The sequence below is a fragment of the Triticum urartu genome, chromosome 4 (genome assembly GCF_003073215.2).
Source record: "Triticum urartu cultivar G1812 chromosome 4, Tu2.1, whole genome shotgun sequence".
NCBI lineage: Eukaryota > Viridiplantae > Streptophyta > Magnoliopsida > Poales > Poaceae > Triticum > Triticum urartu.
In genome coordinates this window covers 480,288,906-480,360,994 of record NC_053025.1, presented here as the reverse complement: position 1 = coordinate 480,360,994, position 72,089 = coordinate 480,288,906, and the positions used below count along the sequence as shown (strand labels likewise).

Sequence of the window (72,089 nt, the reverse complement as noted above, 5' to 3'; positions counted from 1 at the left end):
TTGAAACGTGAAATCACAAACAAGTTGGTTGAAGTAGTAATACCATTTTATGATGAGAATTCTAAGTCGTATGTGTACGGTTATTTTGCTTTTCTAGTATACGCAGGGTTATTTTGTACTGCCTGGTATAAGTATATACCTTGGGATCCATATATAAAACCTGCTGATTTAGCTCCACCATCACTGGATGTATTTAACACCTATCATGCCGATGTCGTGGGTTATAAGAAGGTCACATACCTGATTACTAAGGACATTGTCCAAACAAACTATGGTAGACACCTTTAAACAGCCATCATTTAACGAAGTAGTAAATTTGAATGACTACAACCTTGATCAATCTGATCACAAAGTGTGTTTTTCATGCTTATGCACTGGTATCATGGTTTCTATGTTGTTAGTAACAAAAATACTTCTTCCACATTAAACAGTACTGCATAGATACAAGTTTAGCACAATGAATTTCTGAGTTATTTCACACAAGGAATTTACAAGCTAATGAAAATCAATAGATTTATAGGATATCTATCTAAATACGGCTCCTATCGTTTAAGGTTAGTAAATACATACTAGGAAATGCTCTTCAGGGATACCAGAACTGGAAGATCCTATCAGGGGGAAACAGGACCTTAATAAGTGCCATCCCGAGACTTGGACTCGAGGGATGGTAAGATCAATTGGAGAAGGAGATATGATACAATTACTATGATCAGGATACCTTATATGAGCCATACTTATCCAGTGAATCAATCACGTGAGGGTGTTGTTGATAGAGGGAGCTCTGGCCAGGAGAGGCTAGAGCGAGTGATAGCAACGGAAAGGGAAGATCAAGAAGGAAACAAGGCTTAAGAGGACCCTAATGCACCAATACTTTAGGCATTCCAACTTCCAATACATACTTATCATGGAATGAAATCCAAGAGGAGCAAGCATATCACTGAGAATAGCTAGCTGAAATCAAGGATGCTATCACAATATTCAATGGAATCGTTACATCGGAATAAGATAGACCCGCTTCGATGCTGTATTCGGTATGTCAGCTAGGAGCCAGAACTCACTATGCCATAGTCATACAATCAACCTGTGTATTAACAGCAATATCTAGACAGGCAGGATGGATTAATTATATTGATGGCCAAGATAAGGTGCTCAAAGGGGAAGCACTCTTCATCAAGTAATGACCCCTCGGGCGGGTACTGCGAAAAGAAAGCAACGCATAAGCTCTTGTTCCTGATACGGTTCGAAAGTAGTGCAAAGAAAAGCGGTACTTCGGTCGGAAAGAAAGCTGCAGGAGGGTTAGTGCTAAAATCTTCTTGTTCGGATGGTTGAGAGAAGGAGGTGTGTCCTGTGGTGGATACACCGATTGATCGAGACGCCTCAAGGCCACCAAAGGGAGAAAGAGTGATAGCAACGCTTACAAGGAATGCTGGGATAAGTTGGGAAGAAGGCAAAGATACTGGCGACTAGATCCTTGTGGCAGATTGGAAGATACCGATATCTCTATTTCAATTTGTTGATTGATGGTTTAAGGAAATGGCAGTGGTCCAAATCTTGCACATTTACTGTTACTTCTATGTATAAGTTCCTTGCTCAGGTGTGGCCTAGCTTTCATATCTTATTGGGATAGCTACATTTCCCAGGCCGGGTATTGCGAAGGAAGGAAACACCTTGTCCGAGTGAGGTGATGCTAAAGGATGGATTAAAAAACTCATGGATGCCATCTCTGTTATTGCTGCTTAATGCCCTATTTATACCGATCTAGCTTATAGCTGGGATTTCTAGAAAGATAAGCTGATGCAGCCCTCAGGGATGGAGTGCCTAAACTAACCTTCCTGAACAGAAGTAGCAGAGGTAGAAGATATGTAAATCGTACCATCAAGGGGAAATGCACTATTGTTATGCTTGGGCCAGGTTAGCTGATCAAGGGAATATTCCTATCGGAAGAACAATCAGAAAATAAGGAGATAGTCAGTTGGCACTTTTCACACAAGAACAGCTTTTCGTATTAAGCACGGGAGTCGTAAGGAAAGACCTCTGCGTAGCTATCAGAACGAATTAATGAACGAAATAAACGAATTCCGATGAAACCAAGGCGAATTTCTGAGCCAGCAGTGGGAAAAAGATGCCAAGTATTGAGATGCAACATTATGAATGGTGCGATCCGAAGTCTTACTATTTACTCCAAATTGACTCAAATGGTTGACTAAACTTCACAGAGGACTAAAGCCGGGAACTTAAACTAATGGTTTTTCCTTTCCACTTCCCAATTGACTCTCATAAAAGGCTAGGCTACCTCTTCACATCGCACCTGATCCCGAATCATGTGCTCCGTTCAGGGGATCAATAGTGGCTATTAAGCTTTTCCCTTTCTATATATTCTTGAGAATAAGTAAATACCATCCTTTTTCCTATCAGCATCTCTCTATCTACAATTCACTGGCCGTCGTTTTACAACGTCGTGACTGGGAAAACCCTGGCGTTACCCAACTTAATCGCCTTGCAGGCCTCAAGTTTTTTTTAGCGCAAAAGAAAAGCCGATTCCAAATTTTCTATTTCTCGGCAAGTCTATGAGAGTCCTATTACAGATCCTCTGATCTTTAGCTTGAATGGTCGTGTTTTTATATAATTAGTTCTTTCTTCTGAGCTCTTCTATTATGGTACGGAAAATCAAACCTATCACTCTCAAAGAATGGGTAAAAAGAATTCAAGCTAGGGGAGCCTACACTCTCTAACTACCTATACTATGCCCCCATTGATTGGAAACCCTCGGGGAAAATGATCCCATAAACAAAGGAATTATACAGTACGAAATAGCAAAAAAACAGACTAATTCGATTCTAAAAATCGATAATAGATATTTTATTCTGCTTAAATTGTCCCGACAAGGAGAGATATTCAATATTTGAATCAGATTGGATTTCGTAGTATACCAATGTGAGCCAAACTATTACTATTTCATCTAACTTGAATAACCAAGGGCTGAATTTGACTATGGATTCTGATAACTCGAGAAGTTTTTATTTGGTTATGATCCAAAAAGAAAAAAGAAAGGTTTAACAAGCCATGAGAAAATAGAGTAAAGTAACCATACGTTCTGTTTGCATAACGTGTATACGCCACGCCATACAATCGAAATAGAAACATGGGACGATTCTAGAATTTTGAATAGATCCGTGGGGATGAGAGAAGTTGTTGTTGAGAAATATGAAATTGGAAAGGAAGTCAAACTCCCTATGGAACCTGTGATCGGTTGTACCTGTACTTTAGTGATACGAAAACTCGCTATTCACTCAGTTTCTGGTCAATAATAAGATTATGTAGGAGAGATGGCCGAGTGGTTCAAGGCGTAGCATTGGAACTGCTATGTAGGCTTTTGTTTACCGAGGGTTCGAGTCCCTCTCTTTCCGTTTCTGTTAATTCACTAACGTTACCGACCACAATGAAATTTCTAGTAAGAGGAAAATCCGTCGACTTTCTAAATCGTGAGGGTTCAAGTCAAGTCCCTCTATCCCCAATAAAAAGCCCATTTTACTTCCTAACTATTGTACCAACCTCTATTTTTCATTAATGGTTCAAACAAGATTCACTATCTTTCTTATTCTACTCTTTCACAAACGGATCTGAACTGACTTCTTTGGATCTTATCCCATTCATACAAATGAACATATTATAGTATAGGCAAGTAATCCCTATTATTAAGTAAGTCATTCACAATCCATATCATTATCCTGATATTTACTAAGTCCAATTTGAGAATAATTTTTTATTTTTTAGTCCCTTTAATTGACATAGATACAAGTACTCTACTAGGATGATGCACAATAAATAGTCAGGATAGCTCAGTTGGTAGAGCAGAGGATTGAAAATCCTCGTGTCACCAGTTCAAATCTGGTTCCTGGCACAGAACGAACAATGAATGCCTTTTCGGGAAAGAAAAGGGCCACATATTTTTTATAGGGAAAAGCTTTTTTTAAGGGGAAGAATCATCAACAAAAAATCCAGGAAAGAACAGCGAAGGAAAAACATGAAAAAACAAGTGTTTTCCCGGAACGGAATAGCGGAAATTCCATACGTTGATCACCAATGTTGCATGTCCTTCCTTAAGCTGGAGTACTTTGAGTTAGAATGCCTACTTTATTCGTCCTTTTAAAGCCTACTTATTCGTCTAGCTATTTCCAATTCTAATAAATAACCCGATCATATCATGTCTTGGAAAACCCTAAGACTACCCAAGGCTGTACCCTACAGTGTTACCTATAGTCTATACTTGTGTATACGTTGCCTTCTGGGGTGGCAAGCTAGAACCAAGTAGTCTAGGTATCAATTCCAATTTAAGTCAATGATCCTCATTTTCTCCAACATTAAGAAGATTATTGGTAAGGTGACCAACCATCACGCAGGATTCCAGGTCGGAGTAGCACCTCTTGCCTGATATATACAGGTCGTTACTGGCGATTCGTTTGTGCCCTATGGTGTTCAATTGCCCGTTTGTTCCCTCCCCCTCGGGACGGGTCAACCTACTTTGCCGGCTCAGGCGCTCCAAAATGCTCTGACTAGACCGCCGACACCCATGATTTGTCCATCATTCAAAATGGCATTTCGTAAGGGCTCATAAGGTAGGAGGAATCACAGATCCTCCGTGCACTTTCGCCTAGAGTTAGTTTGATTTTTCACTACTGTCTGAGTGGTGGCTAAACCCTGAAACTTTTCCTTGAAATGAAATAAAGATCTAACTTTATTCCAGTAGTGGTTTCTGCAAATGTAGATAATCTTGTTGATTAACACCCACTTTCCATACCCTGCAATTCAGAGGCCATCACCTCTGGTCTTTTAGTAACATATCAGTAAACAAGGCTCTCCTCGTGTAGCTTTTTGTTCTCGAGGAAGAAAATCTCATTGATTACTTATAATGACGGATGAAGCAAGTTACAGCATTGGTTCTTTCGTGATTCACGTATATTGGAAATCTCTTTCTTTAGGAAATGGGATGGCATTCAATTCTCACTTCGGGATTCTCTTCTTCCTGAACATTCATGAAAAGAAGGACTCTGGCTTTAATGCTAAAGTTTAGTACTGGGCCGAGCGTACTTACCTACTTAGACAAGAGGGATACTTATAGATCTCTATGAGCGTAAGGCAAAGTGGGCAAGACTACTTCCACAACTACATTTTCGCTTAAGCAGGACCTGTGAGACCTCGAAGCAACCGTCTACTACTAGTTATAGATGCTATTTCTAATTGAATAGAATGGATGCTTCACAGCGGTTCTGTGACAGGCAGGGCAGCCGGGTGAACATAGGCAGTTGTTCCTATAGAACACAAGTCTTTCTCTAAAGCACGACCTTCCGATTGGACTACGTCTGGTCTCTATCCTTTTTATTCCAAAAATGGGTCCTCGATCAAAATGATCTGGTGTCTATGTCCATGCCTGAGGTTGGTAAACCCTATATCTATTGCGGGGTGGTTTGAGGAAGGGACAGCTTGTAACCCATGACTTACTACTACGAAGATTCTGGCGGAGAGCTTTTCACATATAGATAGGCCGGGATGAGGAAGCTCCGTAGTCAACTAATAGATAGAAAATCCACCTTGTGAACCGTGTTTGTCTTAAAGTACTGTCTGAGAAGGAATATACCTGTTCCAATCCCTCTAGTGGCTATACTGATTGACATAGGTAGCTTTTGTAGTCAAAGCTCACAGGACCAAATGCTCTATTGGAGTGGGCACGAACACACACAATCAAGGTTCGAAGAACTTCTACTTCACGCCTTGAGGATTCTATGACGCTCACTCAATGGTGTTGTGGCGATTGCAAGCAATCAATAAATGAGGAAGCCAAATTATGGATCCAGGAAGGCTGCATCAGAAAGAAGAGTAGGTGTTGCTATGCCGTTGGCTGGGACTGAGACAGAGAGAGGGGAGCATAGCCCCTATGATCCCGGTAAAGAGTTCCAACTAAGCTCTTCTCAGGTTCTTTCTTTCTCTTCCATTCTTATGTTTATATATTAAAGTGTAGTTTTCTTACTATAATATAATAATATTAATCTAATATGCCCATTGGTGTTCCAAAAGTACCTTACCGGATTCCCGGAGATGAAGAAGCGACTTGGGTTGACTTATACAATGTTATGTATCGAGAAAGGACACTTTTTTTTAGTTCACTGCCCTATACATAGAAAGAAGTGCTTTTCCACCGGTATCAACATTCTATCTAGAATCAGTAGCGATAATTGTTGTATTGTGAGCCAGCCCCACCCATGGGTGAAATTGTACAGCTCCCTATCTCGTTGAAAGCCCCTTTGCTTACGGAAGAGAAGACTTGGATGCCGTGGTGGGAAAGCTCCCGTTTCAACTTTGCTTCTTGTAAGCTTCGGTATAAATAGCTCACTTGCGGGATCTAATCTCATTCTATGGGAACAGCTTTCATTTCTATCTTTTGGCTTAAAGTGGTGAACAAATCCTTTCTCTTCACTTTTTGTGCTCCGCATGGCTCCGGTCAAGATGTGACTCATCATGTATATACATAATTAGGAGACCTCTCACGAACTTGTTAAAGAAAGGAGTACCATTTGTGTGGACAAGCCAAAGCAATCCTTTGATGTTCTCAAGCAAGCTTTAATTGAGGCCCCTGTGTTGGTTCTCCCTGATTTCAGTAAAAGATTTGTGCTAGAGACAGATGCCTGTGGGCATTGGAGCTGTGATAAGGGGTAGAAGTATTCGTGTGGGGTGGGTTTCGAAGGGAAGGTTGCATAATAGATCAGAGATCCTTTGAGGAAGACTGAAATGACTATACTTATAGAATGGTCCATATCGAACAGATACGATACTGGTTTACACAGAGAATATCGCCTAGCTCTAAAACGGCAGCACCTGAGTGCAACTTCGAGTAAGAAAGAACGACCTTCTGCTACCTTTTTACCGGGGCATTGTTTTAACAACTTTAGCTGATTGATCTACGAATGGAGGGATTCAAGCTTATTTTTGTTAACCGAGATGCAAACGACTAACAAACTAGATTCGAAGCCACCTGTCGTAATAGTACCTACGAGTTCTTTTTGTGGAGCCTTCAAATGCAATAGCTAGCTGCCCAACGGCCAATGCCACAGGCAAATCTCCATTTTCCAACTTATACAACTCTTTGGGGTCCAAAGATACTCGCCATTGCAACTTAATAAATAGGACCGGTGGGATCACCTTCAACAGATATATCAGTTTCACTGCTTTCGTACCCTTTGTTTTGGTCATGTGGATAACCCGCAGACCGTAGATAAGATGGATACCCACGTACTGCCTTCAATGAAGAGAGTTTTACCAAGGACCCTTAGACAGATAGGGGGGACAGACAAGAGGTATGCAACCTGCTGAATATTGTCATTGAATCGCTCACTGACAAATACTTGGGGCTCCCCTCCCTGGTAGGAGTGGATAGGAGCGATTGCTTCCAACACTTAATTGAGAGAGTTTGCACTTGGATTAATGGCTGCAAAGAGGAAGGGCTAATTGGCTCCGCCATGGAGACCAAAATACGAGCTTCTTTCATCACATCATTTTGCAACGGAGAAAAAAGAAGAACATAATAAAGTTTCTGAATGACTCAAACGGCAACAGGATCGAAGGTAATGACCAGTTAGCATCTCTGATACAGGGTTACTTTGAGGGACTGTTCACCTCAGAAGTCCTAGCTCCCGACCCTGGGCTACTGGGGAAAGTAAACAGGCGAGTAACTGAAGAAATGAACGCAAGCCTCTTGGCTCCATTCACGGCAGATGAAGTAAAGGCAGCACTCTGAATTCAATCGAGATTTAGGTACAGTAATCTTCAGATATGACAATACCTCCCCCAAAGCATTGTCAAGTGTTGGAATTAGGGCACCAACCACGAATAGGAGCTGTATAGAACTCCGGAAAGAGACCTTTGATGAAGTCGGCATCCTCCCAAGTGGCATTTTCTTGATCCAAACTAGCCCACTTCCTTGGTTGCTGAAAAACCATGCAACGCAAGTAATTTTCCACATGCTGATTCACACGTTCCGTCTGGCCATCTGATTGTGGGTGATAGGCAGAGCTAAACCTCAATTTCACTTGCAGTGCTTTGAAGAAGGCCTGCCACATGTTACTTGTGAATATCCAGTTTCTATCAGAGACTATTGACTTTGGCAATCCATTCCACTTAAAAACATTATCCATGAAAGCATGAGAGACTGATTGTACTATATAAGGGTGAGCAAGGGGAATGAAATAAGAATATTTAGTGAACCTGTCCACCACCAACAATATGACTTCTTTGCCCAATGATTTGGGAAGACCCTCAAAGAAATCCAGGGAGATGTCAGTCCAAGCAGAAGTAGGTAATGGCAGTGACCAGACAATTCTTCAATGTTGTGAAGGCCTCAATTTGAGCATCTGACCACTGGAATGAATCTTTTTTTAGACAGTCATGAAGTGGCCTAGAATTGATCCCATAATTCTTGACAAATCTTCCTTTTCTGCAGCCATACCAAGAAAACTCCTCAACTGAGTGATAGTCTTAGGTGCTGGCCATTCTTTGATGGCAACTATTTTGTGGGGGTCTGTAGATAGACCCTATCCTTAGATAACATGCCCTAAATACTCCACTTGAGGGACAGGAAAACTGCATTTGTAAAAAATATGTAAAAATATTACCGCATAGACAATAGCCCCTGATGCTCTGTTTGGCGTTCGGAAAGAAAAGCCGAATAAAGGATCTATTAAATTTCGCAGGAGTCTAACAATAAAGAGTCAATATGCATATGCAGGCTTCACTGCTATCCACCGCCGCACTGACTGCGGAGGTGGGTGTCCTAAAGCAGGACCTCGAGCGGACCGAGCAAGAGCTCAGCCTTGCCAAGCGGCAACTCGAGGAGAAAGAAGGTAAGAAATACCTTACAAAAAAAGGTGCCTATAGAGAGGCGTGATTGCAAAAAATAACAAGATTGTACTGCTTATTGTAGGGGCCACGACTGAGGTGGCGACCCTCAAGCAGGCGCTGTCCGAGGCCGAAAATAAAACGGCTGCGGAGCGCACCGAGCGAGAGAAACTTGGGGCTCAGGTCGGCGAGGTGCAGCAAGAGCTTCAAGCTCTCATGAAAAAACATGAGAGTTTGGACCTTGAGTCAAAGACCCAAGCGTCCGAGCTCGCGATGGCCCTTGAGACTGCCAAGTCTGCCAAGGCCGAAGCCCAAAAGGCCCTCCAAGAGTTGGAGGAGGTGAAAAAGATAGCAGCGGGTAAGGCATTCTTCATGCAAAGTAGAAATATAACAGTAAACTACTTGTTACTTACCTGAATCCGGAGTTCTCCAGGGGCATTAGCAGATCTTCCCCGCAGCGTATCCGATGCCGCCGCATTCTATCGAGCTGAAGAGGGCAGCTCGACAGAGAAGGTGTTCTGGTCTCAGTATGCTGAGGCCGGACACCCTGTGCCCTTGAGCGACCGGCTGAAATAGCTGGTCGAGCTCCACAAGGCGGCCGAACAGGCCATGAAAGGCTTCATAGTTCGGCTGTGGCCCAGAGAGGCCCTTCCTGGGAGCTACTTCGGGCTGGTGCGGCGGCTGGTGGAGGCCTGTCCAAGGCTCGAGGTCATCAAGCGCTCCGTCTGCATCGAGGGTGCCCGTAGGGCCCTTGCCCGTGCGAAGGTGCACTGGGGTAAGCTAGATGGTGAAAAGCTTGTGAGGGACGGGCCGCCGCCGGGGAAGGAGCATCACAAGCCCGAGAACTATTACAAGGATGTTCTTGCAGGTGCCCGCCTTGTGGGGGATGAATGTACCAAGGATGTAATTTTTGAATGAACTCGCTCGATTTTATCCTGTGCGCTGAAAACATGTCCATATGCGCTAAGCAATGCTTATTGAATTTAAAATATTATTTTCTGTGCGGCCGTTTATCAAAAATTGAGAGATGGCCAGTCGTCGGCTTCTGCCCCCATGCCACTAGTGCTGGGTTGTTCGGTGATAAACCTATGCGCTCTTTTTCCCATGTTTGGGTCCTTCGAGGGAGGCGCTCAGCACGACGAACCAGGCAATCGGACTATAATGCTTGAACACTCTCACTTAGCCATAGAACTTTATAATTTCAAATTTCAGCGAAGCCCCTAGTTCGGAAGACCGAGTTCGGGGCGCTATCCACGCCTTGGCTGGGATTATCCAGCTCCTCGCTCGAAGCGGCATAAGTCTTTAGGGACTCGAAAAACCTCTCGAACAGCGACCGGTCTCTCGCCTCATCATGACAGTCAGTTTTAGCTTTCTCCACTGAGGTTCTTAACCCAGCTCAACCGGGGCACAATCGCAGTGGTTCTCCTAGTGCTACCTTAGCCGATATAGCGGAACGTAAGGCACCAAAACATAGGAGCCGGGCAAACCCAACTATTGACCCAAATCATGATTCGGAGCCGATGCATATAGTGCTATAAGTTCGGGGTGCCGCACTTGTGAAAGTGTACAGACTTCTCACACCATGTTAAAGGGTACTGAAGCCCCTGGCGTACTTGTCGTACCACAGTGTACGGGTGCAACATGTCATAAATGAACATATATAAAAGAGAGTGATGCAAAAAAGCTATGCATTGTTTATAGAGAGGCTATTTATCAAAGCCGAACGATACAAATAGTGAGGTAAGAAAAAGATATTGGACTATTCAGTATGTCCTAACCAGGGGCAGGCCACGGAATTGTATTTAAAACAGGTATACCGCTCGTAACAGAGACCACCTGGGAGTTCCATAATGCGGCATGGCTTGTCTGCCTCCCTGGATCTTGCATCGTTTGTGCGGCAGTCGAATTGCCGAACAGGTCGTCCGAAGTATGGAGTCCTGAAAGTAAGGAAAAAAAGAATCTGGCAGCCCCTAGTACGTTTTAAGCCGTATTTTGGGCGTGCCGTTATTGTGCTCGTTCCCCTGTGCCCATGGTATTTCTAGGGCGTAGTTATGTACGCGAGGTACTGGTTTCGCTATGTTGCGAAAGCTGGGGTTGGGGCCGCATTGCTACGCTTGCTCAGAGCGTGCCAGGCGGTCCTGCTGTGGATTACTCCAGGCGCGCTTGGCAGTGTCTGGCTTTTTAATGCCCGGACTGGAGAATTGCCTGAGAAGGCTACTTTGTACCTCTGCTGCGAGAGCCGCTGTATGCTCCTCCGTACGGAGGGAGCGTTCGGTGTTTCCGTTGACCGTAATTACTCCTCGAGGGCCTGGCATCTTGACCTTGAGATATGCGTAGTGCGGCACCGCATTGAACTTTGCGAATGCGGTTCGTCCGAGCAGGGCGTGATAGCCACTGCGAAACGGGACTATATCGAAGATTAACTCTTCGCTTCGGAAATTGTCCGGGGATCCGAAGACCACGTCAAGTGTTACTGAGCCTGTACAGTTGGCTTCTACACCTGGTATAACGCCTTTAATGGTCGTTCTTGTGGGTTTAATCCTTGAGGGATCTATGCCCATTTTCTGCACTGTATCCTGATAAAGCAGGTTCAGGCTACTTCCGCCGTCCATGAGGACTCTTGTGAGATGAAATCCGTCGACGATTGGGTCGAGAACCAATGCGGTGAAGCCGCCATGACGGATGCTAGTGGGATGGTCCCTTCGATCAAAAGTGATCGGGTAGGAGGACCATGGGTTGAACTTTGGGGCGACTGGCTCCATCGCGTATATGTCCCGTAGCGCACGCTTCCGCTCCCGCATGGGAATGTTGGTTGCATATATCATGTTCACCGTCCGCACTTGTGGGGGAAAGCCCTTCTGTCCATTGTTGTTCGGCGGCTTGGGCTCCTCGTCGTCGTTGTGCAGCCCCTTGTCTCTGTTTTCGGCCCTTAACTTGCCTTCCTGCTTGAACACCCAACAATCCCTGTTAGTGTGATTGGCTGGCCTTTCGGGGGTGCCATGTATCTGGCACAAGCGATCGAGTATTCGGTCCAAACTGGACGGGCCCTGAGTATTCTTTTTGAATGGCTTTTTCCGCTGACCGGATTTATAGCCTTTGAATCCGGCATTGACTGCCGTGTCTTCATTGCTGTCGCTGTTAACGCGATGCTTTTTCTTATTCCGACGTGTCCTGCCACTTTTGTCCTTGGTATCCGAATTACTAGGCTTTTTCGATAAGTTGTTACTGCGAGCTAGCCAGCTGTCTTCTCCCGCGCAAAAGCGGGTCATGAGTGTCGTGAGGGCTGCCATAGATTTCGGCTTTTCCTGCCCCAGGTGCCAGGCAAGCCACTCGTCGTGGATGTTATGTTTGAAGGCTGCTAGGGCCTCTGCGTCCGGACAATCGACTATTTAGTTTTTCTTTGTTAGGAACCGTGTCCAGAATTTTCTGGCCGATTCTTCTGGCTGCTGAATTATGCGGCTTAAGTCGTCGGCATCCGGTGGTCGCACGTAAGTGCCCTGGAAGTTGTCGAGGAATGCGGCTTCCAGGTCCTCCCAAGAACCGATTGAGTCTGCTGGCAGGCTATTGAGCCAATGCCGGGCTGGTCCTTTAAGTTTGAGCGGGAGGTATTTGATGGCATGTAGATCATCGCCGCGTGCCATGTGGATGTGAAGGAGATAATCCTCTATCCGTACCGCCGGGTCTGTTGTGCCATCGTATGATTCGATGTTTACGGGTTTGAAACCCTCTGGGATTTTATGATCCATTACTTCATTCGTGAAGCATAGCGGGTGTGCGGCGCCTCTGTACTGGGCTATATCACGACGCAGCTCGGAAGAGCTATGTCTGTTGTGTTCGGCCCGGCCGGATTTGTTGTATCCGGAGTGAAGATCATTGTCACATGCCGTAGGGCGCCTGCACGATCCGTAGATCGATCTTGTTTGTCTTGCCTTATCCTCCAGTATGTCTCGCAGGTCGGGCGCATTTTCCCGTGCCTTAGTTGAGCGGCGTCGGGGCATGGCTTGGGTGGAGGGCCGACAGGCCTCTCTGTCGCGGCCGCGAGGTGGCCGGTCTGCCATGTCATGCGCTGGTGATGTAGGTGCTTCCTCCTCTGATCGGGGTAGCGGCCTGTGCTTCGGGTAACTCTTGGAGGGGCGTTCGAGTTCGTACTCTTCGGCCGCAAGGTCTTCAGTCCATCTGTCAGCTAGCAATTCTTGGGCAGCTCTAAGTTGTTGCTGCTTTTTCTTGAGGCTGCTTGCCGTAGCTAAAAGCCTGCGTTTAAAACGCTCTTGTTCGGCGGGGTCTGATGGTATGACGAATTCGTCGTCATCGAGGCTAGCCTCGTCTTCGGAGGGAGGCGTATAGTTATCATCCTCGACCTCTCGGTCTGCCACTCTTTCATGAGGGCTGGTTTCTCCATCTTCTTGTGCCGAATTTTGCTGAGGTGGGTGTTCTTTGGCGCTATCCGGGGTAGTATTATCTCCCATGCCGGAATCACCATTTTTGCTTTGGCGGGATTTAGAGCGGCGCCGCTGACGTCGGCGCTTTTGCTGTTTCTTGGGGGCGTCATCCCCCACTGTTCCATCGCCATCTCCATCTTTTGGAGTATCCACCATATATATGTCATATGACGAGGTGGCCTTCCAGCGCCCTACAGGTGCTGGTTCTTGTTCGTCTCCTGCATCGTCGTCCATGCCGTCAATGTCTTCGGAATCGAAGTCCAGCGTGTCGGTTAAGTCGTCGACAGTGGCTACGAAGTGGGTGGTGGGTGGGCTTTGAATTTTTTCGTCGTCCGTATCCCAACCTTGCTGACCATAGTCCGGCCAGGGCTCTCCTGATAAAGAGAGAGACTTTAGAGAATTCAGGATGTCACCTAAGGGCGAGTGCTGAAAGATGTCCGCGGCAGTGAACTCCATGATTGGCACCCAATCGGATTCGATCGGCAGGGGCGCGGGGGGCTCGGAGATCGGAGAGGAATCCGAATCCTCGGAGTCACGGGCCATGCGGAGTGCGGGGCTGGAGTTCGGCTCAATCGCCTCTGAGATCGCAGCCCTTGAGGCAGCGTCTAACCGCTGATCCTCGATCGGTGCAGTAGGCTCCGAATCAATGGTCGGAACCGATGCGTGTGCGGCCTCCAAGGCGCTGTTCGGTGGCAGAGTTATATCATGCCCATCGAGACAGTGCGGCGTGCTTGGCTGTGGCTCGAATCCGTCGAAGATCAAGTCCCCGCGGATGTCAGCCGTGTAGTTTAGGCTTCCAAACCTGACCTGATGGCCAGGGGCGTAGCTTTCGATCTGCTCAAGGTGGCCAAGCTGATTGGCCCGTAGTGCGAAGCCGCCGAAGACGAAGATCTGTCCGGGAAGAAAAGTCTCACCCTGGACTGCATCGTTGTTGATGATCGAAGGAGCCATCGGGCCTAAAAGCGACGACACAGAGGAACTCTCAATGAAAACACCAATGTCGGTGTCAAAACCGGCAGATCTCGGGTAGGGGGTCCCGAACTGTACGTCTAGGCCGGATGGTAACAGGAGACAGGGGACACTTTGTTTTACCCAGGTTCGGGCCCTCTCGATGGAGGTAATACCCTACTCCTGCTTGATTAATATTGATGATATGGGTAGTACAAGAGTAGATCTACCACGAGATCAAGGAGGCTAAACCCTAGAAGCTAGCCTATGGTATGATTGTTGTGTATGGAGTTGATTGCCTATGGACTACAACCCTCCAGTTTATATAGACACCGGATAGGGTTAGGGTTACACAGAGTCGGTTACAATGGTAGGAGATCTTGAATATCCGCATCGCCAAGCTTGCCTTCCACGCCAAGGAAAGTCCCATCCAGACACGGGACGAAGTCTTCAATCTTGTATCTTCATAGTCCAGGAGTCCGGCTGAAGGTATAGTCCGGCTACCCGAACAGCCCCTAATCCAGGACTTCCTCACCATTGTATTGAGAATCAAGAGAGAGAGAGAGCCATCTAGATACTAACTACGACACGTAGGTCTACAATGAACTACTGACGCATCATTGGAGAGGCACCAATGATGATGATGACCCCCCCCCCCATGATGGTGTCTAGATTGGATCTAGTGGTTCTGGAACTTGCGGCGGATGGAATTGATTTTTGTCGACTCCCCTAGGGTTTCTGGAGTATTGGGGGTATTTATAGAGCAAAGAGGCGGTGCAGGAGGCCACCGAGGTGGGCACAACCCACCTGGGCACGCCTGGGGGCCCAAGCGTGCCCTGGTGGGTTGTGCCCCCCTCGGGGCACCCCCAGGTGCTTCTCTAGTCCATTGGGTGTCTTCTGGTCCATAAAAAAATCCACAAAAAGTTTCGCTGCATTTGGACTCCGTTTGGCATTGATTTCCTACGATGTAAAAAACAAGCAAAAAACAACAACTGGCACTAGGCACTATGTTAATAGGTTAGTCCCAAAAATGATATAAAATTGCTATAAAATGATTGTAAAACATCCAAGAATGATAATATAACAGCATGGAACAATCAAAAATTATAGATACGTTGGAGACATATCAACCATGTGCCCAACTAAAGTCTCGGGGGCTACTGCATTGTTGATTCAATGCAGTAAATTTCAAAGTGCAAAATAGTTTTTGAGGAGAGTACTATCCTCGGGTTGGTCGGCCGCACCCAACTAGAGTCTCGGGGACTACATACACCATGTTATTCTTCCTGAAGTATGTTGCCGAGCAAGAAATTGATCCTCAGGCCGTTTTCGCGAATCCACAAGAGTCACATGGGCTATTGGGATCAGTGGTTTTATTTTTTTCCTTTAGGTGGCTCTCAGGTTGTAGACCGACACACGCCTTGATGGCTACTGGCTATACATCTCATCAGAAAATAACTTGCATCAATCAGAAAATTCCGCAAAAATCAGCCCACGGTCGAGGTGGTGCACCACCTCGGAAGCAGTCCAGCGTAAAGCTTGGATGCAAGTGGCTAGATTCATATAGGACGTTTTTGGCGTTATGCTTGGTTGAGATCCTTCAACTTTTTCAAGACCGAGGTAATCTATGACACCTCGGATGCAGACCGACATGGGAGCTCGGCTGCACAAAGATACATCTGATGCAATCCGGCGTTCGAGCTCGGATGCAAGATGACACCGCCGCACGGGAAAAACTTGAAACCCAAGGTGTGGCGTAAAAATAACAACGCATTTATAGAGACCAAGAACATAGAAGGGCTCCTCGGATACCCAATGTATAAACTCTTCGGATTCACCTCAGCGATCCTCAAGATCAAAGATGGGAAGATTTGTTGAACCACTTTTCAAGACCAACGACCAAAGACAAAGAATTGTTCGGGAGATTCGAGGAGCGTCCCGAACTTGAAGACCGGTTCAGGGGCTACTGATAATGTCATAGACTAGGGGTACTCACCACGTCGTATCCCGACTAGGTGGATCGGGCTGAGGACCCCTGTGGCGGTTCACTAATGGGCTTCTTCGAGCAGCCCATGACATATATGAGGAAGATTCTACAAGACTTGGTGATCAAGATAAGGACTCCTCTCCACCGACGGAGCCGACTAGGAATCCTGTTATGCTAGGCCTCCAGTACATTATATATGCGGAGGCTAGGCTAGTTGATAGACAATCATCGATATACACATTAACGCAATATCATTCACCTAGCCCTAGAGTTAGACCACATATTATGATCTCGAGGTAGATCAACTCTGTACTCGATACATCTTCAACAATATAAACAAGAGCAGGACATAGGGTTTTACCTCCATAGAGAGGACACGAACCTGGGTAAACATCGTCTCCTTCATTCATGTTACTCTCGATCCGAACTCCATAGCTCGAGACCCCTACCCCAAGGACAGCCAGTTTTCACACCAACACACCTCGTCTGCCTCCTGTAGTCCTTGCCTTGCCGGATCATACAACGGGATCACTATTGGAGATATGCCCTAGATGCAATCATGTATGATGATATTTCCTATGTGTTTATGAATAAAGATAGTCCTTGGACATTATCAATGATATGTATCAGCAAGTACGTGACTTGTTTGTGGGACTATGCATTGTATGATGACTGTCCTAAAAGGTCCCTAGTCGAAAGGGCTGTGTGGACGGGCAGCCGACTAGACTAGCATATGACATAGTCGATGGCTTGGTTTCACTAGCCATGGAGCATTGGATGCTAACTGGATAATATGGACTCGGAAGGATCTGGTCGGATTCGACGTAGTTGGATCCGAGTTGAGATAAGGTCCGAGTCAGACAGACCCAACTATGAGACGCAACGATATGTCATCTGTGAGTATCTAGTACAACATACGTTCTATGTCCTAAGACCTGAGCTGGCGCATGTACTCGGGATGGTGACAGACTTGCTTTGGGACAACCAAACGCTACTCCGTGACTGGGTAGTTACAAAGGTAGGTTTCGGGCTTGTCCAGACCCATGTTGCGAGACATGGTCGAGCAAGATGGGATTTGCCCCTCCGATCAGGAGAGATATACTGTGGGCCCCTCGTGTGATCCGACAAGGATAAGCATGGCCATGCGACAAGGATTATGAGATAATCTGGTTTATGGTTGTAACATCCCAAATTTTCAATTTGGAATGTTATACACTAGATCATCATTGCATATCATATTTATTGCATTTTGGTTGATCCTAGAAATTTTTCGCAACTCAAGGACCCTCGGAGAGAGTTGGGGATTTCGTTATTTTCATATTTGAGTTGTCTCAAATTTTGAAAATAGGATCATTTGATTTTATTTATTTTATCTTCAATAATTTCTATTACAACAATATGAGAGAGGGAATAAAATGACTTTCCCAAAATAAAGAAATATTGAGGATTTTAAAAAAAATCAAATAACATTCTATTTGGTTTTATTTGCTATTTTATTTGAATTTAGGAAAAATGCGTGTTTTCCGAAATTGCATTTAGGCCCCAAATAAATGTTAATCATGTGCTGCTTGATTTTAGAAGCCGGGAAAATTTTATTTCGGGATTTTTGGAGTCCGTTTAGTATTTCTTTTATTTGTTTTTCTGCGTGTTATTATTTAGAAAAAAACACGAACCGACTCCGGGCCGTACCCGAGCGAGACTCCGCCCAGGGCAGCCCTTATAAGCCGCCGCCCGGGGCCCGAGCCAGCCCACCCGGGCCGAAACCCTAGCGCCCGATCCGCCGCCGCCGCCGCCCGCGCCGCCGCCTCGCCGCCGCCGCCAGCGCCGCTGCCCCGCCGCCCGCGCCGCCGCCTCGCCGCCGCCGCCGCCCCGCCCGCTCGCCGGACACGCCGCCCGACGTAGCCACTGTCGCCGGTGGTTTTCGGTTTTTTTTAAAAGTCGCGGTTTATTTTAGATCTGTTTTTTTATTAGAATGGTTTTTTCGGTTTTTTTTCTATTTAGCGAGCATTCGCTCGTTCGTTCGTTTTAACGAATGTGTTCGTCGTTTAGATCCAGTTAACGAACGTTCGTTCGTTAAACTGTTCGTCGTTTTTCTTTTTCTCGGATTAAATCCGCGATTTTTCTGATCGCGATTTCTGATCCGATTTTCGTTTTAGTATAACTTTTCGCTCGTTTATCTAGTACCTGGATTATCATGTGAATCTCAACATGTTACTATAAAATTTAATTTGACGGGTTTGTTTAATGATGTTACTTAATTGGGATTGAGGATGCTGTCAACCATTCTCAATGTTTAACAACCACCATAATAGTTAAATAAATTTATTCCTTTGCAGTAGGGAAAAATTGGCTTTACGTAAAAATGTAACCATAGAGCTTTCCACCAGCCAAATATGCATATAGTATAGCTGTTTCATTCCATTACTCTCTATGTGTTACATTGCCAGCATATTCCATGTGCTGACCCGTTTTCGGGCTGCAACGTTAATGTTGCAGACTTTTCAGACGACGATTAAGGAGTTGTAGGTTGTGGTTCTATACTCAGTGATGCCGTTGGAGTTGATGGACTCACTTATCTTCCAAGACTTCCGATGTTATCGTTATTATATGGCCTTAAGCCATATTTATTGTAATAAGATTTCTATTGAGACACTCGATGTAACAAGTGTGTGATTGCTACTCTATTATAAATCCTTCAAGTACTGTGTGGTGTCAGCATCACTGATCCAGGGATGACACCTGAGCATAGAGATTGGACCGTTTGAGGTCTGGTCGCTACAAGATGGTATTAGAGCACACGCTTACTGTAGGACACGGCCACTAAGCTAAAGACCTAGACCACTACTCACTCTCTTCTCTTTCTGACCTCTCATCTTTTCTACTCTTTAGGATGGCGGATGCAAGGAACAAGTTCACGCAACCGGATGAAGATACACCCTTTGGACGTCACTTGAAGGAAGTCACTAGATACATGTACATAGGAGTACCAAGCTTCACCAGAACCTACAACGCCACTTTACCTGAAGAAGAGCGCTGGATGATTCAAGTTCAAGTTCCAGGAAGGACGTTTATGCCAGTCACTGAGCCCATAGAGTTTTCTTTTGATGCACCAACTTGGAGTCTAGGAAAGAGCATGGCAGCTCACATCGCCATGGGACGCATTGGATAAGCCTACCGCAATGATCTCAAGGATACTATCTACCAGATTTGTGGGCGCCGAGATGAGCACTGGGAGATGATCAGCACCAGAAAGGATAGCTCAATTGCAGCTTTTATCCAGGAGTTAAACCAGCACATTCAACGTTAGGAGAACCAGATGTGCGCCGACATGATAGACCTGAAGAAGGCAAAGACAAGAATCAAGGAACTGGAGGAAGAACTCAAGGCTACACGTGAAGATTATGAAGAAGAAATTGAAGTATTAGTGGATAAGAATGCCGACCTAACAATGAAGATTGGAATATTTATGGGAGGCCCTACACCAGTAGAAGAAGACGAAGAACCCAAGGAGATTCGCCCGGAAGACTACATCATCATCGATGACACCGACTCGGATCCAGATGATAGCGATGATGACTATGTTGATGAAGCTGGAGCAGATATCATGGAGTCTGCAACCGAAGAATATTTCTACTAGACCACCTCATCAATAGTAGTAGTCCACCATGTAAATATAGTAGTTCGAGCACTTTTGCGATAGTTAGATCGATTGTATGCCCTTGTTTGATTGAATGAAGTGAATTGTTTGCTTTTGCCTCATGTGCATATGGGTAGTGTTTTCTCTTTAGACCCCCTCTATTCTTAAATCTCATTTTTTCTAAACCCTCAGATGCCTCCGAGACGTGACCCCGGATTTACCTTTCCACCGGAGCTCACCCAGTTGATCCAGCAGCAGAACACATTGATGCAGTTGCTAGTCCAGAATCAGAATCAGGGGAACAACAACAACAACCCACCACCACCTGTTGATCACTTAGCCCGTTTTCTTAGGCTGAATCCGCCGGTGTTTTCCAGTAGCACCGAGCCGATAGTGGCAGATGATTGGCTCCGCAAGACAGCTAGAGAGTTGACCACAGCAGGATGCACGGATGCAGAGAAGGTGAAGTTTGCCGCACATCAGCTTGAAGGACCCGCAGCATCATGGTGGGAGAATTTCACAGCCACTTTCCCTGACGATACTGTCACACGGGACTAGTTTCAGCAGGCTTTTCGAACTGCCCATGTTTCAGCAGGAGCTATGGCCATGAAGAAGCGAGAGTTCCGCAACTTGTGCCAAGGAGGACGGACAGTTGGCCAGTATGTGGAGGACTTTAGTAAGCTAGCACGTTATGCCCCGGATGACGTTGCTACGGATGCAGCTAAGCAGGAGAAGTTTCTGGAAGGACTGAATGATGAGTTGAGCATGCAGTTGATGGTAGCAACCTTCAACAACTACCAGGAGTTGGTAGATCGTGCTCTTATGATTGAAGGGAAGCAGCAGCAAATTGAAAATCGCAAGAGGAAGTATGCACAAGGAAAGTACAATTCAGGAGCTCAGCAGAAGCCACGATTTACCCCTAGACCGGGAGGACATTTTCAGCATACCCATGGAGGAGGAAGCTCGCACAATCACAATGGCCCCAGTAATGGTAATGGGAATGGAGGAAGCAACGGCTAGAACCGCACCAACCCATCAACCCTAGCCAAGAAAGACCTGAGCCAAGTCACTTGCTTTAAGTGCCAGAAGACCGGACATTATGCCAATGAATGTCCTGAATCACAGAATGGAAATGGCAATGGAAGCTCTGGGAAGAAGCCGAACCCTTTCAACAGGGGACAGGTGAACCACGTTAATGTGGAGGAGGTTGAAGAGCAGCCGGATGCAGTAATCGGTAAGTTTTTGGTTAAGTCATTTACTACACTCGTTCTTTTCGATACTGGTGCATCGCATTCATACATATCAAGGGGATTTGTGGATAAGTATAAACTGCCAACCCAAGCCCTTAGGTCACCCATGTTAGTAACCTCGCCTGGAGCAGAATATATGGTTAGTCTATGGTGTGATCGGTTACCATTAAGGATTGGTAACTATGTTTTTCCCTCAGACCTAATAGTATTGGAATCCCAAGGATTAGATGTGATATTAGGCATGGATTGGTTATCAAAGTATGAAGGGGGTATTGAATGTGCTAGTAAGTCAATTTTTCTTACCACCCCAGAAGGGAGAAGGATCAAGTATGTATCCCGACATGTGCCAAAGAGGACTCAAGTAAATTGTTTAACCGGAGTTGTGCAGGAGGAAGTACCAGTAGTGAAGGATTTCCCCGAAGTATTTCCAGAAGAGTTGCCAGGCATGCCGCCGGATAGAAATATTGAGTTTTTGATTGAGCTATTGCCAGGCACAGGGCCAATATCAAAGAGACCATATAGGATGCCTACAAAGGATTTGGTGGAAATTAAGAAGCAAATTAAGGAGTTACTGGATAAAGGATATATTCACCCAAGTTCTTCACCTTGGGGATCGCCAGTACTTCTAGTGGAGAAGAAGGATGGATCGTTAAGGATGGTTGTCGATTATCGAGGATTGAATGAAGTAACCATCAAGAACAAGTACCCACTACCGATGATCAATGATCTGTTTGACCGATTGCAAGGAGCTAAGGTATTTTCCAAGATCGATCTGCGATCAGGATACCACCAGTTGAAGATTCGGGAACAGGATATACCCAAGACGGCTTTTACCACCAGGTATGGGATGTACGAGTATACCGTTATGTCATTTGGTTTGACTAACGCACCTACATATTTTATGAACATGATGAACAAGGTGTTTATGGAGTTCTTGGATAAGTTCGTTGTAGTGTTCATTGATGATATCCTGGTTTACTCAAAGAATGAAGAGGACCATAAGGAACATTTGCGTTTGGTTCTTGGAAAGCTCAGGGAACATCAACTATATGCCAAGTTTAGCAAATGTGAGTTTTGGTTGAAGGAAGTTGGATTTCTCGGACACGTTATATCCGGAGAAGGTATAGCAGTAGATCCCACTAAAGTTGATACCGTGACCAAGTGGGAAGCACCAACCACAGTGGGAGAGATCCGGAGTTTTCTTGGACTCGCAGGATACTACCGGAGGTTTATTGAGAATTTCTCAAAGATTGCGAAGCCTATGACTGAGTTGTTGAAGAAGGATACCAAGTTCATATGGACAGAGGAATGTGAGGCTAGTTTTCAGGAGTTGAAGAAACATTTGGTTACTTCACCAGTGTTGATTTTGCCAAACCAGACCAAGGATTATGAGGTGTATTGCGACGCTTCACGTCAAGGACTTGGAGCAATGCTTATGCAGGAAGGGAGAGTTGTTTCATATACCTCACGACAGCTGAAGCCTCATGAGTTGAATTATGCTATGCATGATTTGGAGTTAGCAGCCGTAGTGCATGCACTGAAGACTTGGAGACATTTTCTGATTGGAAACCATTGCGAGGTGTACACGGATCATAAGAGTTTGAAGTATATTTTCACACAGAAGGAGTTGAACCTCAGACAAAGGAGATGGTTGGAGCTCATCAAGGATTATGATATGAAATTGCATTATCACCCTGGAAAGGCTAACGTAGTAGCTGACGCATTAAGATGTAAGAGCCATGTCAACACCCTAATGACGGGAGAATTACCAAGGGAGTTAGCCGAAAATCTTCGAGAGTTATGTTTAGAAATAGTCCCGAGAGGCTATGTAGCAGCATTGGAGATTCAGTCTACATTGATGGATAAAATCAGAGAAGCCCAAAGGACTGACAAGGAGATTGCTTCTATTAAGGAGAAAATTAGCAAAGGAAAAGCTAAGGGATTTCATGAGGATGAGCACGATACCTTATGGTTTGAAGACCGTGTCTATGTACCAAATGATCCGGAGATTAGAAAGCTAATTCTGCAAGAGGCCCATGATTCACCATATTCGATTCACCCAGGAAATACCAAAATTTATTTGGATTTGAAGGATATTTTTTGGTGGACCAGAATGAAGAAGGATATTGCGGAGTACGTAGCAGTTTGTGATGTATGTCAGAGAGTGAAGGCAGAGCATCAGAAGCCAGCAGGATTGCTACAACCATTGCCGATACCCGAATGGAAGTGGGATAAGCTAGGCATGGATTTTATTACAGGATTGCCCAGAACACGTTCAGGCTATGACTCGATATGGGTTGTAGTCGATCGTTTGACAAAGGTAGCTCATTTCATTCGAGTGAAGACTACCTATACCAGTGCAAAGTTGGAAAAGATATACATGACCAGGATCGTATGTCTGCATGGAGTTCCAAGGAGCATTGTATCGGATAGAGGACCCAGTTTACTTCAAAGTTCTGGAATCAGTTGCATGAGACTTTGGGAACCAGACTAGAGTTTAGCACAGCTTTCCACCCGTAGACAGATGGACAGACTAAGAGAGTCAACCAGATCTTGGAGGATATGCTAAGAGCTTGTGCGCTAGATTACGGATCTAGTTGGAACAAGAATTTGCCGTATGCAGAATTCTCTTACAACAACAGCTATCAATCCAGTTTGAAGATGGCCCCTTTCGAAGCCTTGTACGGAAGAAGGTGCAGGACCCCACTGTCCTGGGATGAAGTTGGAGATCGCCAGTTGTTTGGACCGGATCTGATAAAGGAATCTGAACAGAAAGTGAAATTAATTCGCGACAGGCTAAAGGTAGCTCAATCCAGGCAGAAGAGTTATGCAGATTCTAAACGCAAGGAGACAGTTTACGAAGTCGGAGACCGAGTCTATCTTCGAGTATCACCACTTCGAGGAGTTAAGCACTTTGGAGTTAAGGGAAAACTAGCGCCACATTTTGTAGGCCCATACAAAGTGCTGGAACGTATGGGAGAAGTAGCCTACAAGGTGGAATTACCCGAAGGACTATTAGGAGTTCACGATGTGTTTCATGTATCCCAGTTGAAGAAGTGCCACGCGGAGATGGCTGACATACCGCTGAGAGATACGGTACCACTGGAAGCAATTCAGTTGGACAGTGATTTGACCTATGAGGAGAAACCAGTTAAGATTCTAGAGTATGCCAGTCGAGTCACCCGCAGCAAGGTTATCAAGTTTTGCAAGGTTCAGTGGAGCCACCACACGGAGGATGAAGCCACCTGGGAATGAGAGGAAGATTTGCTGAAGGACCACCCTCACCTGTTTTCTAGCCAAGCCGAATCTCGAGGGCGAGATTCATCTTAAGGGGGGTAGGTTTGTAACATCCCAAATTTTCAATTTGGAATGTTATACACTAGATCATCATTGCATATCATATTTATTGCATTTTGGTTGATCCTAGAAATTTTTCGCAACTCAAGGACCCTCGGAGAGAGTTGGGGATTTCGTTATTTTCATATTTGAGTTGTCTCAAATTTTGAAAATAGGATCATTTGATTTTATTTATTTTATCTTCAATAATTTCTATTACAACAATATGAGAGAGGGAATAAAATGACTTTCCCAAAATAAAGAAATATTGAGGATTTAAAAAAATCAAATAAGATTCTATTTGGTTTTATTTGCTATTTTATTTGAATTTAGAAAAAATGCGCATTTTTCAAAATTGCATTTAGGCCCCAAATAAATGTTCATCCTGTGTGGCTTGATTTTAGAAGTCGGGGAAAATTTATTTCGGGATTTTTGGAGTCTGTTTAGTATTTCTTTTATTTGTTTTTCTGCGTGTTATTATTTAAAAAAACGCAAACCGACTCCGGGCCGTACCCGAGCGGGACTCCGCCCAGGGCAGCCCTTATAAGCCGCTGCCCGGGGCCCGAGCCAGCCCACCCGGGCCGAAACCCTAGCGCCTGATCCACCGCCGCTGCCCGCACCGCCGCCGCCCGCGTCGCCGCCTCGCCGCCGCCGCCGCCCCGCCCGCTCGCCGGACACGCCGCCCGACGTAGCTGCCGTCGCCGGTGGTTTTCTTTTGAAAACCGCCCGGTTTTTTTAAAAAGCCGCGGTTTATTTTGGGTCTGTTTTTTATTAGAATGGTTTTTTTCGGTTTTTTCTATTTAGCGAGCGTTCGCTCGTTCGTTCGTTTTAACGAATGTGTTCGTCGTTTAGATCCAGTTAACAAACATTCGTTCGTTAAACTATTCGTCGTTTTTCTTTTTCTCGGATTAAATCCGCGATTTTTCTCATCGCGACTTCTGATCCGATTTTCGTTTTAGTATAACTTTTCGCTCGTTTATCGGAATCAGGCGATTCAAGCGCCTGGAGTTTCGTCTCGAAACCCTCTTTCCGTTTAACCAACTTCAACAAGTTTTTGCCTCTGTAAAAATTGCCTTAGATCCAGAATAGTAAACGAAGCCTATTTCTTTTGTCGTTTGTCTTTCGTTGCTTCGTTCGATTTGATTCCTTTTGCCAACCGAAGTTCTTAAGATGAACTTTCTGGTTAGATCTCTTATTTGAGTTTTACCTGTGCATTAGTTGAGTACTTATTGTATGCTTGTTTGTTTGCGATAGAGTACCCGGAGTGCGCCGCTTGTTACATCGAATCACTAGGTTTCCCGGATCATCAGCAAGGAAAGTAACACTTTGATCATACCTTCTAGTACCCAGTTTTATTGCATTAGATCAACCCTTACACATTGCATGATTAGGATCTAATTAAATTGTGGGTTTGGAAAGTAGTTGAGGTAGTACCTATTACATGTTTACTATCAAACCTTTGGGAGTTACTTCTAAGTTTGCTTATTATTGCTATGCTATGCTGGTAGACGTGGATTGGGTGAGTGATATCCATGACAGATGTGAGATTTTTAAATCAATGGTTTATCTAAGGTGGCAACTTAAATACACATCTGGGTGGATTGAGGTACCTGGGTATTCCAGGATTGCCTGTTTTCTTTTGGACCGCCACCCAGGCTCAAAGGGATCATGAGATTTTTCATGCTAGAAACTTCCGTGTGCAGCCACAAGCTATTATGGGCTCTAGCATAGTTGACTAAGTCATGCGAACTCTTACAGTGGTAGACTAGCAGATGTAGGGGATGTAGGTGGTACGGTCTACCCATCGTAAGGTGCTAGTGCTTCTAAAAGATTATGTCTCGGTCATCCGTTTCTCAAACACCGTGAAGTGCGAGAAACCAAATGGAGGCGATCGAGTCTTGTGGGGAAAAGTGCGCAAACCTCTGCAGAGTGTATAAACTAATCATGATTAGCCGTGTCCCCGGTTATGGACGTCTTGAGTATCTAGTACCTAGATTATCATGTGAATCTCAACATGTTACTATAAAATTTAATTTGACGGATTTGGTAATGATGTTACTTAATTGGGACTGAGGTTTCTGTCAACCATTCTAAATGTTTAACAACCACCATAAGAGTTAAATAAATTTATTCCTTTGCAGTAGGGAAAATTGGCTTTACGCAAAATTGTAACCATAGAGCTTTCCACCAGCCAAATATGCATATAGTATAGCTGTTTCATTCCATTACTCTCTATGTGTTACATTGCCAGCATATTCCATGTGCTGACCCATTTTTGGGCTGCAACGTTAATGTTGCAGACTTTTCAGATGATGATTAAGGAGTTGTAGGTCGTGGTTCTATACTCAGTGATGCCGTTGGAGTTGATGGACTCACTTATCTTCCAAGCCTTCCGCTGTTATCGTTATTAGATGGCCTTAAGCCATATTTATTGTAATAAGATCTCTATTGAGACACTCGATGTAACAAGTGTGTGATTGCTACTCTGTTATAAATCCTTCAAGTATTGTGTGGTGTCAGCATTACTGATCCAGGGATGACACCTGAGCACAGAGATTGGACCGTTTGAGGTCTGGTCGCTACAATGGTCGGCATCACTGGAATGAGAAAGAGGTTGGGCTAATACAAGGATGATAGACTCGCCTTGAGCCCGACAACATATATCGTGTGGCAAAAGGAATGGAAGTATGATGTACAGGTTCGCCTAACCAGCTTCATAGTCTGCTTGGTGTTCGGCATGCCTTGCTAGGGGCCACTACCAACCGTGCAGTTCGGAGGTGATCCGAACTGCGACCAAGCCGGCTTGAACCTAAGGGGTCACGTGCTTAAGGGAAGGAACCCACGAGGTCGGATCCGAGGACACTGGTCGGATGTGATCCGAGCTGTGTTCGGATTCTGGCTGAGTAGACTTATGGGCGTTAGGGTCTGTGCGAGTTCCAAGTGTTGAGCCCGCGACGGACGCCTATATAAAGTGGGGGTGCGGCACACTCATGCGGCTGATCGCTTTGGCGTTGTCACTAGGGTTTGCATATATGTGTTGCGAATAGACACCTCCACTCGCCGCCGGTTGTGTCATCGGACCTAGCAGTCCGCCGCACGACGCTCCTCCTGCACACGCGGATACCGTTAGAGGCGGTGCACTTGCGCCGCTCCAGCGAACCTATACGTGGGAACCGACGACCGGCTGTTCGAGGAAGATCTGACGAGGAGACGATCCATGCAGACGCGCTGCCCCAACTCTTCTTCTACTGCATGGCACTGCGCGTCTAGTGGTAACGATCTGTGATCCATCTCCCGTAGCATGTTATTGGTTGTTCTGCGCATAGGAAATTTTAATTTGCAGTCGATGCATCCTACTGTAGAACCCAACAATCACTGCATCGACCAATCTAGCGGTGTCTTCCTTCGAATACCCCACCTTAAAAGCTTCACAGATCTCATCCGATGGCGTTGGCAATGCAACCTCTGGCGAGACTACAACCGGGGACTCGTCCTCCTCGTCCTCATCCTCTCCGACGCCCTCCGCTAGGTCCCAGAATCGACCGCCGATGTGCCATTGGCTGTTGGGGTCTAGAGTCTGAGCCCGTCATCACACCAGAGGAAAGCTCACACACATGTACAGGCTGCCAGTGCATTGTTCCCCTTATTCTTCTCAATTAATTATACATTAAAAAGTGGTAATCATTTTGTCCTATTTTCTTTTTCTTTGGGAAAAACTTCCGATCTATCCATCAACTATCAAGGTAGTACAAACACCAGAAGTAAAAAATACATCCAGGTCTATACATCATCTAGCGACGACTACAAGCACTAAAGCGAGCCGAAGGTGCGCCGCCGTCATCGCCCCTCCATCACCCGAGCCGGGCAAATTTTGTTGTAGTAGGAAATCGGGAATTAGTCGTGCTAAGCCCCCAGAGGACCAGTGCACCAGAACAACAACCACCACATAAAGAGAAGCATAAATTGGATCCAACATGCGGACATACGAACATAGTCAAAAGAAGACAAACGTCGACCGAATCATGTGAATTCCGAAGAAGACAAACCTCCACACGCCTTTCAATGATGCTAGAAGCATCATCAAGGCGCGAGATAGGCTAGGAGTATCTCGTGCCATCCTCATGGAGCCGTTGTCGGTGTCAAAACCGGAGGATCTCGGGTAGGGGGTCGCGAACTGTGTGTCTAAGGCGGATGGTAACAGGCGGCGGGGGACACAATGTTTACCCAGGTTCGGGCCCTCTCAATGGAGGTAATACCCTACTTCCTGCTTGATTGATCTTGATGATATGAGTATTACAAGAGTTGATCTACCACGAGATCAGAGAGGCTAAACCCTAGAAGCTAGCCTATGGTATGATTTTTTTCTTCCTACGGACTAAACCCTCCGATTTATATAGACACCGGAGGGAGCTAGAGTTACACAGAGCCGGTTATGCTACCTCTTGAGCATTGCGTTGGATTTCCCCAAAGAGGAAGGGATGATGCAGCAAAGTAGCGTAAGTATTTCCCTCAGTTTTTGAGAACCAAGGTATCAATCCAGTAGGAGGCTACGCTCGAGTCCCTCATACCTACACAAAAACAATAGCTCAACACAACCAACGCGCTTAGGGGTTGTCAATCCCTTCACGGTCACTTACGAAAGTGAGATCTGATACAGATGATAAATAATATTTTTGGTATTTTTGGTATAAAGATGCAAAGTAAATAAAGTAAAACCAAAGCAATAATAAAGTGATGGAGATTGATATGATGAGAAAGAGACCCGGGGGCCATAGGTTTCACTAGTGGCTTCCCTCAAGAGCATAAGTATTCTACGGTGGGTGAACAAATTACTGTTGAGCAATTGACAGAATTGAGCATAGTTATGAGAATATCTAGGTATGATCATGTATATAGGCATCACGTCCGAGACAAGTAGACCGAAACGATTCTGCATCTACTACTATTACTCCACTCATCGACCGCTATCCAGCATGCATCTAGAGTATTAAGTTAAAAACAGAGTAACGCCTTAAGCAAGATGACATGGTGTAGAGGGATAATTTCATGCAATATGATAAAAACCCATCTTGTTATCCTCGATGGCAACAATACAAATACGTGCCTTGCTGCCCCTTCTGTCACTGGGAAAGGACACCGCAAGATTGAACCCAAAGCTAAGCACTTCTCCCATGGCAAGAACAACCAATCTAGTAGGCCAAACCAAACTAATAATTCTAAGAGACTTGCAAAGATAACCAATCATACATAAAAGAATTCAGAGAAGATTCAAATATTATTCATAGATAGATTGGATCATAAACCCACAATTCATCGGTCTCAACAAACACACCGCAAAAAGAAGATTACATCGAATAGGTCTTCACAAGAGAGGGGAGAACATTGTATTGAGATCCAAAAAGAAATAAGAAGCCATCTAGCTACAAGCTATGGACCCGTAGGTCTGAAGTAAACTACTCACACTTCATCGGAGGGCTTGGATGATGATGTAGAAGCCCTCCGTGATCGATGCTCCTCCGGTGGAGCTCCGAAACAGGCCCCAAGATGGGATCTCGTGGATGCAGAAAGTTGCGGTGGTGGAATTAGGTTTTTGGCTCCGTCCCCAATCGTTTCGGGGTACGTGGATATATATAGGAGGAAGAAGTATGTCGGTGGAGCTTTGAGGGGCCCATGAGGCAGGGGGCACCCTAGGGGGGCGCCCCTACCCTCGTGACCACCTCGTGGCTTTCTTGACAGAGGGTCCAAGTCTCCTGGATCTTATATGATGAGAAAATCACGTTTCCGAAGGTTTCATTCCGTTTGGACTCCGTTTGATATTCCTTTTCTTCGAAACCCTAAAACAGGCAAAAAATAGCAATTCTGGGATGAGCCTCCGGTTAATAGGTTAGTCCCAAAAATAATATAAAAGTGGAAAATAAAGCCCAATAATGTCTAAAATAGTAGATAATATAGCATGGGGCAATCAAAAATTATAGATACGTTGGAGACGTATCAGTTACAAGGGAGGAGATCTACATATCCAAATTGCCAAGCTTGCCTTCCACGCAAAGGAGAGTCCCATCCGGACATGGGACGAAGTCTTCAATCTTGTATCTTCATAGTCCAACAGTCCGGCCAAAGTATATAGTCCGGCTGTCCGAGGACCCCCTAATCCAGGACTCCCTCAGTAGCCCCTAAACCAGGTTCAATGACGACGAGTCCGGCACGCAAATTGTCTTCGGCATTGCAAGGCGGGTTCCTCCTCCGAATATTCCATAGAAGATTTTGAACACAAGGATAGTGTCCGGCTCTGCAAAACAGATTCCACATACCACCGTAGAGAGTATAATATTTCCACAAATCTAATTTGCTGACAACTTTTCATAATGTGACATCACGCCATGGCCTCGGTCATTATTCGAACCGTTTTTCCCTGCCCGCCACTGCACGTGTTGCGAGGCGGTTTTATTGGCATGTCTTGTCGAAGCAGAGATCGTGTCCCCTTATCACGGGATTCTCATCAATACGGGTGTGGGTAACCCAACCACGCCGCTTGGGGAATAAGCGAATTTACCAGGCAGGTGGGGAGGCGCATAGTTTCTTCCACCCTTATAAAGGGGTAAGGGTTCCACCTTTTTACCCACGCCTTCTTCTCTCCTGCCCATCCATTCTCGTGTACTCGAGCTCCAGCGCCCAAGTTTGCATTTTCTCCGAAGAACCACTCCAAATATGTCCAAAGCGGGAGGCAAGTGGATGGCCTCTACCGTCCGGAAGAAGGACATCAAGAAACTTCGGGAGGCCGGGTATCTAGCCCAGAAAATCGGCCACCGTCTCCCGACAGCGGGACAGATCGTCCCTACCCCGTAACCCCACGAAAGGGTCGTATTCCTCCCTCATTTTATCCGTGGGCTAGGGTTTCCCCTCCACCCATTTGTTCACGGCATCATGTATTATTATGGGATCGGTTTTCATGATCTATCCCCCAATTCCTTCCTCAACATCTCGACATTCATTGTCGTGTGGGAGACTTTTCTCCACATTCCACCACACTTCGGCTTATGGCTGAAGATCTTTAATGTGAAGCCCAAGGTAGTGGGCGGTGGGCACGCTGAGTGCGGGGGCGCTATGGTGAGCAAGATGCCCAATGTCACATGGCCAATAGGTACCTTCAATGATTTCGTCAGGGAGTGGCAATAGGAGTGGTTTTACATTACTGAGCCGCGCGGCGTGAAGTGGGCCGCTGCTCCCGAGTTCCGATCCGGAGCCCCTTTGCGGCTCACGTCCTGGCTCAAGAAGGGCATGGACTGGTCTTCGTCCAATGAACTGTTGGCGCTCCAGACGCGTGTCAAGGGTATGGAAGACAAGAATATCGAACTTTTCAATGTAGTCCAGGTGATGTTAGTCCGTCGGATCCTACCTTGTCAACACCGGACTTGCAATTTATGGGAATTCGATCTGGCCAAGCACCATACCCTGTGAGAGCTCATTGGCTCCTCGCACGAAGACATCTGGAAGGTGCTTTTTAAGCCCGACAAATCATGGTAGGACTCGGCCGAGGACCGCGGGTACCAACTGTCCCTCCCTGCAAGGTCGGTAAGTTACCGTACGTTTTATTTGCATAACTCAAGGGAAATGCTTAATGTGTTTTACACAACTCTCCTAGGGCTGGACGAAGAAGGCGGGATGGATCCAATGTCCGGCCCCGCTGCCCGAAGAACCAGCCGGCCCACTTCTGACGAAGATGTTGGACCCGGCGCCTTACAAGGTGCCGGAAAAGAAGACCGAAAAGGAGGCCAAAAAGACCCGGGGCGGACTTCGTCACCGTGCCTGACCCGCCTCCGAAGAGGATGAGGAGGAGGAAGACGAATCCCTAGCAGGGGAAAGAAATAAGAGGACGGCCTCCGTACACTTGGAGGCCGAGTCGCCTAAAAGGGAAGAACTCTTCTTCCGGAAGAGTCCACTGCCGTCGCTGATAGCAGCCCGGCGTGGGATCCTAGGGACCAGCCCTTAGTGAACTCGTAAGTATATAAAATCCGAACACGTTCATGTGTCCGGACCCATCATGGCATAATATTTTAACCTGAGCCATATTTTTTGTAGTCCCACGGGGTCCCGTTCCGAGCAATCCTCATCCGAGGATTTGCTGAGCTCGGATGCTATGGAGAGCGGGACGCCTCTGAAGGCCCCTCCCCACATACATGTGATCAACACCGAGGCTTCGTCCCAGAGGGACTCCGTCCAAGGAGGGGCGGAGAAAATCATGAAGGCGGCGCCTGGAGGTCAAACTTCATGGGCCGGAGACATGGGGGAGAAGATCCCCGCAGGAGTCGACGGCAGGGACCATCTTGAATTCGGCCCCCAGTCGGACACAGTTTCAGAGACCAATACGGGTCTGGAATCAAGCAGGCGGCCTTCCTCGGCTGGAGAGGGCATCCTTGTTCCACCGGCGACCTCTGTCCAACCAGAGGTGCCGGGTGCTTTATTGGCGGTGCTGAAGAGCGCCTCCATCCTCGATGAACACCGTTCCCTTATGGGTGCGGTGATTGAGAAGATTCAGTCCGCTGAAAATGGATTGAATGAAGCCTGTATCGACCTTATAAGTGGTTTTGAGGTATGTTTTATACGGTTTCGAAGAGTGTCATAGTATGGATAGTAGCCCCTGATACACTGTCCGGTGAACGAAAGAACCGGACAGAGGATCAAATATATTTTTCGCAGGAAGACTCATTTGATGACATCTATCTCTCTTCTTTTGTAAGCACGTGTCTGTAGTGGCTACTGCCGCTCATACCGCGGAGGTTTCTGGACTGAATCAAAGTCTGGAGCGGGCCGAAGCGGAGCTTGGCCTGTTGAAAAGGCAGTTGGAAGATCAACAAGGTATGCACAAATCTTGTTTGGGTTCAGTGCGAACGAATTTTCAGTATGATAGAATATGTGTCATGATTTGCGCCAGGGGTGGTGACCGAAGTAGAGGCTCTGAACTAGGCTATTGCCGAGGCTGAGGAAAAGGCAGCCGCAGAGCAGGCTCTTCGTGAGAAGCACGAGGCCAAGGTTGTGGAAGCTAAGCGAGAGCTCCAAGAGGCCATGAAAAAATGCGAGACCCTGGAGCAGAGTTTAACGGAGAAAGAATCCGAACTCACCAGGGCTCATCAGGCTGTGTGCGATGCCCGTGGGGAAACCCAAGACGCCCTGCAGTAGATCCAAGAGGCGAGGGAGATGACGGCGGGTATGGCCTTCTTCCATGTAAAGCAAGTATTTGAGGAGAAAATTATATTTTATAATTTTAAGTTTGGATTTCTCCAGGGGTATTTGCGGAACTTCCTCGCAGCATATCGGATGCCACCCAATTCTACCGAGCCGAAGAGAGGAATACTGTGGATAAGCTCTTCTGGTCGCAGTATCTGGCACCGAATTATCCGGTGCCTTTTACCGATCAACTGAAATAGCTGATCGAACTACATAAGGCGGCCGAACTAGCCATGAAGGATTTGATTATCCGGCTATGGCCCACCGAGCCAATTCCGAGTAGCTACTTTGGGCTCGTGAAGCGACTTGTTAGTGCCTACCCTCGACTTGACGTCATCAAGCGGTCGGTCTGCATAGAAGGTGCGCGAATGGCCTTTGCCCGTGCAAAGGTGCACTGGGGGAAGATGGATGCTGAAGAGCTGATGACCGAGGGACCGCCAGAGGGAAAGGAGCACCGTAAGCCCGAATTGTATTATGAAAGTGTCCTGAAAGGATCCTGTCTTGCGGCGGAGCAATGCACCAAGGACATTGTATTTCCATGAATATAGTCATGTTGTCCTTTGTAATGTGTGAACAAGGTCATTTCTATTATTTATTGCATGTTATAAAAGTTTACTCTCCTGCGCGGCCGTTTTATATATTAAACCTGAGAATTGGTCAGTCGTCGGCTTCTGCCCCCTTGTAAGAAATACGGGGGTGTTCGGGATAAACCTGATCACTCTTTACCCCAGTGTTGGGTCCTTTGAAGGAGGTGTTCAACACAGTGAACCAGGCAATCGGACTATAGGGCTTTATCATTCTCACTTAGCCATAGGAGCATTAGGAAGGTAGGCACAGCCCCTGGTGTTCGGAAGACCGCACGAGGGGCCCTATAGGCACCTGATCGGAAGAAGAACCGATCCATCGCACGCTGCATTGGTTATGGCATTATGCGGGAGAAATCCTTAAAGATTTTACAACCTCTCGAATAGCTGACCAGCTCTCGCCGTATCATGACAGTCAGTTTTTGGCTTTCTCTACTGAGGTGCTCGTCCGGAAGAACCGGGACACACTCGCAGTAGTTCTCCATGTGCCGACTTAGCCGATATAGCGGAACATAAGGCAGCAAAACATGGGAGCCGGGCAAACCCAACATTTGACCAAAGACATGATTCGGAGCTGGTGCTAATGCTATAAGTTCGGGGTGCCGAACTTCCATGAAGGTGTTCGGACTTTGTTGCCGTATTATGGGTAAAATGAAGCCCCTGGCAAAGGCATATCGCGGTGTACGGATGCCACTTAACAAAAGAGTTTCAATGAGAAATAACAGCAAATAAGCGTCATATAAATCCACATGTTGTATTTGAATGATGTGTCGATGCGTATGAGTACGGGTAATGTGATAAAAAGGGGAATATGACTATGGAACCTACTGGGACCAGGGAGGAAGAAGCTGTGTGCAGATCCGGAGTGTAGTCGGATGGACGTCGCGAGGAATATCTAAAGATTCCCTGGTGCGTTCGAGCTGTTACCATGTCACCAGCTCCGGTCTGCACAAAGGTGAGCCTGCAAAGGAAATGTAAGAAATATTTGTGTGCCGGAGAGCGGTTGAGCCGTGATATGTGGCATGTTCTGGACTTTGCCGGAATGTTTAGTCGAGCCTTGGACAAACCGGGCTATCCTACCATGAAGTAGTTCGGACTACTTTGAATGTGTCCGGGGGTTTGGCCGTCGACTCAAGATTTGACTAAAAGGTGCCCTCCATTGCTTCTGCTGTTTAAAGCGGTGGCGTACTCTATGGTACCGAGGGAGAGTTTGGCCTCGCCATTAACCGTGATGAAGCCGCGCGGACCGGGCATCTTGAGTTTACGGTAGGCATAATGTGGCACCATGTTGAATCGAGCGAACGCAGTTCGCCCGAGCAGTGCCTGATAATCACTGCAAAAGGGGACGATGTCGAAGATTAACTCTTCGGTGCGGTAATTGTCTGGTGATCCGAAGACTACCTCGAGGGCAATGGAGCCGGTACAGCTGGCCCCCACGCCTGGTACCTCTAAAGGTGGCTTTAGTGGGTTTGATCATCGAATGATCGGTGCCCATCTTGCGCACTATGTCTTGGTAAAGCAGATTTAGACTGCTGCCTCCGTCCATAAGGACTCATGTGAGGTGAAACCCGTCAATTATTGGGTCAAGGACTAGTGCGGCTGGATTGCTGTGACTGGTGTTGACCGGATGATCCATTTGGTTGAACATGATCGGCCCTAGTTTGTATTGCGGGCTGACCGGTTTCGTTAGGTCAACATCCCTAAGGGTGTGCATCCGGTCCGGGTTGGGAGTGTGGGTGACGTTTACCATATTCATCGTTTGGATTTCCTGGAGAGATTTCTTTTGTCCTCCTCTATTCGGTGATCTGGGCTCCTCGTCGCTGTCATCGCTTTGAGACCCCTTATCTTTGTTTTTGGCGCCTAACCTGCCAGCTTGTTTGAAGACCCAACATTCTCTGTTGGTATGATTGGCTGGTGTTCCTGGTTTGCCATGAATTTGGCATGGACGGTCGAGTATGCAGTCCAAACTGGACAGATCCGAATTGTCATTTTTGAGCGGCCCTGTCCGCTGACCGGACTTAGAGATATTAAATTAGGCATTGACTGTCGTGTCTTCGGCGCTTTCACCATGTTTGCGGCGTTTGTGTTTGTTGCGCCGGGGTTTGCCGTTGCTATCTCTGGCCTCTGATTTGCCAGCGTTGCTTGCTGTGTTGTTGCTACGAGCCAACCAGCTATCCTCGCCCGCGCAGAAGCGGGTCATGAGTGTCGTGAGGGCTGCCATGGACTTTGGCTTCTCTTGGCCGAGATGTCGGGCGAGCCACTCGTCACGGATGTTATGTTTAAAGGACGCTAGGGCTTCGGCATCCGGACAGTCCACAATTTGGTTCTTTTTGGTTAGGAACCGGGTCCAGAATTTCCTGGCTGACTCTCCGGGCTGTTGTGTTATGTGACTCAAATCATCAGCATCCGGTGGTCGCATATATGTGCCCTGGAAGTTATCCAGGAATGCGTCTGCCAGGTTCTCCCAACTTCCGATGGAGCTTGCTGGCAATCTATTCAGCCAATGTCGAGCCGGTCCTTTGAGTTTCAAAGGGAGATACTTGATGGCGTGTAGATCATCCCCGCGGGCCATGTGAATGTGGAGGAAGAAATCCTCGATCCATACTGCGGGGTCAGTAGTACCATCGTATGATTCAATGTTCATGGGTTTAAACCCTTCTGGGAATTCATGATCCATTACTTCATCAGTGAACCATAGGGGGTGTGCGGTGCCTCTGTGCCGGGCTATGTCACGACGCAGATCGTACGAGTCTTGTCTGCTGTGTTCGGCCTGGCCGGATTTGCTTTTGGTATATCCAGCATGACGGTCATCGTCATGTGTTGGGGCGCGCCCTCGTGATCCGAAGATCGATCTTTTGTGTTCAGGTTTGTTTTCCAATACGTCTCGCAGGTCCTGCATGTTACCTCGTGCCTTGCTGTTTTTGTTTGACTGGCGACGGGGTGCGGGCTGGACTTCGGGCTTCTATGCCACTTTGTCCCGGCCACGAGGTGGCCGGTTTGCCGCATCATATGTTGGAAGCGCAGACTTTAATGCTTCCTCTTCAAGTTGGGGTAGCAACCTGCGCTTTGGGAAACTTTTGATTGGGCACTGTAAGTGCATCTAGTGCCACCCCTAGTTGGTTTTGGAGTATTGATGACAAACCTAGTTGAGGGACTAATGTGTTTGTGAGAATTGCAGGATAACACAGGTAGAAGTCCCTCATTGATTCGGTTTTCCTACCAGAGATGACCCCTAAAAATGTATGAAGACATTGATGTCAAAGGTGGTATATGAAGATATTCACATTGAAGACTATGACAAGAGAAGACATCGCATGAAGCCTATGGAGCTCGACGACTTAGATCTTTCGTAGTTCTTTTTCTTGTTTGTTGAGTCATAGGAACCACTGTACTGTTAAGTGGGGTCCAAGAGAACCAGTCAGAATGACTGAAGTGATGCTTAACCAAAACCTATGTCTTCGAGTGAAGACTATGAGAGCAAATCTTGTCCAGAGTCGGACAAGTCAGCTTTGCTTGTAGCCCAAGTAAAGTTGTCGTGTGAGTTTGAAATCTGACCGTTGGAACACGTGTCAGTTCCTTAGTGACCCAGGGTCATTTCGGACAAATCAGGTCGGGTTGCCTAGTGGCTATAAATAGCCCACCCCCTACAACCATAAATGGTTGGCTGCTCAGAGTTAGTGTATGGATTTTGTCGTTTGAGAGCAACCCACCTCGAAGCCTTTGAGAGAGAATTCCTTGCGAGGATAAAGCCCTAACCACCCAGGGCCAAAGAGAATTAGGCATCACTTAAGTCTTCTTGTCTGTGTGATCTGAAGACTTATTACACTTGAGGACTGTGAATCCTCCAACCAGTTAGGCGTCGCGTTCTGAGCATCCAAGAGACATTGTGGATTGCCGGTGAACGAAGTCTGTGAAGGTTTGGGAGTCTACCTTGAAGACTTACCAGAGTGATTGGGCGAGGTCTGTGTGACCTTAGCTCAAGGGGAATACGGTGAGGATTGGGTGTCCTGAGCTGCGTGTTCAGGACTGGGTGTCCGGGACTGTATGTCCTCAGGTTTAAATACCTAGCCGCCCTAACCAGACGTACAGTTGTCACAGCAACTGGAACTGGTCCAACAAATCATTGTCTTCAACGTGTCACTGGTTTCATCCTTTCCTTCCCTTTACTTACTATTGGTCCTTGTGAAGTCATTGTTTGATTGCACTATCTTTTATCTTCACTGAGTGACTGCGTGTTCTGTTTGGCTTCATAATATCTTCCTACCTGATCCTTACTACATTGCTGCTATTAGCCATTGTGCTTTCACTCCATTGAATACTTGACTATGGCTTGCCTAGTGTAGTCTACCTTCCGCTGCAGGGTAATAGGTTTATTTCTATCGTTTGTCTTCATAACTTCCACGTTTTGAAGACTTTCATAAAAATTGCCTATTCACCCCCCTCTAGTCGATATAACGCACTTTCAATTGGTATCAGAGCAAGGTACTCCCTTGTTCTGTGTGATTTGGTTTAACCACCTGGAGTTTTAGCTATGTCGACTGCAGGGATAATTAAAGTCTCCGCTGCGTGCCCCGTCTTCGATGGAACTGAATATCCCTACTGGAAGAATAAGATGTGCATGCATCTTGAAGCCATTGACGTCGACCTATGGTATGTCATCAAGAACGGCGTTCCCAAGGCTAGAGAAGGTGTCACTGCTGCTGATGTCAAGAAGTTCATTCAACTGGACTCTACTGCCAAGAATATCATCTATGGTCATCTGACCAAAGGACAATATGGCCGCGTGAGTGCTTTGGAAACATCTAAGCTAGTCTGGGACTGGCTCTCCAAAGTCAACGAAGGCGTCTCAACCTAGAGAGATCAGAGAATCAGTGTCCTTCGCAACCTCTTCAACCGCTTCAAGAGAAATGACAATGAGAATGTCTAGCTCACATTTGATCGACTCACTGACATCACGAATGAGCTTCAAGCCCTTGGCGCTATTGAGATCACCAAGCATGAAGTCGTCAAGACACTACTGAGATCACCTGACAGTTCGTTTGACACCCTAGCCCTGATGATTCAAGAACGTCCTGATTTCAAGACACTCGATCCGTCTGACATACTTGAGAGGCTCAACACACATGAGTTTCAGCTTTCTAAGAAAAGAGATATCTACGGTCCAAACTATGGGCGAACTCATGCCTTGAAGGCAAAAGTTGTCTCCTCATCTGAAGAAGAATCTGACAGCAGTTCGGATGATCCTGAAGACATTGGAAGAGAACTTACTATGCTTGTGAATAAGTTCCAAAAATTCACCAAGAAGAAAGGTTTCACAACGTCTTCCCGATCAAGCTCAAGGAATGATGAAGCGTCTGCTCATGACTACAAGAAGAAAACATGTCACAAGTGCAAGAAACCTAGCCACTTCATCTCTGAGTGTCCGCAGTGGGACAATGAGAACAAAAAGAAGAAGAAGAGCAAGGAATATGACTCTGACGACAAAAAGAAGAAGAAATACTCAAAGTCTTCTTCCAAGTCTTCCTCAAAGTCTTCATCACACAAGAAGAGCTCATCTGGCAAGGCACGTGCGTTTGTTGGCAAGGAAATGGATTCAGAGGAGGAGTCCGCTTCTGAGGAGGCGAAGGTGGAGTCTGAGGAGGACTCCGATTCTGGCGTCGCAAGTCTGGCTACAGCATACGTTGCCAAGTCCATCTTCAACACTGAAGACAATGACTTCATCACCGACACTGATGCAAATGACAAGGACTACTCCGCTCCTACCTACTGCTTCATGGCACGCGGTGCCAAGGTAAACACACGCACTACTCACTATCAAACATCTAGTGACGATGACTCTGATTGTGGTTCAAAACCCAGCTACAAAACACTTGCTAAAATTGTAACTAAACAACAAAAAGGCATGGAACATATTCAAAAACTGTTAGACAAAAGCGATGATCTGTTAGGCGCTGAAATGACTCGTTCTGAGTCCTTAATTGAAGACATAAAAAAATCTTCATGTTAAGTATGAGGAACTTGAAAGTCGTCATGAAACGCTCTCAACAACTCATGCAAAGCTTGCCTATGATTATCTTCAAAGGAAGCAAGATCTTGAGAAATTGAGAGCGGCTCATGAAGATCTTCAAAAGGAAAATGAGTCACTTCGCTCTGAACAGATCAGCTCCGCTCAGGAAGGATTTGAACCACCATGTCTTAAATGCATTGAGCGTGATAATGCTACTACTGTTGCTGAATGTTCTACTGCTGCTATTGTTGCAATATCTTCAACTGTTGATGTGGGAACTAACCCCTCTGCTGAGGATTCCACTGCTATTGCTGATGAGAATGCTAGGTTGAAGACATTGCTTGAAACAGGGATGTAGAAAATTCTTAAAGGACATCAGACACTGTGTGATGTCCTCAAAAAGCAGATCTTGAACCGAAACCCGAGGAAAGAGGGTGTTGGGTTCGTAAGGAAAATGAATGCTGATGACTCTTACTGGAAACCTGAGCAGTACCCCAAAACCACATGGGTTGCTGCAAAGGAATCTTCAGCAGATCCATCCACTCTATCTGGCTTCACTTGTGCAAACCCCATTGTCATTGATGAATCCTTTGATGCAAACTATAAACTGTTTAAGAATCAGAATGGTGAAGTGTTTGCCAGGTACATTGGTACTAACTGCAGGAATGGACTGCCTATGAAGAAGATCTGGGTTCCGAAAAAGTGTCTGGAGAATATTCCTGTGAATGTCATCATGACACCACACGTGAAGAAGACAAACCTCATACCACAGGCTTCATACGGTCCAAAGGCTTCATACAGACAGAGGACTCACCTGAGTTGCACTAACGCAAATGTTTTGTAGGGAAACCATACTCAGGCCTATGAATATGAGCACGGTTCATCAAACTGCCATGTTCGTAAGAACAAGAACTATTCTGCTTATTCTTATGAGTACTATTGTCCATCTGCAAGACTTTTTGCTAGGGCTCCAAAGCCAAAGTTCTCAGACGCTGCACTTAGACTTATTGCTTCTAAGCCACCCTTGAAGATGTCGGTGGCTAAGAAAGCTTAACTCTCTTTTGCAGGGAAAGGTCTCCAGCAGAAAACCAAAATCGTCTGACGCTATTGCTGGGGACCTTAAACATCTTGTAGGGCGCAAGATCAAATGCCCGAATGGTCTTACTATGTACTTCGTTCCTGAATCGCTTGCTACTCTCTCTATTAGTCCTAATCTGGATCTAAGCTTTCATAACCCACTGGTTCGTCAAATGTTTTTGCTTCACAATTCTCTTCGTGAAGCCTATCCCCCTAACTGCACTGTAGGGTATGACACCAGCGTCTTCAGAATGGATTATTGATAGTGGGTGTACCAATCACATGACTGGCAAAAGAAGCCTTCTTATGGACTCAACCTTACGTCAATCTGAGAAGAGTCACATCACATTTGCTGGCACTGGTAAAAGTAAGGTATTGGGCCTAGGTAGAGTTGCAATCTCAAAGGATCAACACATGGATAAAGTCATGCTTGTTGAATCCCTTGGCTTCAACTTAATGTCTGTCTCAATGCTTTGCGATTTGAACATGATCGTAATATTTGGAAAATATCGCTGCCTTGTACTAATGGAATCTGACAAGTCTCTAGTGTTTGAAGGGTATCAGAAAGATGATTTGTACGTAGTAGATTTCTCGGCAGGACCACAGCTTGCCGTATGTCTTCTAGCAAAAGCTTCAGAATGCTGGCTCTAGCATCGGAGGCTAGGGCATGCTGGCATGAGGAACCTCCACACCCTTGCAAAGAAGAAGCATGTCATAGGCATCGAGGGCGTCAAGTTCAGGAAAGATCACTTATGCGGTGCCTGTGAACCAGGAAAGATGGCGAGGGCCAAACATCCCTCGAAGACAATCATGACAACCACTCGACCCTTCGAACTGCTCCACATGGATCTTTTCGGTCCCACTCATTACTCAACTCTTACTACTACTGCTTGTCTCTATGGCTTTGTCATTGTTGATGATTATTCTAGATATACTTGGGTGCACATAATCCTCTACAAGACTGAAGTGTAGGATGTCTTCAGACGCTTCGCCAATCGAGCAATGAACAACTATGGCGCCAAGATAAAGCACATCAGAAGTGACAATGGCATTGAATTCAAGAACACTGGCCTTGATACATATCTTGATACCTTGGGCATCAAACATGAATTCTCAGCCCCGTACACGCCACAGCAGAATGGTGTCGTCGAACGCAAGAACAGAACACTCATTGAGATGGCCCGAACAATGCTTGATGAATACAAGACTCCAAGAAAATTCTGGCCTGAAGCCATTGATACTACATGCCATACAATCAATCGTGTTTATCTTCACAAGCTTCTGAACAAGACATCTTATGAGCTCCTTACTGGCAAGAAGCCAAATGTCAGTTACTTCAGAGTATTTGGCGCCAGGTGCTGGATCAAGGATCCACTTCACACTTCAAAATTTGCACCAAAAGCACATGAGGGTTTTATGCTTGGATATGGAAAGGATTCGCACTCCTACAGAGTCGTCAATCTCTTTCATTATAAAGTGGTTGAAACTATGGATGTGTGGTTTGATGAGACTAACGGTTCACAAAGAGAGCACCTCCCAAATGTGCTAGATGAAGTTCCATCCAGCAAATCAATCAAGCTTATGGGAACCGGAGAAATCATACCCTCTGAAGCTCAACCTAAAGAGGAACTTATCATCTACGCACCTGATCAACCTGAAGACAATGCTCAGCCTGAAGACAATCCCACTAACAATGACAATGATCAGCAAGAGCAAAACCTTCGCCCTGTACATCCTCGTGTTGCCAATGAAGTGCAGATTGAGAGAATAATTGATAGCATCAATGCACCCGGTCCGCTCACTCGTTCAAGGGCAACTCAGCTAGCAAATTTCTGTGGGCACTTCGCATTCGTCTCAATAACAGAACCCAAGAAAGTTGAAGAAGCCTTCATGGAACCTGAATGGATTCAAGCTATGCAAGAAGAGCTTCAATAGTTTGAACTGAATAATGTATGGGAACTGGTTAAGCGTCCTGATCCTCGGAAACACAACATAATAGGCACCAAATGGATATACCGCAACAAGCAAGATGAGCATGGTCAAGTTATCAGAAACAAAGCTCCTCTCGTTGCTCAAGGATATACTCAAGTGGAAGGCATTGACTTCGATGAAACATTTTCTCCTGTGGCTAGACTTGAAGCCATATGCATACTGCTGGCCTATGCAAATCATCACAACATACTTCTATATCAAATGGATGTGAAGAGCGCCTTTCTCAATGGCAAGATTGAAGAAGAAGTGTATGTTGCACAACCGCCTGGCTTTGAAGATCCAAAACATCCTGACATGGTATACAAGCTCAACAAGGCACTGTATGGCCTCAAACAAGCCCCTCGGGCCTGGTATGACACACTCAAATACTTCCTGAAGAGCAAAGGCTTCATACCTGGTTCCCTAGACCCCACTCTCTTCACGAAGACATATGATGGTGAACTGTTTGTGTGCCAAATATATGTGGATGGCATTATCTTTGGCTGCACCAATCAGAAGTACAGTGAAGAGTTTGGATATATGATGCAAGAGCAATATCAGATGTCCATGATGGGAGAGCTGAAGTTCTTCCTCGGTCTTCAAATACGACAGCAACGCAACGGCATCTTCATATCTCAAGAGAAGTATCTCAAAGATTGCCTGAAGAAGTTCGGTATGCAAGACTGCAAAGGCTTCACGACGCCAATGCCACCCAAGCATCATCTGGGTCCTGACGACAATGGTAAAGAGTTTGACCAAAAGGTATACCACTCCATGATTGGTTCTTTGCTTTATCTATGTGCATCTAGGCCAGATATTATGCTTAGTGTTTGCATGTGTGCTCGATTTCAAGCGGCACCAAAGGAGTCGCATCACTTAGCTGTGAAGCGAATTCTTCGATATTTGGCTCACACCCCAACTCTAGGATTATGGTATCCAAAGGGCTCAGAGTTTGATCTGGTTGGATTCTTGGATGCTGATTATGCTGGTGACAAAGTGGATCGCAAGTCTACATCAGGCACATGTCACTTTCTGGGACGATCACTTGTATGTTGGTCTTCAAAGAAGCAGAACTGTGTATCTCTCTCCACTGCTGAATCTGAATACATTGCTGCTGGATCTTGCTGCGCTCAGCTTCTGTGGATGAAGCAAACACTCAAGGACTATGGCATTCATCTGAAGCAAGTGCCACTCTACTGCGACAACGAAAGCGCCATCAAGATTGCCAACAACCCAGTTCAGCACTCGAAGACAAAGCACATTGAAATTCGTCATCACTTTTTCAGAGATCATGTTGTGAAGGAAGATATTGATATCATACACGTCAACACTGAAGAGCAATTGGCAGATATCTTCACCAAGCCCTTGGATGAGAAGAGATTTTGCAAGTTACGGTGTGAGCTAAATATCCTGGAATCCTCAAATGTCATGTGATCAGGCACACATCCTAACACTTATGCATATTGATGACTTAGATGTGCAACACATGAAGTAAAGTATATCTTCAATCAATGAAGACATACATTCTAAGTGTGAATACATTAATGTGGAATTTGACTTCGGAGCGCCACGATAATTGTGCGCCGTGTCTGAGTCTAATACTTCCTATACGGTGGGTAACGCCACCACCAAAGGTTCTGTTTGAAGTGTTTTACTCATGGCGTTACATTTTCCATGTCTTCACATTTGGTTTGTCTTCAATCTCAACATGTCTTCATGATTATCTTCACTATGTTGAATATATATATATATACTAGTGTTCTGTCCTCTACAGCATTCACTTATAGTTATGTCTTCTTGTTGAATCTTTTGAACTAAGTGAATGTGATCGGACCCTAACCTCTCTATGCTTTCTATCTCAAACTCTATCTCTCCAAATCATAGCATTCTATTGAAACTGTCTAATGTCTTCTCTGCGTCCTTGTCAGCAGAAGATACAGAGACAACCATTAAGTCCGTTTTCAATGCTCATTCCTCCACCTGAAACCCGGAGAAGTGGGAACGACCACCCGACAATCCAGGCGTGTGTGGGACGTGGAACAACCCCCGATATGCTGCATGATGGCCACGTGTTCCTCAGATGTGAATCGTCAGGGGCACCTGTGTAATAACGCAGTGCCGCCCCTGTACCTATAAATACACACCTCACAGCAGTCATTATCTCTTCTTCCACTCTCGCACGAACCCTAGCGCCACCGCTAGCCCTCGACGATGCCGGCGACGAAGCGCTTCGCTGCCGCAACCTCTCCGACGCCGTCTTCACGCTGACCGCGGACACCATCTTCTCCGCCGTCGCCGTAGGTGTCCTCCGTCGCCAAGTTAGGGCATGGACGATCGAACTTCTCGGCCTCCTCTTCCACTCCGTCTAGCAGTTCTTCGTGTGGTAAATAAAACTTCCTTTTTACAGCCCCTTTGATCCTATAGCTTTATCACTCTCTACCACAAGCAGTTTCTATTCACACAAGTTGGATCTCCTTCATACTGCATTTCATAACATGCCTAGTATATTCACTTATGCTTCACAAAGTAGTTAGATTCCTCACTTGTACTGATCCGTGGATTCGTACAAATCTGGAACCAACTCCTTATCTATGAGTGAATCTTCGCACGATGAGGTCAATGTCTTCTAAACTGATTTATCTTCAAAATCTTCTGAGAATGCATATGACCTCTTCCCCTTCCCTCGCACCTTAATGCTGTCACAGGTACATGTCCGTGGGAGAATCCCTTGGTTCTCATAGTCTGCATTCATTTGCAGAATTCTTACATCATCACATAAATTCTCCCGAAGCCAGTTCCTGTTTGTCCAGCAAGCGAAAACCTTTGAAGCCTTTGAACGTATTGAAGCCTTTCAGTTTAAAGTTCATGGCTTCAGAGAAATCAGCAAGGAAGGGTGGCAGAAAGCGTCGAGGAGAAACATCAAGAGATCTGCCCGATGACCTCTCAGAGCTGTACAAGACAGATCCTGAAGAGGATTACAATCAGCGCAAGACACGAATCCAATGGATTCGACGCTATTGGGCAGAACAGTGGTTCAAGTACAGATTTGTGACCAAGGAATATGAAAGAATGCCATCAAGCGACCATGGGGAGACATCCTCTACAAAAATCTTCAACCCAGGACCAGAGATGAAGCCATTGAACAAGGCTTCTATCCCTGCATGGTCCGTGGACCACAGCCTGCGGATGCTGACCCATCGTCCCTGCTATGGTGTCGTGACGACAATCTGTTTAAGCGCAACTTCCAGTTTGTCCAGAACTCAGCGAAGCAGAACAAGAAGTCTTTGGGATTAGATTTCAACCCTGGTCCCTCTGCTCCCCGTGCCGATGGAACTCGCGAAGCTGAACCCAATCTTCTTGGGCCCTTCTACAACCTTGAAGGTCTCATCACTCACATCATGATTCAAGGGACAGCCGTGAATGAGCCTGCAGATGATGCTGAATCAGATGAAGCGCCTGCAACGCCGAAGCCAAAGAAGTTGAAGCAGCCAAAAGCTTCAAAGCCGGCCTCTGCACCAAAAATCTCACGGGCGAAGCCACTCGCAACTGCACCTCCTGAAGACAGTGTGTAGTCTGAAGATTTGTCACGCATCTCCAAGCCCTAGAAGGTCAAGATGCCTCTCCCACACACCGGCCAAGAGCTAACAGCTGCTGCCATTCTGTGCAACGATGCCATTGATCTGTCCACTGATGAAGATCTTGCAGATGACGCTCTTGAGCAACTCATCAAGAGCAAAGAAGAAGCAGAAATCTTCAATGATCTGCCTCTCTTTGACGTGACAATCATCCACAACTTCATTGATGAGTGGTTTGACACGCCAAACATTAGCTTTGAAGATCTGCAACTACCCATTGGCCTCAGTGTCGCCTTCCATGGCGCCATTGCTTCAGAGCTAGCTCTCGCTCAGCGCATCGTCGAACTGAAGCAAAAGATTGACTATGAAAAGGCTCAGTTCAAGAAGCATATGGCCAAGCTCAGCGTGCAAGAGGTGAAAAACTTCAAGATCATGCTGCACGAGCTGAAAGAAGCCTTTCTCAAGAAACGCGCAGAAGCTCAGGGTTCTCGGGAGCGCATGAAGAGCCTGGCTGACAAGTGTGTGCAAGGCTACAATGAGGCTGAGAAGCGCAAGGCCCTTGGGCGTCCGGGCATTGATCCCAGGATGGCTGCTAAGCAGAAGAAGATGCCCATTGTGGCCGAACCCAACGCACCAAGGCAGGAAGCAGATCCCATTCTCTTCCCAACTAGCATGACTGGCTCGAAGCCAAAAAGCCCGGTCAACCGCTTCAGAGCTGAACAAGACGAGGAATGCTGAGGCTGAAGCCAGGAAGAGGAAACATCCTGAAGCCTCTCCTACTGCCCCCTCCAAGAAGAAGAGGAAGACCAAGAAAGAACGGGCTGCTCCCACAGAGACTTTGATTGTTGAACCCATTTCCATGGTTCGTCCTGACGTTGAACGCGAACTGACAATCCATGAGCCTGCTTTCACAGAGGCTCATGAAGCTGAAGACTTTCCAGCAGCTGATCCCATCGCTGCTGAAGACATTGGTCACCATGACCATGTTGAAGATGATGCAGTCCTTTCTCAGCTCGAGCACCAACAGGTATCATCGCCTGTGCTAACGCACAGCGAACTCATCAGCATTGGTCATCCTCTGACGCCAATTGCTCAGGATGCTTCATGGGCTGATCGCCCACAAGAGGAAGAAGACTTTGAGGCCCAGCCAACACCAACTCCACAGGCGTCGCCTGCGTTGCGCAGGCTTCGCAAAGGACCAAGGCCTCCAGTCTCTGCGTCTGAAGCTGAAGCTGCTGAAGACATTCCGGCTGCATCAGCCGATGAAGAAGAAGCCCCACAAGCTGCTACTCCCCTGTCCCACCAAGAAGCAGTTCTCGAGGAGAACGTGACTGTGACCGACCCTCCAGCTCGTCAAGTGGAGGTTGAAAATCTCGAGGCTGCCACCACCAACACCACTGAAGCCACTGACGCTGTCATGGCTGAAGCTAATGTGGAGCCTTCACCAATCCAAGCACCAGAAGTCAGCAAAGCCACTGATCCCACTGCTTCTGTTCCTGCGCCTACTGTCGGTCCTCAGTTCGACTATCATGTTGAGCACAGGCCTCAGGTATAGAAGCCAATCCCAAGATTGCCCAGGTTCCCAGGTCTTGCATCAGCACCTGAATCCTTCAATATCAATGGCTTCAGAGCAGACAACACATTCTTCAATAGCTCCAGGAACCCCTACTCAAGGGAAAGAATATCATTTGATCGGTTCTGGAGCTATCCGCAGCGAAGCTATTACTCCTGCATTCTATACAATCAAGGTCGCATCTTCCCACACAAGTGTCTTGACATTGAAGCGATAGCTGGTCTGCCCTGTTTGGAAGAAGCTCTGGATTGCTTCAAAGAGGTTGGATTGCTGTCGTTCATCACTGACCAAGAGCATTGGAATGAAGAGTTGCTGCTCCAATTCTATGCCACACTTCACATCCACGGATATAACAGAGATCCGAAGACTTGGGTCCTGGAGTGGATGACAGGAAATGTTCATCACGAAGCCAAAGCCTTTGACATCATTGAGCTCACTGGTCTACCCACTCCTGGCGATCTCTACGAATCTGGCTGTCAACTTCACAGTGAAGCTGTGGAGAGCATCTTTCAGAAGCCTGAACCTAACATGAGTCAGATGCTCAGTATGATGAAGCCATTGCCCCAAGATGCTGCATATCCCAAAGAGTTCTTTGTTGAAGACCTAGAGTATCTGCCAAGGACTATTTATCACATCATAAGGCGAACTCTCTGGCCCATCAAAGGGCACTCTCCACATGCCAAGCTGGAAGGTGCAATGAAGACTTTGGTCTTCTATATTCTTCATGGCAAATGCTTCAATGCACAGGACTTATTCATTCGCCAACTTGCTGCATCAGTCTCTGATCTATTTGGCTTGAAGTTCTACGCCCCATGGGTAATGCGGCTGATCAAACTTCACTCCGCTATCTCATATCAGCCATCTGCTCGCAATCATCGGATCTTTCTGCCTGATGTGGATATGTCTATTGAAGCCATCTATCCTGAGCCTGCCAAGGAACCTCTAAGTCTTCAGAATGCGGAGCATCAAAGTTTTTCTCAGAACATTGAAGGAGTTGAAGCAGTCACTCGTGTGTATCCTTTGGCTGGCACTACACGTGCACCGCATCCTGCTCTCACTGAAGCCACTGATAGCACCATTGCCCAACGACCCAAGAAGCGCACTCGTGTTCTCAATGACCGAGAGCTTCTTGTGACTCTTCATCAGAAACAGGATAGGCATCATGACTGGCTGAAGCGTCAAATGCAAAGCCTCTTGGTGGATGTTAATCGCATTCGCAATCTTACCACCAAGAATGCCTTTGTTGCCCATGAAACCTCTCGACGCACATGGAAAGGGCTGACGCTGATGTGTTTTGAAGATGATCTTCAAGAAGATGGCTTCTCTGAGCGCTTCAAGTTTGACTCCACACCTCCTCGAAGGGCAGTGCTGCGACGAACTCCATCTCTTGAAGACTCTGAGTTCTCTTCCTCTGCTGCAACTGTGAATGCCAGAGTGATCGAGGATGAAGACGATGCTACTTCACCGCCACCTCCTTCAGCATGCTTCGACACTGCTCCAAGTTCTTTTGCACCATCGAACACCACCGACGACCCTGCTGCTTCACCTACTCTTCATGGGAACGAGTAGATGCTCTATGTCTTCAAACCTTTTTGGTCCTTACTGACAAAAGGGGGAGAAGCATATGAGTTTGATAGTCTTCAAGCGGGTCCATATGGGCGGGTGCTTCATATTTTGCTTCGTGTTTACAACTCTCGTTTTGATACATTTGGTTCTTTGAGTTGTAACACTTAAACTCGATGGTCGTCTGCTACTTATTTGCCATTTTGTGATGCGATGATAAATTCCGCATGTGCGACGATAAATTCCGCACTTAGATCATTTTGCAGACGTCCATTTTCCATTATGCATGTCATTATCTTCACATACCTTCACATGCATAGTGGATTGTCATCATAAGTTGAAGATGATCTCCACAAGCACAACCTGCCATGTGCATTTGCATTCCAAAAGCAAATTACTTATATGCATATCTTCAGGGGGAGCCCTTGCAACTTATGAAGACAATTCCTTATCCTTTACAATTTCACATATTATATTCCCCGTTGAAAACTTCAACTAGTTTGTCATCAATCACCAAAAAGGGGGAGATTGTAAGTGCATCTAGTGCCACCCCTAGTTGGTTTTGGAGTATTGACGACAAACCTAGTTGAGGGACTAATGTGTTTGTGAGAATTGCAGGATAACACAGGTAGAAGTCCCTCATTGATTCGGTTTTCCTACCAGAGATGACCCCTAAAAATGTATGAAGACATTGATGTCAAAGGTGGTATATGAAGATATTCACATTGAAGACTATGACAAGAGAAGACATCGCATGAAGCCTATGGAGCTCGACGACTTAGATCTTTCGTAGTTCTTTTTCTTGTTTGTTGAGTCATAGGAACCACCGTACTGTTAAGTGGGGTCCAAGAGAACCAGTCAGAATGACTGAAGTGATGCTTAACCAAAACATATGTCTTCGAGTGAAGACTATGAGAGCGAATCTTGTCCGGAGTCGGACAAGTCAGCTTTGCTTGTAGCCCAAGTAAAGTTGCCGTGTGAGTTTGAAATCTGACCGTTGGAACACGTGTCAGTTCCTTAGTGACCCAGGGTCATTTCGGACAAATCAGGTCGGGTTGCCTAGTGGCTATAAATAGCCCACCCCCTACAACCATAAATGGTTGGCTGCTCAGAGTTAGTGTACGGCTTTTGTCGTTTGAGAGCAACCCACCTCGAACCTTTGAGAGAGAATTCCTTGCGAGGATAAAGCCCTAACCACCCAGAGCCAAAGAGAATTAGGCATCACTTAAGTCTTCTTGTCTGTGTGATCTGAAGACTTATTACACTTGAGGACTGTGAATGGCTCCAGCCGGTTAGGCGTCGCGTTCTGAGCGTCCAAGAGACATTGTGGATTGCCGGTGAACGAAGTCTGTGAAGGTTTGGGAGTCTACCTTGAAGACGTACCAGAGTGATTGGGCGAGGTCTGTGTGACCTTAGCTCAAGGGGAATACGGTGAGGACTGGGTGTCCTGAGCTGCGTGTTCAGGACTGGGTGTCCGGGACTGTGTGTCCTCAGGTTTAAATACCTAGCCGCCCTAACCAGACATACAGTTGTCACAGCAACTGGAACTGGTCCAACAAATCATTGTCTTCAACGTGTCACTGGTTTCATCCTTTCCTTCCCTTTACTTACTATTGGTCCTTGTGAAGCCATTGTATGATTGCACTATATTTTATCTTCACTGAGTGATTGCGTGTTCTGTTTGGCGTCATAATATCTTCCTACCTGATCCTTACTACATTGCTGCTATTAGTCATTGTGCTTTCACTCCATTGAATACTTGACTATGGCTTGCCTAGTGTAGTCTACCTTCCGCTGCAGGGTAATAGGTTTATTTCTATTGTTTGTCTTCATAACTTCCACGTTTTGAAGACTTTCATAAAAATCGCCTATTCACCCCCCCTCTAGTCGATATAATGCACTTTCAGGCACTCGAGTTCGTGTTCCTCGGCTGCCAGGACCTCAGTCCATCTATCCGCTAGCAGATCTTGCTCGGCTTGAAGCTGTTGTTGTTTTTTCTTCAGGCTTTTTGCTGTGGCAATAAGCCGGCGCATAAAGCGCTCCTGTTCGACAGGATCCTCGGGAACGATAAATTCTTCGTCGCCGAGGCTCACCTCGTCTTTGGAGAGAGGCATGTAATTGTCATCCTCTGATTCTCCATCTTCTGCCTGTTCCTTAGGGTTGGCTTGCACATCCGCCTGCTCGAAGCCTGGCTGGAGGGGATTGTCTTCGTCTTCGGCACTATTTGCAGCGTTATTGTCTCCTGTGCCGGTATCGCTGTTTTTGCTATGGCGGGGCTTAGAGCGGCGCCGATGACGCCGGTTCTTGGATTGCTTCTCGGGGGGATTATCCTCTGTTGCCTTATTGCCATCCCTTTCTTTGGGGGTGTCCATCATGTATATATCATACGATGAGGTGGCTGTCCAGCGTCCTGTGGGCGGTGGTTCCTGTTCGTCTCCCGCATCGTCGTCCATATCGTCGATGTCTTCGGAGTCGAAATTGAGCATGTAGGTTAAGTCGTCGACAGTGGCTACTAAGTGGGTGATGGGTGGGGAACGAATTTCTTCGCCGTCCGCTTCCCACTCGAGCCGGACATAGTTCGGCCAAGGGTCTCCTGACAAGGAGAGAGACCGTAATGAGTTTAGTACGTCGCCTAGGGGCGAGTGCTGAAAGATATCCGCGGAGGTGAACTCCATGATCGGTGCCCAATCAGATTGGATGTGCACGGACGCGAGCGGTTCGGAGTCTGTGGCCGGGGACGAATCCGAGTGTCCGGCAACACAGGTCTCATAGGAGGTGAAGTTGGTATTCGGCTCTATCGCCGCCGAGTGTGCGGCCTCCGTGGCGGGGTCCATCCACCCGTCCTCGGATCGCGCGATCTGTTTCGGATTGAGGGCCGGAGTAGTTACAGGTGTGATCTCCCGAACACTGTCCGATGGCAGAGCTAAATCATGCTCATCGTGGCTGTGCGGCATACCTGACATGAGTTTGAATCCATCGAAGATCAAGTCTCCGCGGATGTCGGCAGTATAGTTCAAGCTTCCAAACCTGAGCTGATGGCCAAGGGCGTAGCTCTCGATCTGCTCCAGATGGCCGAGCGAGTTGGCCCGCAGTACGAAGCCGCCGAATACGAAGATCTGTCCGGGGAGGAAAACCTCACCCTGGATTGCATCGTTGCCGATGATCGAAGGAGTCATCAAGCCTTATGATGATGACACAGTGGAACTCTCAATGAAAGCACCAATGTCGGTGTCAAAACCAGCGGACCTCGGGTAGGGGGTCCCGAACTGTGCGTTTAAGGCGGATGGTAACAGGAGGCGAGAGACACAATGTTTACCCAGGTTCGGGCCCTCTCGATGGAGGTAATACCCTACTTCCTGCTTGATTGATATTGATGATATGAGTATTACAAGAGTTGATCTACCACGAGATCAGGGAGGCTAAACCCTAAAAGCTAGCCTATGGTATGATTGTTGTCGTCCTACGGACTAAACCCTCCGGTTTATATAGACACCGGAGGGAGCTAGGGTTACACAGAGTCGGTTACAAGGGAGGAGATCTACATATCCAAATTGCCAAGCTTGCCTTCCACGCAAAGGAGAGTCCCATCCGGATACGGGACGAAGTCTTCAATCTTGTATCTTCATAGTCCAACAGTCCAGCCAAAGTATATAGTCCGGCTGTCCGAGGACCCCTAATCCAGGACACCCTCAGCCGCCGTCGTCGCCTCGTCTTCCTGTGCAGAACACAAACCCTATAAAAACTAAAAAAACATCTAAAACACAGCCCTTCTGCCGGTAAGGAATAGGATCCACCATGCCTCCATGATCCTAAGGCCATTGGAGACGAGGCAGCTGGACGGCTGCACAACGGAATGTCATGGAAACCTAGACTAGGTGTTTTGTGCGTTAGAGCAAGTATAATAAGGTGACGTAGGAGGGCCATAATACTTAAAATACTATATCTTTGCTGAGTTGGATGAGAGAGAAGAGGATAGAGAAGATAAGCGGGTTGTAGATTTATAGCCGGCTGTAGCACGGTCTCCAAGAAGCGATGTGAGAGTGTATGGTGGGCCATATTGTAAAAAAGTAATACTTCCTTGTAACTCATTACGATACATATTGACTATTACATTGGCTATAGATGACATGGTAACATGTTATAGCCACCGGTCGACTATATTATTAACTATGCTCTTAGGAGCTATAGGAGGTGCTGCGTGCGTTTCTTTGCGAGCGTATTTGTGAAAGATATTTTGTCCTCTTTCTCTTTAGAAGGAAAAAAGGATCAGGCCGTTTATCAAAACAGTACAACATCACAAAACCCCATCCAGAGATGGGGGAGAAACGGACCAAAGCCACCGCACTCTAGAAACGGCACATGGAAGCAGCTGATCTCACACGCAGCAGAGCAGACCGGCCTAACAGACTTACTACCGTCCAGCAGCCGAACTCATGTCGCGACCAAATCACGGTCAGCCTATTAAAACTGGCGCGCGAGGGCCACATGGGAGGGAACGTGACAGTGCCGCCTAGCCTCGCCACTAGCAGCGGCTTGTTTCTCTCCTCAGATACTCCACCTCCCCGCTTAAATCATTCAGCTTGTGAGGATAATGCCGAGTAAGTATAACGCATAATAATCTGGGCGTACCAATCAACGAAGGCAGACACCGTCGACCTCACCTGACATATGAAATATCACCGGCCCTCTCCATGTAGTACGTGGTACTACTACTCTACTTGTTGTGGCCTTGCCGTGCTGGGCCCAGGCTGTGCAGAAGGGGAGGAACACTTTGACATGACAAATGATCCGATCCGATCAGATCAGATCTGAGGAAGGAAGAGGAGCTACTCTAATTGCGGTCCATCTGGCCGGAGAGAGTGTCGTTGGGCTTAGTTTAAGTATACTCATCACGTAGCCTGTGGCCAATGGGGCAGGTGCTTGTGCTTGCTTTGCTGGCCTAGGTGTCGGTGTTGGATCGCCCACTTAATTTAAGTTGATCCTTGCAAGCAACAGCCAGCCTGTTTGGGTTTCTTCTCTCCTCTTCCTCACCTCCATCTCCATGCGTGCGAGCATGGACTCATTGGCTGGCTGGCTGGCTTGCATCCTTCTCCTTGCCTAGCTTGTCCCTTTTTCTAAGCCTCCATACACGCCATGAACACATGGGATTATTCCGGGTTTTCATCCCTCAATCATCACACGGTACACACACACACGGTATACTTGGGATATACGGAACAGCTAGCTACCTTAGCCAGACGATCCATGTGTCTTCTTCACGTTGAAGGGATCTACCGCATGGCTGGGCGGTAGATTTTTCGTAGTCTTGAGGAAGAGTCACAGCTAAGGGTGAGAAACTTGTGAACAACTCTCACCCTCTCGATACAATAGATGACCACAAGTGTAGTTAACTTCATAACGTCCCCATCAAAAATAATAATAACGCGTACTTCAAAAAGTATTGGTAGTGCTAAATAAGATACTAGTACGATGTTTAGCTTAACAGGGAAAAAAATTGAACACTGCTATTTCTGGGAATTATGGCAAGTTAAGATCTAACTACCGCTTTTCCTTGCAAAAAAATGAGATCTAACTACTGCTCATGTAGTACAATCAGCATTGGCAGCGGTAAACTTTTGGCACATGAGTGTTATGATTGACGCCAGTGGATAAGAATCTACAATAATCAAACCCTCTGGCGGCAGTACTTACGCAGACACCAATAAATAAACTCTGCGGCCTGATCCCAAGCAGGATCACTTTCAGAACTAAGTACAATAATCATATGATCACAATACAGTAACAAAATCACATGCCAGAGACATAGTTTAAGGGGGGCAATGGGTATGCATAAAAAATTCCTTTAATATTGTTAGTTGATCAAGTACAATGTTGAGGGGATCAAAATAGCTACAAGATTGGTGAAGGGAAAATAGTACAACTAAGTAGTAACAGAAGAAGAAAAATAGGAAAAGGGGAGCACAGATCCTCCCTCCTTATCCGTCCACCTTTCTCATCCTCTTAACAAAGAATGAATTGAACTGAACAAAAGAATCTGAAGCTCTTCTTTTTTAGCACAATTGCAGAGAATTGTGAGTTAGTAGTGGTCACTGCAGATCTCAGTTCATGGAATGAATCATCTTCTTCTTCCATCATCATCATCATGTACAATTTGCCAAAGAAATACCCTTTCCTTTGGTTAAATTCACAAGGAGAGAGAACCCTGGCTTAAAAGAATAGTTGGTGAGTAGATATTACAACAATTTTCGGTCGGTCAATACTTCTTGTACCTTTTTTTTATGTAGTATATATATTTTTCTACTATCTTCCTTAACCTCCTTTGAATGGGCTGACTGGCTGACTTACTGACTTTATACAAAAGCTGGAATGGTTTCTTAAGAGACCATTGGCTGAGATGGGAGTTATTAGGTGAGCAGGCGAGCCTCAGCCAGTGGGGGCGTCTTAGGCTGGAGCTTGGCCTGCTGCTGGGACCAATAGGACTGGGCCGCAAGGACCCGGTCGAGCAGATCCTGCGGCACCGGCTCACCGCGCCGCTGCTGGGGCGAGATGCTCGCCGTGTGCACCAGCGTCTTCCATTTGTCCTGTTGACATGATGAGAATTTTGACACGGTTAGAACATGCCAGTTCAAACTTCACCATCTTCATTCATCAAATTTGACCAAAGAATAGATTCTAGTCAAGTTGCCTACAGGTGCTGCGCCTGCGCAGCCAAGAAGCTTCTGCTTTAGTAAACGAACGAAAGGCTATCTCATCCTTTGATGAGACTTTTTCTAAAGTCCCAACGGTGTTAGTTGACGTGCAAGAGTAGGTTGCTTTTATTTCTAGGTGAACCATTCTGCTACTACTGCTGCCCACTTGACCCTTCCAAACAACAAAGTTGATGCGTGAGGACAGCACTAACTGAATCATAAGGACGGACACAAGGTTGGTTTTCCAGAAAGATAGAGCCTAACTACAATCTTCTAGTACTAACAGAAAAGCAGTACGGTTAGACTGTCCTTCATGGTAAGGAACCTAAAACCCACAAGCACCAAACTGTTTGTGAATCTGCCAACTTGCCCAAACCCCGAAATTAGCTTTTGCCACAGGAGTAAAATAGTCGAGCCAAACATCATAAAATTTTAATAATGTGTGACAGCTATGTGCTTATTTGATCTAATTAGACAGGAAAAGACTTGCAAAGTCAAAGTAAAGTATATGACAGCAATTACCTTGAGATCAACATAGGTCCGATGCTTGGCATTGTCAAAAGCACGAAGTTTAACATCTCGCCATCTACATGAGATCGCACAATTAGTCAGAAACAAAACAGAGAGATTTTCAATGCCAGGTTGAATGAGGAAATAAGATGTGTACCTTCCAGTTCCAAGCTTTTCGACTGCAAGCACAAGTGCTTCCACTTCAGCAACAGAGAAGGGACGTCTGATTCGACGCTGCCCCTGTTCTGCTGATCTCTTCGCCTTGTTTGCTGGAACTATCGCCCCTGCGCTGGAATCTACAGGTGTAACTGGAACAATAGCTCGCGAGTTTGCTGAAGCTTTCTCAGGTGAGGAGATGCCCCCAGGAGAGTGCACTGAATCATGATCATTTCCCTGGTAATTAGCTGTCAAGGGTGTCAATGCAAGCTCCTGTGAGGCATCTACTTCGCCGTGCTTCGAGGATGAGTCAGCAGGTGCGATCCTGCATTCAATAAAGCGCACCAATAAGACTCAGGTTACAAACGTTGAAGATTTATATCAAATTGTAGAAAATCAACTATTATTGTTTTAGAGCATAACTCCATACCTTGCTAGGGGTTCAGTGGTTTCAACAGTTTCTAGGAATTCGATATCTTCAGGAGCTGCAAGTTGTGATGAATGCCGTGTACAGTTGGGCTCCAGTGAAAAGCCTATGTTGTCCAGAATATCATCATGACCAATCCCAGCTTGCATTAAGGTTTTGCTATCATCCCTGATTTTCTTTCCATGGTGAAGAACACCCACACGCAGACCACCTCCAAGCATGGCATTTACTGCCTCCAGAACAGTTTTCTGCATCGAAAGTACACATTAAACCACACGAATAATCATTGAGGGGGGAAAGGAAATCCTTCCAGTGTCTATTTATGTGCATGAACAAGTAAAGAAAAAACAAGAGCAGAATGTCTGGAAAATACCTTCAGTGAACCAACAGAAGCAGTTTCTGGGATCTCAATTAGAAGTTCAGGCACCTTGAAAGATTTGATCTTAAGTTTCACTGGAAAAAAATAAAGATATTGTTTAACTAATAATTAAGGATAACCCCAAAATGGTTGAAGGTACTATACATACCATGGCAATCGTTTGATTTACAAGATCCATGGAATGGCATTGAGTTGCTGCCCTTATTTGCTGCAGAAGAAGTGTTGCGCCAAAATAAGTTACAAGACAAGAGAGAAATAAAATTGAAGAGGAACGCACGGGTGCAAGCAAAACAAACCTTCCAAGGAAGCAGCATGTGGTTCTCTTGCATTAACCTTTGTGGTTCTCTTTGCATTTGATTTTGCAAATTCTTCAGATACTAGAGTTGAATGACGATCCAACATCTTCCTTCGCTTAAATGTACTCCTTTGGGTCCTTTGCCGCGTATAATACATTTTCTTGTTTCGGAAAGAAGGCTTCCGGTCAGCATCTGGCAGGAAAAATGAATTCAAGTGAGATTAAGCTGGTTTAAACATGTATGTCATCAATGAAGTGCTACTTGAAAGGCAAAGTATAGTGAGAAGACCCAATGCTCACCACTATAGGAAAGATCTCCTTTGTGCATTCTGGCTGGAGCAACTTTCCTGTACTTGCAGGCGAGGAACTTCTTCACCCTACTTTGGTCAGCTGTACAATTGGGCCTGAAGCCCCTGTTAGTGGCGGTGCTCGAATGCGTGCACCCGGAAGATTTATCATCATCATCATCATTCTCTCTATCTACAGAATACTCTGCTCCTCCTTTTGGACCCCTCGGAAAGGAGACGGACTTGTGAATTTTGCCGCCATATAATGGCATCTCGCCGGTGCTGTCAGAGCTGACCAAAGGAGGCGGCTTCACATCGACATCCATGGGGTCGAGAAGATTGTACATGTCAGGGGCGCTCTTGTTGAAGGCTGCTGCGGACAATGCCATCACATTTGCCGCTGCATCCCCGGTGAAGGCCCCTGACTCCACGGATTCAGGCGACCACCTGTCCGCGATCGCCCCGAAATTACTACCCAAGTCAGCCTTGGTACAACTTATCATCGAGGGTTCCTTGTCCACAGCCTCAGACTTTGCCTTTGGAACCTCATTCAGATCCTCCCCCTTCCGAGAATGGTGATCCGCCAGTCTCTGAGACGCAATGTGGGAAATCAACGCGCTCTCATTGCAGCTATCCTGGTCCATCACATCATTCTTGAGGTGCTTCCCCTCCTCGTCGCACTGCTCTTGCTTCACGCAGACATCCTTGGCAGAAGCAGCGAGGACCGGGGAGCCGGCGCTCATGTTCCCCAGCGAGCCCTCGCCCTCATCGAGCAGCTTGCCGGCCACCGTCGCGAGAAGGTCAAACGCGCACATCGCCTGGCCCTGGCTCTCCTTCTTCCTAACCGATCTCTTGCCCTGCACATTTCAAGAAACAAGAAGAGACGCCATCGCTGTCAGACTCGCCAACCGGAGCAGCAAGACCAAATTTGGACGCTGAAAGGCGCAAGCGGCATACCCTCGCGGATTTCGGGACGCGCGGCATCTCCGCGACGTGGCTTCCACCGCACGACTCCATCTCCGACGACGTCCTCTTCTGGAACACCATTCTTCTTGCGCCTCGTTTCGGTTGCTTGTAATTTACAGAGTTAACAACCGGTGGTTGCGCTGCTCATGGTTTGTCCCAGAACACAGATCTGCAAATAAATTATTAAAATCCCATTAGCAATTATAACAACAAAAGATACGTGGTTGCTATAGTACAAAAAGGAAAGATCATTCGTTGGGATCTCCGCAACAAGTCAGGATAAATCTCGGATAAACCCATGATTAATTAAACAGGGGATGATCATAGTTAGCAGTGCAATTAATTACAAAAATTGTAGTCCCAAAACCCCAGGAGGATAGGCCCGGGCGTGGAGCGCCCGAAATGATGAGAATTTTTTAAACCAGCTGCGCTCCAAACCCAATTGGTTTCATCAAAAGAACACAGGAAATGGAGGGAATTCGCCCTATAGTGAGTCGTATTACAATTCACTGGCCGTCGTTTTACAACGTCGTGACTGGGAAAACCCTGGCGTTACCCAACTTAATCGCCTTGCAGCACATCCCCCTTTCGCCAGGCAAACCAAACCAGCACGCCAAGCGATCAAAGAGAAAAGCCTTTAAAAAACTCACATGCATCGGAATCCGTGAAGATTAAGCAACTGCCAAAAGGAAAGCGGACGCGTCGGTTAAAAAAAAGAGGGAAAGAAGAGCAAGCCCAGTGGGTGAAAACCAAGCAATAATTCTCAAATCGCCGGGCGCCAGATCGGATCTTGGCGCCTAATTCCCGCAATTCGACGCGAATTTCGTCCGAAATGGGGCGGCCTGAGACGAACAGCTCGAAATGCGCGGCCTCCCGCTCCAAATTTCCCGAATTCTCACCATGACCGGCGTCGGAACCCGCCGATCACAGCAAAGCAAAAGAGTTTCAGGCAGAAATGGGCTTGGGGCCTCCCCGGAGGCCGGAAGAAAACCCCAGGCAGCCCCAGTTCCCCGAATTCCCCAAACCCAAGCAACGAAGGCGAGCCCCAGGCACAGAGGCTCGCAATTCAGCACAATTCGACGGAACCCCGTGGCCGGACTCACCTCAGAGGCAGAGATCCACGGCGGCCTCCGATCGCCCCCACCAACCGGCCCCGGATCACCGTACGGGGCTCCGCGGCGGAACCCTCCGGCGAGATCCCGCACCCAACAGGCAGGCGACCGCGCGCTGGATTATTCCTCCTCCTCCCCCTCCCTCGCTCGCTTCCCTCCCCTCGCCTTCGCTTCTCTCTTGTGGCTTCCCTTTTTATTTATTTTCCCTCTCTCCTCCTCCTCCTCCTCCGGTTCTCCCCTCCCCTGTCGCGGATGTGTGGTGTGGTTTGGCCAAAACCCCTCAAAACCAACCCCCCCTTCTTAAACCCCCCCAACCCCACGCCACCTGCTGCTCCCTGTTAAACCCCCACGCGCCCACCGCCTGCACCCGGTCGCCCACACGCCAACGACCGCTTCCTCCACTCGCCGCCGTCCACCTGCCCCCCGTCCCCGATCCAACGAGCGGCAGCGCCCTCCCACGCGAGGGAGCTTTTTCCTACAGGCGGGAGTGGTTTCCGTGGACCCGCCGCCCCGCGCCACGTGGCGGGGATCCTGGCCGTCGGTTTCCTGAGGGCGCCGCCCGCCGTTGGATCCCGGGCGGTCCTTGAGTCTCTCGTGGCCACGAACGCGAGGAGCGATCCCTGTTAATCGCTGGGGGTTTAGGGAGGAGATTAGCGGGCCGTTTTTAGTAGTCGCGAAATGGAAACGTGGGGAAACAATTAGATTAGGGGGTTTCCCCTGGATTAATTTGGGAGGCCTCGGATTTTCTTGCGGCTTTTTCTCTTTTTTGCGGGGGTTTTGAGAGGCTATGCATGCGGTGCTGGTGGAGGAGAATGTTCAAGGGTGATGCTCGAAAAGGTGCTAAGATTCCGGAGCTTCTTCGGGGCAGGGCAGCAGGGCCGGATAATTTTTAGATAACAAGTTCGTGGCCTTTGTGTGTTTGGAGGGCGCACAATGCTCAACGAAATAACGCATGCGATTGCAAATTTTAGCATTGTAAATGTACAGTCACTAATAATATCCTCAAGGACGTTGGCCTAGTTTTTGTAATATATAGATGCGCTTAATGTAATTCACTTATCATGCGGGTCGTTCCCATGATTATAGTAATCTTACGTACATTGTTCATGAAGAAATACTAGTATGTGGGTTTGATTATGCTATGTACTATGTATAATGGCCCAAGATCACAAGATGAGTAATTATTTTCTTCTTTTACCAACTATGGCAGAACCAAAATTCATTGAACTAGCATAATAAAAAAAAAGTCCAATTAGTTCAAAATAACTTGTACAATTAAAGCTAGTTTAATTACTACGCCGGTTAGAGAAAATAGCTTGTTAGTACCTAAAGGCCTTCCAAATGTATAGTTCCTTTCAGAATAAATATGTACTCCTATTTCATAAAACTAGACCAGGTACAAAAAAAGATCTGGCAACTCTTATATAGGTAAATTCGAGTAATACTATTCAATTGTATAAATGTAAGCTAAATCACTTCTTTTTTAAAATCTAGCTTGTTTGCTAAGAAAAAGAAAACAAAAAGTGTAAGAAGACATCAATATATTTCTAAAGAGGCACTCCCAATGCATCATATCTTAAGCTATATCACATGCATTAAACATATATTTAGATATAGCTCCTCTATTTGGTTATATCATATTGTTGTATCTAAAAATACTACTACAAAATCAGCCATTGAAGATGGTTTTAGTACATGGGTCGGCGGCGGTTGCCCATTTGGCCTAAAAGCATGTATTAAATACATTAGAAAAGAATAGCTATACCGGTTAGAGAAAATAGCTTGTTAATATTTAATAGTGTTCCAAATGTATAGTTCATTTGAGAATAAATGCATGCTCCTATTTCCTAAAACTAGACCAATCCCAATTCTTTTATTTGTAACCCTTGTAAATCAACAATAAATGTTACATTTATCATGTTTCACGACTACAAAGATGGCAAATATCCAACTGTATAAATGCAAGCCAAAACACTTAAAAAGACAATATGGCTACATGACTAAGAAAAAATGAAAAACATATAAGAAGACATCAATATGTTCCTAAAAGGGCACTTCCAATGCATCATATCTTAAGGTATATCATATGCATTGAATATGTTGTCAAATATGGCTCCTCTAATTGATTGTATCATATTGTCGTATCTAAAAAAACCCTCTAATTTAATGTGTTTTGTGAGCGAAAAGGTATGATTTTGTCTTGGTTTTGGTGCTAAGAATTATATCTAGATTAAAATATAATAACTCTCTCTTTTCTTATGGTGACACATCAGATTTTTCTTAGTTTTCGTGATAAGATATAGTCCAAGATGAAGCACTCAGACTGCCTAACATTAATCTATATAGGAATTAATTGGTAGGGAAACCATCAAGTGTGCTGGGAAATCTTCTCTTTTCAAAAAAGAGTATGCACCCTTATAATAATCCAATAAAATTCCACTAATAAATTCAAGTCTAAAGAAAATCCCAACTCATCGGTTGGGCAACTCAAGCGGCCAACCGACGTCCTTTTCCCCCGCTACCAACCGACCGCACTCCTCTCGCCTTGTTCAAGTGAGGTTGTCGGACAAAGCCCGTCTGGCCGACAGCGATAAGGATCCATGGGTGGCTTTGTGAACCACCCAAGGGTTGTGGCATCAGCAGGTGATACAACTTCAAGGGTGACGATGAGAAACAAGGTGGGTGGAGCGTTGTGGCGGTGATGAGAGGTGATCATGCATGGTTTAGCAATCTACCAATGGTAGCCTAAGTACGTCTAGTTATATCGCCTTGTCGGCGAGCTGAGTGATCGCGGCTAATAACCCATAAGTGTCAGAGATCAATTGTAATTTTTTCGATAAGTAGAGTGTCAAATGAAAGAAGGAGCATAAGAATTTTCTTGATGGAAAATAGCAAGAAATCATTGTAAAGGCTGCAAAGAATGTTAGGTTGTCAGGATTACTTTTACAATGATTTCTAGACTACCAATATACGACAAAGCAAAGAATTACAAGAATGTAAATTGCAACAAAAGTACGATGGTGCAATAAGTGTCTCAACCCTTAACTATGCTAGGGACAAGCCAGTTATATTGCTTATAAGGATCAAATCATTCTCGGGGAGGCGGGAATTTCACCTAATTTCATTAACCTTGTTTTAATTGCCTTGATAAGTGTTGTGTGGTGGAGCCTAAACTTATGTATTCTTACTTGAACAGAATATGTACTTATGATTATACCTTATGCTACTCACGATGAAGTTGTTGGATTTCTCCGAAGAGGAAGGGTGAAGCAATATAGTAGCAGATAGTATTCCCTCGGTTAAGAACCAAGGTTTATCGAACCAGTAGGAGGCAACACACGAACAATGTTAGCAACACCTGCACACAAACAAGATAATTGCTTGCACCCAACAAAGGCAAGGGGGGCCTCACTCCCCTTGCTCTTTCCAGCCACAAGATTAAAACAGATAGTGATATGCAAAGTAAAAGAAAAGAAAAGGAAGCAATTGTAGGAAACGTAGTATTAATGGAGAATAGACCCCGAGGCCATATGTTCACTAGTGGTATCTCTCTCGAAAGCATAGCAATGGTGGGTAGACATGACATTGTTGGGCAATTGATAGAATTAAGCATAGTTATAATTGTGACCATTTATGGCATAATCATTACATAGGCATTACGACCATGACAAGTAGACCGCTAATCCAACTGCACCTACTACTATTACTCCATTCCAAGACCACTATCTAGCAAACATCTCAAAGTATTAAGTTCATACAAACAGAGTAATGCTTTAAGCAAGATGACATAATGTGGAAGAAGTGAGATCAATCAATATGAGCACACCCCGTCATTTTATACTTATTAGAAATAATACAATACATGCCTTTGCCCCTCCCGTCATAGAGCAAGATCGCCGCAAGATTGAACCTACTACAATGCACCTCTCCCACTGAAGATAAATCAATCAAACTTGGCCAAAGTAGATGGGTAGATCAGAGATAAATACAAAGTTATAACATTGTGCAACAAATAAACCTTAAGAGATTCAAAATATTTTAGTGAACATTTGATCATAAACCCACAATTCATCGGATCCCAACGAACAGACCGCAAAACATTACATTAGATGGATCTTAGAGAAGATCATAGAGTTGAAGATTGAGAGAGAGAGAGAGAGAGTGAGTGAGTGAGAGAGAGAGAGACATCTAGCTACAACTATGGACCCGTAGGTCCTAAAGGAACTACTCACACATCAACATGGATGCAGCAAGGTTGATGAAGATGGCCTCCCCAATGATTCCCCCTCCGACAGAGTACCGGAACATGGCTCCAGATGGGATTGCTTTGGAACAGATGCTTGCGGTGGCGATAGAATTGTTTTGGGTCTCGCTATGAGGGTTTCATAATATATGAGAATTTGTAGGCTAGGAATTAGGATAAGCATAGCCACGAGGGGCCCACAAGTTAGGGTGGTGTGCCCTACCCCCGGGGCACCCCTGGCTTGTGGGGCCCTCTTGGGTCTTCTCGTCCTCCCCTAAAGCTTCTAGGGTCTCTTATTATCTAGAAAAAACCATCCAAAGTTTCATCATGTTTGGACTTCTGTAGGTATGCATTTTCTGGAATACCAAAAACAAGCAAAAAAAACCATGAACTGACACTAGGAACTGAATTAATAGCTTAGTCCATAAAAATAATATAAAATGGCATATAAAGCATACAAAAGTGATAATATACTAGCATTTAACAGTAAAAAATTATAGATACGTTGGAGACGTATCAGCATCCCCAAACTTAATTTCTACTCGTCCTCGAGTAGGTAAACGATAACAAAATAATTTTTTATGTTGAATGCTACATGACATGTACTTGACAAAATGATGTAATTGTGGTATATAAATATTGGGACATGAATGATTCAGGGAAATAGTCTATCAGTTTGAAATTGAAACAATAATACATAAGCATACTAATAAAAATCATTGCCTTTCAAAATAAAGACACTAAAGAACATGATCTACACACACTTAATCATGAAAATTATGGTATGTTCAATCTTCCTAACATAAAGATATCAAATCATGAACAACCCTGGTGCCAAACCAAGTAATTGAATCATAATTTTTCTTGCTTCAGCTTTTTCAACTCTCACGTAATACTTCAGTGTGAGCCAAGGACATAGCAATTTGGATGGCAAAGAGAATGGCGATTGTGGTTTATAAGGGAAGACAAAAAAGTATAGGAAAGTCTCACCTCAATGAGGCTTGATCGTTAGGTAATGGAGAGGCCTTACAATTGATGTTAATATGAGGAGTAGGGACCGCCATGCAACAGATGCACTAGAGCTACAAGTGTATGAGTGCTCTCTATATGAAACTAAGTGGGTGTGCATTACACTTACTTGCTCATGAAGACCTCGAGAATTTTGAGGAAGCTCGTCATCAGAATATACATGTCAAGTTCTACAATGTAAAAATCCCACTAGAATATCAAAATGAAAATCATGGAGACTCCCTATATGAAATACATGGTGCTACTTTGAAGCACAAGTGTGGTAACAGGATAGTAGTGTGCCACCTCTCTCATTCTCTCTCATTCTCTCTCTCTCTCTCTCTCTCTTTTTCTTTTTTTCTTCTCTTTTTTGAATGGCCTCATGGACCTCATCCCCTCTTTTTCGAGGACCCATAAGTCTCCTCCAATTCATATCCTCATAGGTAGGGGCACACTCTAATAATGATGATCATCACACTTTTATTAACTTAAAACTCATAAACATATGAATAACATGGTGACTAAAATGAATGCCTCTTGCAGTGTAACAGGATGTGCAATGATCTAGCATAACATGTATTATAATAATGAACGGTAGCTTTGCCACAAAATATCATGTCAGCTCTATATGATCATGCAAACCAATATGACAAGTGAATGCTCAACTCATGTAAATAGTAACAATGGAAGTTGCATGGCAATATATCTCGGAATGGCTATGGAAGTGCCATGATAGGCAGGTATGGTGACTGTTTTGTGGAAGATATAATGAGGCTTATGTGCGAAAGAGTGTATCATTCCATGGAGTTGGATGCATCGGTGAAGTTTGCACCATGTCTCGAGGTGAGAGCAAGCACTGCACGATACCAAAGATGCTAGAAAAATATGGATAGGTGGAAGTACTTTAAAGTCCAAAAAATCGTATTAGATATAAAGAACTCAAATACTTATTGCAAAAGATTTATTAGCTCTCAAAGCAAAGAATAAGAGCATCTGCCGGGCACCCTAAACCCTCTCATCGCCTAGGCGGATGGCCCGGTAAGTGACCGGTCAGGAAAACCCGACCCAAGCGGGTGCCTCAAACTGGACTTAAACACCTGGGCTAACCAACACCCCTCGTATCCAACCCAAATATGCGACAGATATGGGGAGGCCCAGGCGTGACAAGGCGCATCTGCCACGTCTGATCCGTCCCACGCTGTCCCACCTGACCCCACATGTATTCGTCCCCATCCGCTCCCCAAACCAAACCCTAGCCACTCCACTCCACTCCCCTCCACTCCACTCCGACACGCAATCTCTCATCCGCGATCTCCGACATGGCGGGTTGTGGATCCAAGTCCTACACCTCAAGATCCATCGACCCTGAGCTCATTCCATGCGACCCCGAGGAGGAGATGACCGCCCGGCTTGCGCTCCGCCACTCCCGGGAGGAGGCCGCCCGACAGCAGCGCTCGAACTCCTTCCATTGGGAATCTATTGCATCTTCACGAACGGCGCATGGATCCACCAAGAGGTGTGGCATCTCTGCCTCATGATACGTCTCCAACGTATCTATAATTTTTGATGTATCCATGCCATGTTTATAATATTTCTACATGATTTTGGTATGATTTGGTTAGAACTAACCCGGACTGACGCTGTTTTCAGCAGAACTACCATGGTGTTGTTTTTGTGCAGAAATTAAAGTTTTCGGAATGCGCTGAAAATCAACGGAGATTTTTTCTAGAAAATATAAAAAATACTAGAATGAAAAGTTATCGGAGGGGAGTCCCGTGGGCCCCAAGAGGGTGGAGGGCGCACCCCGTGGGCCCCCCTGACTTGTTCTCGACGCCAACCTCTCCTATAAATCCCCAAACCTCCAGAAAATAACCTAGATCGGGAGTTTCGCCGCCGCAAGCCTCTGTAGCCACAAAAAACCAATCGGGACCCTGTTCCAGCACCCTGCCGGAGGGGGATCCATCACCGGTGGCCATCTTCATCATCCCGGTGCTCTCCATGACGAGGGAGTAGTTCACCCTCGGGGCTGAGGGTATGTACCAGTAGCTATGTGTTTCATCTCTCTCTCTCTCTCTCGTGTTCTTGATCTGGCACGATCTTGATGTACTGCGAGCTTTGCTATTATCGTTGGATCTTATGATGTTTCTCCCCCTCTATATCCTTGTGATTAATTGAGTTTTCCCTTCGAAGTTATCTTATCGGATCGAGTCTTTAAGGATTTGAGAACACTTGATGTATGTCTTGCATGTGCTTATCTGTGGTGACAATGGGATATTCATGTGATCCACTTGATGTATGTTCTGGTGATCAACTTGCGAGTTCTGTGACCTTGTGAACTTATGCATAGGGGTTGGCACACGTTTTCGTCTTGACTCTCCGGTAGAAACTTTGGGGCACTCTTTGAAGTTCTTTGTGTTGGTTTGAATAGATGAATCTGAGATTGTGTGATGCATATCGTATAATCATACCCCGCAGATACTTGAGATGACATTGGAGTATCTAGGTGACATTAGGGTTTTGGTTGATTTGTGTCTTAAGGTGTTATTTTACTACAAACTCTAGGGTTGTTTGTAGCACTTATAGGAATAGCCCAACAGATTGATCGGAAAGAATAACTTTGAGGTGGGTTCGTACCCTACAATAATCTCTTCGTTTGTTCTCCACTATTAGTGACTTTGGAGTGACTCTTTGTTTCATGTTGAGGGATTGTTATATGATCTAATTATGCTATCCTTGTTGATAGAACTTGCACTAGTGAAACTATGAACCCTAGGCCCTGTTTCGAAGCATTGCAATACCGTTTTCACTCACTTTTACCACTTGCTACCTTGCTGTTTTTATATTTTCAGATTACAAAAACCTATATCTACCATCCATATTGCACTTGTATCATCATCTCTTGGCCGAACTAGTGCACCTATACAATTTACCATTGTATTGGATGTGTTGGGGACACAAGAGACTCTTTGTTATTTGGTTGCAGGGTTGTTTGAGAGAGACCATCTTCATCCTACGCCTCCCATGGATTGATAAACCTTAGGTCATCCACTTGAGGGAAATTTGCTACTGTCCTACAAACCTCTGCACTTGGAGGCCCAACAACGTCTACAAGAAGAAGGTTGTGTAGTAGACATCAAGCTCTTTCTGGCGCCGTTGCCGGGGAGGTTAGTGCTTGAAGGTATATCTTTAGATCTTGCAATAGAATCTTTTTGTTTCTTGTTTTATCACTAGTTTAGTCTATAAAAGAAAACTACAAAAAATGGAATTGAGGTTGCCTCACATGCTTCATCTTTTTAATATCTTTCATGAAAATAAGGATTCCGATAATTGTGCCAAAGTGTTAGAAGAAGAATGCATTAAAATGTTTGGCACTAAATCTTTGTATGATGAGCATGATTGCAATGTTGTTAGTATGAATTCCTTGAATATCCATGATGCTAATGATATGCAAAGCTACAAGCTTGGGGATGCTATGTTTGATGAATATGATATTTTTAGTTCCCCAAGTTTTGATGAGAATATTTATTATGATGAAAGCATGCCTCTTATTTATGATGATTATATTGATGAAAGTGGGTTTGGAAGAGTGTCAACTTTAGGAAATAATGATCCCACTATTTTGGAGGGTGTTGAATCTTATTGTGATAATTATGAAAGTGGATTTGGAGAGGTCATGACTTTATCTAGTGATGAATCCACTATTTTGGAAGAGGTTCCAATTGATTATGAGAACAAAGTTGCTATCTATGATGATTATTGTGATGACATGTATGCTATAAAGAATAATGATAACCATGAAACTTGTCATCATGATTTTAATTTTCAATTGGATTATGCCTCACATGATAGTTAATTTGTTGAGTTTGCTCCCGCTACTATTCATGAGAAGAAATTTGCTTATGTGGAGAGTAATAAAATTCTATGCTTATGCATCATGAAAAGAGTGCTTTATGTGATGGTTATATTGTTGAATTCATTCATGATGCTACTAAAAATTATTATGATGGAGGAATATATGCTTGTAGGAATTGCAATAATATCAAGTTTCCTCTCTATGTGTTGAAAATCTTGAAGTTATGCTTGTTTTGCTTTCCTATGCTAGTTGATTCTTGTTCCCATAAGTTGTTTGATCACAAAATCCCTATGCATGGGAAGTGGGTTAGACTTAAATGTGTTAGTCATATTCTTCATGATGCTCTCTTTGTGTTTTAATTCTTATATTTTATGTGAGCATCATTGAAATCGTCATACCTAGCTAAAAAGGCATTAAAGAAAAGCGCTTGTTGGGAGACAACCTGAAAGTGCAACTATCCCTGGGTGGTTTTGGTAATTCCTAACAACATATAGCTCATTGAGCTAATGCTATTTCAAGATAAATATTTCAGGAAAGCTCAATGATTGGCATGGCATGGATTAGAAAAGTGGACCCCTCAAAATGCCAAGGACAAAAGGATTGGCTCAAGCTCAAAGCACAAGACTCTACATTTTTCATTTTAGTGATCCAAGATCACATTGAGTCTATAGGAAAAGCCAATACTATCAAGAGGGGGTGAGGTGCTGCTTAATGAGGTTCTTGCTCAAAATGCTTAGTGATATGCTCCAAAGCCCTCAACTACTTTCTCATATCCACATATGTCCCAAACCAAAAGTCAAACTCGGACCCACCGAAATTTTCTATCCGGCGCCACCGAGTTCTCTTGACATAGCCACTGCCAGAAACCCTAGTCTTTTCGGTCTCACCGATAGGGATCTCGGTCTCACCGAGATGGGATTGTAATATCTCGTTTCCCTTCGTAACGTTCCGGTTAAACCGAGATGAGCGATCGGTCCCACCGAGATTGCAATGCAAACTCTCTGTTTCCCTTTTGTAACATATCGGTCCAACCAAGATGAGCGAATCGGTCCCACCGAGTTTGCCTGACCAACTCTCTGTTTGTCTATTACCAAAATCGGTCCCACCGAGTTTGTGTAATCGGTCTCACCGAGATTACGTTATGCCCTAACCCTAAAGAAATCAGTCCCACCAAGTTGACGTGTCGATCCCACCAAAAATCCTAACGTTCACATTTTGAACTAAATCGGTTCGACCGAGTTTCATGATTCGATCCCACCAAGTTTGGTAAATTGTGTGTAACGGTTAGATTTTGTGTGAAGGCTATATATACCCCTCCACCCACTCTTCATTTGTGGAGAGAGCCATCAGAACATGCCTACACTTCCAACATACATTTTCTGAGAGAGAACCACCTACACTTGTGTTGAGGTCAAGATATTCCATTCTTACCACATAAATCTTGATCTCTAGCCTTCCCCAAGTTGCTTTCCACTCAAATCTTCTTTCCACCAAATCCAATCCTATGAGAGAGAGTTGAGTGTTGGGGAGACTATCATTTGAAGCACAAGAGTAAGGAGTTCATCATCAACACACCATTTGTTAGCTCTTGGAGATTGGTCTCTCCTAGATTGGTTAGGTGTCACCTGGGAGCCTCCGTCAAGATTGTGGAGTTGAACCAAGGAGTTTGTAAGGGAAAGGAGATCGCCTACTTCATGAAGATCTACCCGAGTGAGGCAAGTCCTTCGTGGGTGATGGCCATGGTGGGATAGACAAGGTTGCTTCTTCGTGGACCCTTCGTGGGTGGAGCCCTCCGTGGACTTGCGCAACCATTACCCTTCGTGGGTTGAAGTCTCCATCAACGTCGATGTACGATAGCACCACCTATCGGAACCATGCCAAAAATCTCCGTGTCTACATTGCATTTGCTCCCTCAAACTCCTTCCTTTACCTTCATATGCAATTATTTTACTTTCCGCTGCTATACTCTTAGAATTGCATGTGTAGGTTGATTGCTTGACTTGTGCAAAGTTGCTAAAATCTGCCAAGAACTAAAATTGGGAAAAGGCTAGATTTTTATTTGGTCAAGTTGTCTAATCACCCCCATCTAGACATACCTTCGATCCT

The 72,089-nt window shown here is 45.7% G+C and overlaps 1 protein-coding gene and 2 non-coding genes across 3 annotated transcripts; 2 read left to right on the top strand and 1 right to left on the bottom strand.

Moving 5' to 3' along the window:
- Positions 1 to 3,320: 3,320 nt before the first annotated feature.
- Positions 3,321 to 3,407, top strand: TRNAS-GGA. The gene has a single exon. It is a non-coding gene; the product is annotated as a tRNA-Ser (tRNA).
- Positions 3,408 to 3,828: 421 nt separating this feature from the next.
- Positions 3,829 to 3,901, top strand: TRNAF-GAA. The gene has a single exon. It is a non-coding gene; the product is annotated as a tRNA-Phe (tRNA).
- Positions 3,902 to 55,884: 51,983 nt separating this feature from the next.
- On the bottom strand, positions 55,885 to 61,153 carry LOC125552148 (telomere repeat-binding protein 5-like). The gene is made up of 10 exons (XM_048715631.1): positions 60,871 to 61,153; positions 59,759 to 59,936; positions 58,815 to 59,658; positions 58,516 to 58,707; positions 58,368 to 58,427; positions 58,214 to 58,293; positions 57,844 to 58,088; positions 57,415 to 57,738; positions 57,270 to 57,333; positions 55,885 to 56,639 (listed from the first exon to the last, which is right to left on the bottom strand). Exons 2-10 carry the CDS (start codon positions 59,846 to 59,848, stop codon positions 56,463 to 56,465), a joined length of 2,076 nt encoding a protein of 691 aa, XP_048571588.1. The 5' UTR covers positions 59,849 to 59,936; positions 60,871 to 61,153; the 3' UTR covers positions 55,885 to 56,462.
- Between the last annotated feature and the right edge of the window lie 10,936 nt (positions 61,154 to 72,089).

What these genes read in the sequence shown, in the direction of transcription:
- LOC125552148 (XM_048715631.1), bottom strand. Translation starts at nt 59,848, where the DNA reads ATGGTGTTCCAGAAGAGGACGTCGTCGGAGATGGAGTCGTGCGGTGGA. An exon ending in GCGTCCCGAAATCCGCGAGG is followed by an intron (nt 59,659 to 59,758) that starts GTATGCCGCTTG and finishes TGAAATGTGCAG; the next exon opens with GGCAAGAGATCGGTTAGGAA. An exon ending in CTTCTGTTGGTTCACTGAAG is followed by an intron (nt 58,089 to 58,213) that starts GTATTTTCCAGA and finishes CTTTCGATGCAG; the next exon opens with AAAACTGTTCTGGAGGCAGT.